The following is a 72089-nucleotide window of genomic DNA, read 5'->3' as shown; positions in this document are numbered from 1 at the left end:
GAAATTGTTATTACATCCTGGAAAAGAATAAACGTTTATCACAAAAAGAATATACTTTTCTTCCAAATACACTTCGTTTCAACGAAAAGCAAATGAGAAACGAACTTTGTTTGTCTAAAATTTCGTTTGGGAGGAAAGAATTATTTTTTTGCGTGTATGTAGGGCTTTCTCAAAATCTGGGAAATTTCCGCATTTATTCATAGATCTGAAATAACTCTAAATTCGAAATTTCTGACAAATCTTATGAAAATTTTAGACTGGGAAAAATTTCTTAAAACAAATCGGAAGTTGAGTTTATATGTAGGTGTTATATCACAAAATTGTCCGGTATGACCCATCTACGAACTCGACATGCCTGCCAAAAATTCAGAACTTTAGGCTCTACTGCTATATTGCCTTAAAGTTATACCTTTATAAAGAGTACAGGGTCAAAAATCTATATTTTAATATGTTAAAAATTGATCAAGTAAAACCTACTTTTTATATCACCGTGAAATTTCACACATATAAATACACTTTGAATGGCCTGAAATCCAGTACGAGTACTTCGTTTTTCGTTGTTTGATTAAAAAATTTGTTGTCGAAATATTTCTTTACTTACAAAGATATGAAGTGTTTTTCAAATTTTGTTTCGCCGGAGTCGGAGCCGAGCAAAATTTCTACGAGTCCGACTCCAGCAAAATCTTCAGACTCCGACTCCACAGCCCTGGTTATGGCAACGGTTTGTTTTTGGGGATATCAAAGGTATTTTATTGATTGACTATCTGCAAAAGAGTAAAACAATAAATTCAGAGTACTATTGCAACCTTTTGGATCAATTAAATGTACAAATTCGAGAAAAACGTCCTGGTGTTGTAGTATTTTTCATCAAGACAACGCACCAGCGCACAAGAGTGTTTTAACAATGGCTAATATCAACGAATTAAAGTACGAGTTGCTTGACCACCCACCTTATTCTCCTTATTTAGCTCCTAGTGACTTTTACTTGTTCCCAAATCTAAAAAAAATCCTTGCTGGCAAACGTTTTACTTCAAATGAAGATGCAATTACAGTTGTAAACCACTATTTTGAAGACCTTGAGGAAAAGTATTTTAATTAAGGCATAGAATCGCTAGAAAAGCATTGGACTAAGTGTATTGAAGTTTCCGGAGATTATATTGAAAAATAAAAATATTTTTGAAAAACTAACTATTCTCTTTCATTGATAGTCATCATGTGGACAAAATTTGTGTAATTTTTTTTAATGTTTGTACTTACACCGATTCTATATACACCCAGAAAAAAGTGACCCCATTAAGTTAAAATGAACTCACTGTGAAGAAAGTTGAACTTCGTATAGCGCTAAAGACATTTTTATTTGTTTGAACGATGTGATTTTCGTAGAAATTAGGTAGAATGCATTCCATGTATTAACTTAGTTAACATTTTCCTATATTCATGTACCACTATACTACAGAATGAAAAAAATTAACTCAAATAAATTCATATATGGAATGATTTTATTGAACTTTTTTCATTCATTTTGACAAATCTTTCATATTTGTTGCAAACCTTTTAATTCAAAATTAGAACCGAGGCCTTAGCTTCGTTTTTTAATACAATTTTATTTATTTGTATAGACAATTTTTTCTTCAATAAAATACATGTTTTATTAATATATAAAATATATTTATTAAGATTCAACAGCATGAGCTGGCCTTGAAATATGGGTTTATTACTCCAATATTTCCAATTTCCATGTAATGTTATCAACTGTACAACGTATTTTTTTCTTCTTCTTCTTCTTGTACCTTCCACTTTTAATGAGTTGCTGCCCAACGATTTTGTCCTCCTTTTAAAATTTCAATACCCACAAATATAAAAAATCCGAATATTACCTGATAATTGAAGATTCCAAAATGAAGACGAATGTTGTTATTCTGCTGGTGGTTTCTTTCTTTGTACACCATTACGAACATTGATAGACTTATTGTTTGTTATTTATGTTTAATATATATTTTTTGATTTAAATAACAAATATTTTATACATTTTATTTTTTAATTATTATACAATTTTACCATATTGTTTTTTAACAATCTCTCCATAGCAACGCGATTCCAACTAAAACAACTGCCCACGCGCAAACACATCGATGACAGGTATCGATTACAGGTAGATAAAAGAAATATAGGAAAATTTCCTATATTCTAATGAGTGTGTTTCCTTAAATTTTGAAAGGATTGGATACTTCTTAGTACGAATGAACTAAAATATTTTTCTATTTATTCGTATGTATTATAAGCTTTCTATAATAACCCACCCAGCAAAAAAAAATTGGAAGTTCTTCCAAAGGCACAACTTTAAAAGCACTTCCAGAAGACACACTCTCAATGATGTTCTTTATTTTAACTACCCAGGAAGTTATTTTATTTCAATTTTTTATAACTTGGTTTTTTCATACTTTTAATGGTAATTTTAACATATTTTGTTTCAAATAGGTTAAAAACAGAGTAGGAATTCATAAAATGGTACAAATCATTTAAATTTTGTCGAAAAAAATGCTAAATCCAATCTGAAACAAGTATATACGGCCGTAAGTTCGGCCAGGCCGAAGCTTATGTACCCTCCACCATGGATTGCGTAGAAACTTCTACTGAAGCCGATGGCAAGGTATCTTAAAACTTCCTAACACCGTAATATATACCACATAGTCCATACGTGGTATATATTAAAGTAAAAAAGGCCGATTAAATACGTATATAATTAAGTTTAAAGTTTCTATATAAGTAAAATTTTGACAAAATTTTCTATAGAAATAAAATTTGGAAAAAATTTCTATAGAAATAAAATTTTGACAAAATTTTCTATAGAAATAAAATTTTGTCAATGTTTTCTATAGAAATAAAATTTTATCAAAATTTTCTATAGAAATAACATTTTGACAATGTTTTCTATTAAAATAAAATTTTGGTAGATTTTTTTTGGCTCGAGTGGCAACCATGATTATGAACCGATATGGACCAATTTTTGTGTGATTGGGGATCGGCTATATATAACTATAGGCCGATATGGACCAATTTTGGCATGGTTATTAGCGGCCTTATACTAACATCACGTTGCAAATTTCAACCGGATCGGATGAGTTTTGCTCCTCCAAGAGGCTCCGGAGATCAAATCTGGGGAACGGTTTATATGGGGGCTATATATAATTATGGACCGATATGGACCAATTCTTGCGTGTTTGTTAGAGACCACATTCTAACACCATGTTACAAATTTCAACCACATCGGATGAATTTTGCTCCTCCAAGAGGCTTCGGAGGACAAATCTGGGGATCGATTTATATAGGGGCTATATATAATTATGGACCGATATGGACCAATTCTTGCATGGTTGTTAGAGACCATATACTAACACCACGTACCAAATTTCAACCGGATCGGATGAATTTTGCTCCTCTAAGAGGCTCCGGAGGTCAAATCTGGGGATCGGCTTATATGGGGGCTATATATAATTATGGGTCGATGTGGACCAATTTTTGCATGGTCATTAGAGAACATATACCAACACCATGTACCAAATTTCAGCCGGATCGCATGAAATTGGCTTCTCTTATAGCAATCGCAAGCCAAATTTGGGGGTCCGTTTATATGGGGACTATACTTAAAAGTGGACCGATATGGACCAATTTTTGCATGGTTGTGTGAGACCATATACTAACACCATGTACCAAATTTCAGCCTGATCGGATGAAATTTTCTTCTTTTAGAGCAATCGCAAGCCAAATTTGGGGGTCCGTTTATATGGGGGCTATACGTAAAAGTGGACCGATATGGACCAATTTTTGTATGGTTGTGTGGGACCATATACTAACACCATGTACCAAATTTCAGCCTGATCGGATGAAATTTGCTTCTCTTAGAGCAATTGCAAGCCAAATTTGGGGGTCCGTTTATATGGGGGCTATACGTAAAAGTAGACCGATATGGACCAATTTTTGCATGGTTGTTAGAGACCATATACTAACACCATGTACCAAATTTCAGCCTGATCGGATGAAATTTGCTTCTTTTAGAGCAATAGCAAGCCAAATATGGGGATCCGTTTATATGGGGGCTACACGTAAAAGTGGACCGATATGACCCATTTTCAATACCGTCCGACCTACATCAATAACAACTACTTGTGCCAAGTTTCAAGTCGATAGCTTGTTTCGTTCGGAAGTTAGCGTGATTTCAACAGACGGACGGACGGAGGGACGGACGGACATGCTCAGATCGACTCAGAATTTCACCACGACCCAGAATATATATATTTTATGGGGTCTTAGAGCAATATTTCGATGTGTTACAAACGGAATGACAAAGTTAATATACCCCCATCCTATGGTGGAGGGTATAAAAAACAGTGGAAAATATATAAAAAATACAAAGCGATCTTCAGAAAGTTTAGTTCCTCTTTATAAATAAGTAGTCCAAGATGAGTTGCCGTACACTTTCAAAAATAAAAGCGGGCATTAAATAAATGAAAATAATTGTAGCGGCAAAACTCGATCCAAAGCAACAACTGAAAATTTTTATTTTCTTTAAAATGAATTATTAAAGAAAATACAACGTGAAAACATGGCCATTTTAGAGCGATAATGCCAACTTAAATCCGGCCCTAAAGGTAAAAATGAAGTTAAGTAAAAAATTATTCGTTAATAAATATTCATATTTGTTTGTATTTCAAAATACGATAAATTTTAAATGCATTTAAAATGGTGTTAAATGCTAGTAAAAAATAGTTCACGCCTAAATAAATTTATTTATGTATATTGTAAAATTATGTATGTTTATACTCGACTTCACGTTCTTCTTTTGTTAGAGTTTTGGAATTTCTTCGAAAATTTCAAGCTTTTATACCAAAAACATTTTTTTGTTTGTTACAAAATTGTTATTTTTTAATTAAAAAGATAATATTTTATCCAAAAGCTCAGTCCATTTCGTTTATATCAAGCGCTTTTCTGACTGTAAATCTTTAATAACACACATTTCGAAGTTTCACTGTAAAAATTTAATTTAATATAAATACAAAAAAAATTTTTTTTGGTGTTCGTTCGGAGCAGGGATTGAGCCCAGGACCCTTTGCATGCAAGGCGGACATACTAACCACTACTCCATGTGGCCAATAAATACATGTGTCTGTGGAATAATGTTTTGTTTGCGTCGGCTCGTGGGCGCTGCAAACTATGCTATATAAATCTAACTTATAACGCTAATTGTCTATTGGTTACTATAACAGCTACGTAGCCCAGTGGTAGTGTGCTGGCTTACAAATTGCAAGGTTCCCGGTTCGATTCTCCGTCCAGGCGAAAGGTAAAATTAAAAAAAAAATTATAAAATTGAATAATTTCTTCTGCAATGTTTGTATTACAGAAAAGGTGCCAAGAACTAAAAAAATTCATGGAAGTGAAAATTATGTGAGGGAATGAGCACAATCTTCTTTGGGAGAAAATTCTTCCAAGCATATTGTATTTTTGGGCTCAAAATTCTTCCAAACATAAAATATGTTCACATAAAACAAACATAATAATGTTTCGGCAATATTCAATAATACGAGGGCGGTTCGGAAACTTCTTAGCCTATCAATGAAAGAGAATAGTTAGTTTTTCAAAAATAGTTTTATTTTTCAATATTATTTTTTTCCTGAAACTTCAATACACTTAGTCCAACGCTTTTCTAGCAAGTCTGTCTCTTGATTAAAATAGTTTTCCTCAAGGTCTTCAAAATAGTGGTTTACAACTGTAATTGCATCTTCATTTAAGGTAAAACGCTTGCCAGCAAGGATTTTTTTTAGATTTGGGAACAAGTAAAAGTCACTGGGAGATAATAAGGAGAATAAGGTGGGTTGTCAAGCAACTCGTACTTTAATTCGTTGATTTTAGCCATTGTTAAAAGACTCTTGTGCCCTGGTGCGTTGTCTTGATGAAAAATTATTTTTTTGTGTTGTAAGCCAGGACGTTTTTCTCGAATTTGTACATTTAATTGATCCAAAAGGTTGCAATACACGCACAAAAAAACATGTTTGGACATGGTTGCCGCATCCATTTAATGCTTATCTAGAGTATGTAATTTTCGCGAAAACCATGTATTGTCTTTATAAAAATAATTTTCGAGCGAAGAAAAATATATGTTGGCAATAAGCATTTAAATGGTTCTCAAATACCGCAAACATGTTCTATTATATAAATGATAGAATTTGAGACCATTACATGTCTAGAACATGTCTAGAACCATTACATGGCCATAAAGACCATGTTTATTTTTTTTGTGGCCATTTAATTTTTTTTAACTTTTCTGCAGTGAAAATGATTTTATAAAAGCATTGAGCAGGTACACACGATTTTCATTTTGCGCGTCAGTCGTGTGTTGATTGTTTCTTGGAATGGATGGAGAATACGGACTTACTGTGTTTTGTGTTAATTTATTTATTCAGAAGTAGCACGTTGTTTTATATGAACACAAAAAAAGGGAAGTGTAATTGAAAAAATGTACCTGTTGTTTGTTCTGCTTTTTGATATATGGTATAATTTGTTTTTATTTGCAGTTACATGATGTCTGCGTTGGTACATTTGATAGGCACGAAGTAAATATGGAATGATTTACTTATTGTTGAAATTGAACCAAAACAGAGTGTTTAAAAATATTTGATGTTTGCTTGCACGATATTATAAATACAAATAAACAATGAATTAGTTTAAATATAAATAAATAAAGTTCATTTTGTGTTTTCGTTTCTCATGTGGCGTCCTTTTCTCGACGAAAAAGGGTTTTTTCATAAAGATCAAAACATTTTAGGTTGTGACCATGTTCTTTTAACTGGAAGAAAAATTTTTTTGACGAATACCATAACATTTTAGATCCTGACCATTGTCTTTTAATGGAAACAAAATTTTTTTATCAATATAAAAAAATTTAGAGGAGGACAACATGGTTGTAGGTGAAAATGTTACATGGTTGCCGCAAAAATAGCTCCTATCTTATTATTTTGCTCTTCGAATATGATTGTGACAATCATGTTTCTTCTCTGCGTGTAGTACTCTGAATTTATTGTTTTACCCTTTTGCAGATATTCAATCCATAAAATACCTTTGAAGTCCCAAAGAACCGTTGCCATAACCTTACCAGCCGATTGAATTGTTTTTGCCTTCTTTGGGGCACTGCTTCCAGCTTCAGTCCATTGTTTGGATTGTTCTTTTGTCTCTGGAGTATAGTGGTGGATCCATGTCTCATCAACAGTTATGAAACGACGCTTAAAATCCATTTTATTTCGCTTAAAACGATCCAAACAAGCTTGAGAAATGTTTTTTCATCTGTAGTTCTTCATGCAAAATTAAATGGACTCGATCATTTGAGATGCCCATGATATTAGCAATTTCACGCACTTTTATTTGTCGATCATTTAATACCATATCATGCACTTTGGCTACAATTTCTGTTGTTGTTGCTGTTTTTGGACGTCCACTACGTGGTTCATCTTCAATGCTTGTAAATTCAGCAACCCAAGTTTTTACTTTTGCATATGAAGGAGTACTTTCACCTAACACATTCACCATATCATTATGCATTTCTTATACCGATAAACCTTTTTTATGTAAATATTTAATGACAGCATGCATTTCTAATTTTTCCATTGTAACAAAATTTCGGATGCGTCTTTTTTGAACAGCTGTTTGTATATGAGGTTAGGTTAGGTTAGGTGGTAGCCCGATGTATCAGGCTCACTTAGACTATTCAGTCCATTGTGATACCACATTGGTGAAGGAGTTGCCAGATCGAAACAAAATTTAGCATGTGTTCATAACAGAGATGGAAGTTTCCAAAACACTTAACTGTTTTCTGTTTATACCGCGCTTTTTGTGCTAGGCTAAGAAGTTTCCGAACTGCCCTCGAATATGTGCTTCCTGCAAAATATGTTTGGAACATATGTTAGATAAGCTATTTGTTTTTGAGGGTGTAGCTTAATAGCCACTGCCGTATGCAAGAAAAGTAAAATTTTCGGTTTTAGTCACTACTTTTCTATTGTTGTAAAGGGTGATACGGTCAAAATTTGGTCAATATAAACTTGAAGTATTTCTTTCAATTTTGCATTTAAAAAACCTGAACACGCCTCATTTTGAAGGTGTGTGTGTGTAGAATGTTGCTCCTATTTTGATTTTGGAATTCACTCTTCAGTTGTCAAAATGCCGTCCAAGCAAGAAGAGCAGCGTATCAAAATTTGCTCGCTCATCGCGAAAATCCGAGCTGCTCGCACGCAAAGCTGACAAAATCGCTAAAAGTTGCCAAATCAACCGTTACAAATGTAATTAAAGTGTTTGGGGAACGTTTGTCAACAGCCAGGAAGTCTGGATCGGGGTGAAATCGAAAACCGGAAGACGACAAAGAGAGTTGCGGTAGTTTCAAGCGAAACCCTTACCTCTCTCTCCGAGATGCCGCAAATGAGATAGGTGTATCGTCTACAACCGTGCATCGAGCCAAAAAACGAGCCGGACTATCGACTTACAAGAAGGTAGTGACTCCAAATCGCGATGATAAACAAAATACGACGGCCAAAGCGCGATCCCGGAGGCTGTACACGACGATGCTGACGAAGTTTGACTGCGTGGTAATGGACGACGAAACCTACGTCAAAGCCGACTACAAGCAGCTTCCGGGACAGGAGTTTTATATGGCAAAAGGAAGGGGAAAGGTAGCAGATATTTTCAAGCACATAAAACTGTCAAAGTTCGCAAAGAAATATCTGGTTTGGCAAGCCATCTGTACCTGTGGCTTGAAAAGCAGCATTTTCATAGCTTCCGGGACTGTCAACCAAGAAATTTACGTGAAAAAGTGTTTGAATAAACGTCTGCTGCCTTTGCCGAAGAAACACGGTTGTTCCGTACTGTTTTGGCCGGATTTGGCATCTTGCCATTACGGTAAAAAGGCCATGGAGTGGTACGAAGCCAACAACGTGCAGGTGGTTCCCAAGGACAAGAACCCTCCCAACACGCCAGAGCTCCGCCCAATTGAGAAATACTGGGCTATTGTCAAGCGGAACCTAAATAAGACCAAAAAACTGCTAAGGACGAGCAGCAGTTCAAGGCAAAATGGCTTTCTGCGGCGAAGAAGGTGGACAAGGTGGCTGTACAAAATCTGATGGCAGGTGTCAAGCGTGAGGCCCGGCAATTCGGATTTGGAAAAGCGAAGGTTAGGTTAGGTTAGGTTATGTGGCAGCCCGATGTATCAGGCTCACTTAGACTATTCAGTCCATTGTGATACCACAGTGGTGAACTTCTCTCTTATCACTGAGTGCTGCCCGATTCCATGTTAAGCTCAATGACAAGGGACCTCCTTTTTATAGCCGAGTCCGAACGGCGTTCCACATTCCAGTGAAACCACTTAGAGAAGCTTTGAAACCCTCAGAAATGTCACCAGTATTACTGAGGTGGGATAATCCACCGCTGAAAAACTTTTTGGTGTTCGGTCGTAGCAGGAATCGAACCCACGACCTTGTGTATGCAAGGCGGGCATGCTAACCATTGCACCACGGTGGCTCCCGAAAAGCGAAAGCCTAACTGAATATTTTTCCTGAATTTTATACTAATTGAACTTGAAAAAGAAATTTAATTTGATTTTTTAAATAAACGATTTCACCGATTTACACGCGTTTTCCCTTGACCAAATTTTGACCGTATCACCCTTTATACTTAAAGGTTAAATTGTTTGATGGGCTTTGTGTGCAAAGGCTTCAACTTGGCTGTGCTATTTGGCAAATACATTTTAGTGATAAAACCAATGGCAACTGACTACTGCTCTTAGCTATAAACTCGCATGAATATATAATTGGCTGAGCATAAAGATTTTATGCTTCAGCTACTTCCTTATGCGTATCCTTTATAACTTGCCAACATTGCTTTAAGGATAACATAATCACACATTTGTTGGTGGGAGATTTCTGATTTCAGTTAAGATTTCGGATTCACCTTAAATTTTTATTAAATCAACTATAAGCGACATTCGGGAGATTATGACAATATTTGTTTATTTGGTGTTAGCAGATAATACATTAACGACAGTCAGAAATATTCCGGTTACTCCAAAAAATTGAACCCTATATTTCACTAAAGCCGATTTAACTCTCTTTTAGTTCATTTAATTATTACGTTTTAAGAACGTTTCCATATTTTCTTGCGTACCTTAGATAAATTGACTAACATAGAGGGAAAAATTATACACAAATCAAGTTAATCTTTATAACTAAATTCATGTATCCCACAAAATAGTTCAGAATTTCTTAATTTGTAAATTTTACCAATAATGCGCCCATCTTGAACTTCGTATGGCACTAAAGACATTCTTCCAATTTTGAACTCCAATTTTTTCCTTAAAACTATAAAATTTTCTTTAACAAGTGAAATAAATTAATTATGTCTAATAAATTTTCTTGAATTTGTAGAAAAATATTTACTTATGTTTGTGATATCGGCGTGATGTCAGCGTTTGTAATACTGTAACTTTTCATAAGTTTTACAATGAACTTTTTACGAATATACGAAATGTCTACGAAATATTCTACATTAACTTGTCTTCGTAAAAAGTTCGTACCTTTAATGAAACTTTATTCACATCTCATGAATTTTTGAAGAAGTTTTTTTTGAATTTATGAATATTATACGAAATATTCTTATATTATTATACTATTTTTAAATTCGCTTTGTTTGTTATTGTTGGCTTACTCTTCAGTCATTATTGTTGTTTTTGATCTCAGCTTAAAACCATTGCATTGACTAAACTACAAGAGTAGCTTAACCAACAGAGGAAAAGAATGTTTGTCAAATTTATTTGGGCAAAGCCCTATAGACTGCAAGTAGGTTGGATGTACAGCTGTTTCGGAATTACCACATTCCTCATCAGCATCCTCTACTTGCAGCAAAACTATTAACCAATTATCGGAATAAATTCGGGTAATTTACTCAACTACAGGGTATAATAAGTTTGATCGGCCAAAAAATGTTCCTACCAAAAATATTGATTTTAGATCCCATAAAATATATGCCGATCGACTCAGAATCACCTCCTGAGTCGATCTAGCGCATGGTGTCCGTCCGTCCGCCTGTCCATGTATTTGTTGTTCACAGGATACCGGTCGCAGAATTTCATCGAAATCGGTTCAGATTTAGATATAGCTCCCATATATATGTATTGCCCGATTTTGCCAAATTAGGTCAAAACCCCTTATTTATCAATCGATCCTATTTAAAGTTTGCTAAATATAATCTCCTATAGCACTAACTATATGTGCAAATTGTGTGCGATTTTGAAAAATTTGCCCCTAATAACTTTATGTTTGACCATAGAGGCCTCATTTCTTAACTGATCTTACTCAAATTTTGCACAAGGTAAACTTTTGTGGTATTAATCAAACCCGCAAAATATTATGCAAATTGGTTCAGATTTACATATAGCTTCCATATATATGCATCGCTCGATTTTCCCAAAATTGGCCATAATACTCTTATTTATTAACCAATGTTACTCAAATTTCAAATTTTGATGTACTAGCCGATCGTATATATACGTACTTGTAGCTCTTACATAAGAATATTGCTCGATTTTTACAAATTTGGATTTATTACCCAGACTAATTGAGCGATTTTCTCTTTTTATACCCTAAACCACATAGTGGTCAGGGTATAATAAGTTTGATCGGCCAAAAAATGTTCCTACCAAAAATATTGATTTTAGACCCCATAAAATATATGCCGATCGACTCAGAATCACCTCCTGAGTCGATCTAGCGCATGGTGTCCGTCCGTCCGTCTGTCCATGTATTTGTTGTTCACAGGATTCCGGTCGCAATTATTAACCGATTTTGATGAAATCTGGTACAGGGAGTTTTAAGGCACAAGGACGAACGCTATTGAATTTGGAAGAAATCGGATCAAATTTAGATATAGATCCCATATATATGTATCGCCCGATTTCGACAAATGGGGTCACGTTGCACCTTTTTACTAACCGATCGTCGTCAAATTTAGCACAAAATATTCTGCTGCATCACCCTTTAAGTCTGCAAAATTTCATCGAAATCGGTTCAGATTTAGATATAGCTCCCATATATATGTATTGCCCGATTTTGCCAAATTTGGCCACAAAACCTTTATTTATCAACCGATCTTACTCAAAGTTGGCTAAATATAATCTTCTATAGCACTAACTATATATGCAAAAAATCATCGAAATCGGTTCAGATTTAGCTATAGCACCCATATATATGTACCGCCCGATTTTTCTAAATTTGGCCATAAAAGTCTTATTTATCAACCGATCGTACCCAAATTTGGCTAAATGTAGTCTTCTATAGCACTTACTATATGTGCAAAAAATCATCGAAATCGGTTCAGATTTAGATATATCTCGAATTTTTTTTGGTGATAAAAGTTTAAAATTTTCGAAGCAATTCAAAAAACTGTAACAAGAGAAAAACGTTTTCGGTACACGTTTTCCAAACGTTTTTTTTCTTTGCGTGCACAATTTGTAATAATTTTTACATTTTGGACGAAATTAGGAGCCGGCAAGGCTTAATTTTTAACAATGTGTGGTAACAAAAGTTACCACTCGTGCCACAAAAAATCTAACAAAACTTGAAGATTACCACAAATCTACCAAACAAATATTTCTATAGAAATTTTTGTCAAAACTTTATTCCTGTAGAAAATTTTGTCAAAATTGTATTGCTATAGAAATTGTTTTCAAAATATTATTTCTATAAAAAATTTTCTCAAAATGTTATTTCTATGGAATTTGTTCTCAAAAATTTATTTCTATAGAATTTATTATCAAAATTGTATTTCTATAGAAAATTTCTCAAAAAAAATTGTTTGTAGAAACTTTTTCCAAAATTTTATTTCTATAGAGATTAAAAAAATACTATTTTTGGTAGAAATCTACCAACTGTGGCAACCGTGGTGGTAATACAAATTTATTTTCTAGGTTATATACGTTGTATTTTCATGTTTTAAGATAATAAAGTACTTAGAACCATTTTTGTTTTGTAAAATTTGTTTACATTTAACGAAAAATATTGTAGGGAAAATTGGTTGGGAATGTATGGGAAAGTAGGGAACTTTTTTTTGTCCTTGTAAGGTAAACCGAACATTTTCCCTGGCAACGCTGACTATGAGCTATAGTCAGATTGAGACAAAGCACCCATAAACATGTACCCCTTAATTTTCTTATATATGTTATGCAACTGCGGTTTATCTCCCAGCCCTATATCAATGTTACCCCACAAATGCTTATGATTATTAATTCAGTAAGGGTGGTTTAGGGTATGATATAGTCGGCCCCGCCCGACTTTCTACTTTACTTACTTGTTTCAATATTGTTACTATTACCAATGCACTTTAGACAAATTTTTTGTTCTTTCTACCAAACATTACAAATATATTTCATAACAAGTATATACGGCCGCAAGTTCGGCCAGGCCGAATCTTATGTACCCACCACCATGGATTGCGTAGAAACTTCTACGAAAGACTATCATCCACAATCGAATTACTTGGGTTGTGGTATCTTAAAACTTCTTAACATCGTTTTCTAAATTGTGATTTAGTCCATACATGGTATATATTAGACAAAAAAGTTATGTATAGTTAAGTCTACAAATAATTACGAATCGATATGGACTTTTTGCACGATACGTGGAGAGCCCGAATTGAAATATGGGGGTCGCTTATATGGGGGCTATATACAATTATGAACTTGATATGGACCAATTTTTGTGTGATTGGGGATCGATTTATCTGAGGGCCATATATAACTATAGACCGATATGGACCTAGTTAGGCATGGTTGTTAACGACCATATACTAGCACAATGTACCAAATTTCAACTCACTCGGATGAAATTTGCTCCTCCAAGAGGTTCCAAAACCAAATCTCGGGATCGGTTTATATGGGGCTATGTACGATTATGGACTGATACGGACCACTTTTGGCATGGTTGTTAAATATCATATACTACCACCACGTACCAAATTTCAAGCAGATCGGATGAATTTTGCTTCTCCAAAAGGCTCCGGAGGTCAAATCTGGGGATCGGTTTATATGGGAGCTATATATAATTATGGACTGATAGGAACTACTTCCTGCATGGTTGGTGGATACCATATACTAACATCACGTACCAAATTCCAACCGAATGGGAAGAATTTTGCTCTCGCAAGGGGCTCTGGAGGTCAAATCTGGGGATCGGTTTATATGGGGCCTATATATCATTATGGACCGATATCGACCAATTTTTGCATGGGAGTTTGAGGCCATATATTAACACCACGTACCAAATTTCAACTGAATCAGATGAATTTTGGTCTTCCAAGAGGTCCCGGAGGTCAAATCTGGTGATAGGTTTATATGGGGGCTATATATAATTATGAACCGATGTGGACCAATTTTTGCATAGTTGTTAGAGACCATATACTAACATCACGTACCAAATTTCAGCCGGATCGGATGAAATTTGCTTCTCTTCGAGGCCTCGCAAGCCAAATCGGGGGATCGGTTTATGTGGGGGCTATATATAACTATTGACCGATGTGGTCCAATTTTTGCATGGTTGTTAGAGACCATATACTGACACCATGTACCAAATTTCAGCCGGATCGGATGAAATTTGCTTCTCTTAGGGGCCTCGTAAGCCAAATCGGGGGATCGGTTTATATGGGGGCTATATATAATTATGGACCGATGTGGACCAATTTTTGCATGGTTGTTAGAGACCATATACTAACACCATGTACCAAATTTCAGCCGGATCGAATGAATTTTGCTTCTCTTAGATTGATCGCAAGCCAAATTTTGGGGTCCGTTTATATGGGGGCTATACGTAAAAGTGGACCGATATGGCCCATTTGCAATACCATCCGACCTACATCAATAACAACTACTTGTGCCAAGTCTCAAGTCGATAGCTTGTTTCGTTCGGAAGTTAGCGTGATTTCAACAGACGGACGGACGGACATGCTCAGATCGACTCAGAATTTCACCACGACCCGGAATATATATACTTTATGGAGTCTTGGAGCAATATTTCGATGTGTTACAAACGGAATGACAAAGTTAATATACCCCCCATCCTATGGTGGTGGGTATAAAAATTACGAAAAAAAGTACGAAACTGTTTTATAAAAAGCACGAAACTTTTTCATAGATAGGATGAAAAATGTTCATAAAAAGTACGAAAGCTTTCCATGAAAAGTACTAAAGATTTACATAAAACTATGAGAACAAATTTCGTTACAAGAACCTAATATTTCGTTCTTCTATTGAAATATACTAAATATAATATACTAAATCTTAAACTAGGTGTAATCTAAATATTTTTTAAAAGAAAAGATAAGCAAATACTTTTACAACACTATCTTGTATTTATTACTATGAATTATTATAAGATTATATCACCACGCATGTGCAGCACATTAGTGCGTTATTAGCCGCGGCTGCACATGTAATGCGTTTTAAATTCCTAGTAATAAACCTTATCTATCATAAACACTAAATATGGCAGATAGCATATGTTTAGAAATCTAAATAAATTTCGTACTTGTACAATTAATTGTCAATGACTGAATTTAGATCGCCTCATAGATCCCATGTTCAAATCAGATTTGTTTTGAACAGTACTTTTAACGACATTTTACGAAGAGAATTTTTTCCGTGTAGAACCCTTTTCCAGGAATATATATTTTAAGCGAAATGGTCATAGGTTATGTTACGTATTCTGCCAGCCCGATATTTTACGGGTATTACTAGTAGGGGATAAATCAACACTGAAAAACATTTTGGTGTTCGATCGAAAATGGGGCACGACCCTTGCTAGTACCACGATGGCGGCCATGGATGTGAAACAACTATCGTACCTCTCTTCAGGGATTGACATTGCTTTAGTTCTTGTAAAATAATTGATTAGATCTTGACTGAAAGGGATTGATCACGGCAAATACTTCCTTCCTAAATCCATACGTTGAAAAAAATATTGAAATATTATTGAAAGATTATGTAACCTCAAATTTAGAATATGCAATTTACGCAATATTAGCAAAAAATTTATTTAAAATATTGAAATTTTAATTAAAAGATTTCTTAAAAAAAAATATTAAATTTAGGATACGAATCTTGTACATTTTCGTCCCTCCGTAAAAGGTCGTATGTATTTCAAGTGAAGAAAATGGTCTTGAAAATATGAAAAGACATTTTTGATTCAAGAAAATCGTTTTCAAATTTAATGATACATTAATGCCCATATTCATAATAATTTACTGACAATTTATAGAAAGAATTTGTACGGTAATAGCAGGTTTAAAGTTTACTTTAACTTTTATGAATATGGGATTAAATCTTTAAATTTAAGATAAATATTGCTTATTTTGCGGATTTGGAATTAAGAGCACATTTTGTACTTTGACGTATGCGAAATAATGTGAATTTTTAAACAGGCATTTGTTTGTACGTGGATAGCCATATTAATATATCGCAAACAGAGAATGAAAATTCGATAGATGAGATCTGTATCCTAATTTCACAAGAAGTTCTTTTGAGGTGATTGATAAAAATCCTCTGTTTTACGTCTTTACGTAGATATAAATTTCGAATAAGTTAAGAAAAGAATAGCTTTATTTTATATTTTTAAATGAAATCCAAAATAGCATCACTTCCCAGTAAAACAATTTGGAAGGTGTTTTAAGGGCACAACTTTAAAAGCTCTTCCAAAAATGACCTCCAAAAGATGTTCTTAATTTTAACTACACATGAAGTTCTTTTCATTCAATTTTGTATATCTCGCTTTTTCCATATTGTTACGATAATGGGCAATTTTAGATTTTTGTTTAATGTAGGATAAAAACAGAGTAACTAAACAACAGAGTGACTAAAATTTTGTCGAAAAGAATATAAAACCTTTTCTAGACAAATTTCGAATTTTTGAAAGCATTTGAGATCAAACGTTTCTGACAAGCATTAGAATGCATTAAAAATTATACAAAATATAAAAATTATTTATTTGGCAAAATATCACAAAATGTTTAAAATCACACCCAAAACACTGAATTCGGTTCGCACCTTAAGATGTTATGCAAGTTCAGTGCATCGGCTATTGAAATGCTGGACATCCATCCTACATAAGTCCATGTTAAATTCATCGCTTTTTCGCCAATTTTACACCACTTCTGGATCCAGAAAGAATATTTTCACTACTTTTTTGGCAACGCTTTTTTGCTGAGTTTTGAATAACTCATGGAGAGAGTCCGGAGATGGCCATATTATATTAGTCTTTCCTGTTTACTTTACAAAAAATTGAGGATGTTATTCAGTGAAAAATATTTTGAAGCGTATCGCAAAATATTAACACACAATTTTTTTGTGTTTAATTGAAATGCCGTATTAATGGAAGATCTCCTTAATTTTGCGATTAGTGATTGAGACTTTTACGATACTTGAATTTAATTTTGACTTTTTGTAAGCAAAATTATGTGGCAACACAGATGAAGAGGCCAATGCGGATTTGAATATGAGCTACATAATATGCACTGATGGAGGTACATATATTAACTTTGTCATTTCGTGTGTAATACATCGAGATATTGTTCTCAGACCCCATAAAATTGTGAGTCGATCTGGCGTTGTCCATCCATCCGTCTGCTGAAATCAAACTAACTTCCGGACGAAGCAAGCTGTCGTCTTTAATCTTGGCAATAGTAGTTGTAATTTATGTAGGTTAGATAGTACCACTTCTAGGTATAGCCCCCATATAAATCGACCCCCATACAAATCGATTGCCAGATCTTACTTTCGGAACTTATTGGAAGAGCATATTTCACCCGATCTGGTTAAAAATTGTTGCGTAATGTCAACACATGCTTTCTAAGAAAAATCATTAAAAATTGGTTTTTATCGATTTATGATTATATAGCCCCCATAAAACCGACGTTGACTTCTGAGCCATCATGGAGGAAAAAGATGATCCCAACCGCTTGCTATATGGCGCACTTTGGATATTGGTTCATAATTCTTTATAAAACCCTTTATATAAACCGATCAAGAACTAAAGTGATTTATACAGGTATTTAGTTTTATACAACACTTATTTATATAACCCCAGCAAAAAATATTTCAGCAGTAAAATTTAGTTGCGCTTTTTGGTATACAATAAAGTAGGCAGTGCATCCACACTGCATGTATCGGTGGCAATAACGTAAACGAGTAATCAAACTAGTTTATGATCATTCGTTTACGTTATTGCAACCAATTCATGCAGTATAGATGCACGAAAGGTAGTGCTGTTTTCCTTCATACCAAAAACAATATTGCTCACTTCTGAGCAATATTTTTATTGAAATGAGCAATTATATCAGCGCTTTGTTGAAGCTGCTATAAATCGGGACATCGCCCACAAAAATCAGCGCTGATTCGGTTGTTTTGTAAGCAGTTGATACTGCCTCTCTCCCTTACAATCCTGCTGAAATTGTGCTCATGGTGTAGGGTATTCGGCATATTCTTGCTCCTTGCCAAACATTACATTCTTGGCGAAACTAGATACATAATTTCCGAGAAAATAATATGATTACGTCAAACATGTTACATGGTCACCATCCAAAAATAACATCTTGCTGTGAAACATGTTTGAGGCGATCATATTCCTTCTCGCGGTGTACCAACCAAGTTAACGATATATTGAACAACCATATTTTTCTTTAAAATATGATAACAAAAGATACTTTCCTTTGCCACACTGAAAAAACAGTGAACCCACCAGGAAGAAAATTTTAACAAAACAGTATAACAAACGCTGGCATCACGCCGATGTCATAAAAATAAGTAAATATTTTTCGACAAATTCAAGAAAATTTATTAGACATAATTAAGTTTTTTCACTTGTTAAAGAAAATTTTGTAGTTTGAAGGAAAAAATTGGAGTTCAAAATTGCAAGAATGTCTTTAGTGACATACGAAGTTCATGATGAACGTATTTGTAGTAAAATTTACAAATTTAAAGAAATATTGAACTGTTTAGTGGAAGACACGAATTTAGTTGATCTTTATCCTTCATTTGTGTATATTTTTTTCCTGGGTTTTAGTTAATTTAACTAACGTACACAAAAAATTATTAGAGTAGAGGAAACTTTCTCCAAACATAATAATTCCATGAACTAAAATAAAGTTAAATTGGCTTTAGTGAAATAGAGAGTTCCCTTTTTTTGAGTGCATTACATTGGTTTGGGTTGATTAGCATTTCCTATTTCGAAAATCGTTCACCAGTGGCTCTCTGTAAGAGTGGTTGGTATGTTTACCACACACTTTCATTCACATCCCAAAAATGTGAAAATGTGAAGCGAAAATCGCTTTGGCCTAAATATGTTTTCAGTAGGAGCAAATAATCTAGAGCTTAGAGACCGTTGCAATGTTTGTCGCTAATCTGTTTTATATTTTCGAAAAGAAAAGCTTTTGGAGACGGAAGAAATCGTCTACCAACTGATTTTCGCCTCGTTTTGAAATTGGTTTGTAATCTCATTTCTGATGAAAAAAATCAAAAATTTAGCATTTCAAGACAGTAGTTCTTAACTTCATTTCAGTCTTTTTTGGCAAAAGATATAAACTAAATAGACTCCTGATACACCTTATGCCACAGCAGATTCAATGCTCACCCCTGTCGTGGCACAACTTCAGTGTCCAAGAATTGAAGCAAGTATCTTGGGTATGATTGACATCCAGCAACAACATCACGTCGAAAGTTTATCAAAGTTGTTATCCAACAAGAGAATGGGATGGAGAAAACGACAACGGGGGCTTTTTTGTTTGTAAATTAAATTATCTAATGGAATTGTTTGTTTTTTATTCTTTTCTCTTTGCAGCCAGGGTATGCTTTTTTACATTCCGTTTGTGCCGGATATTCTTTGCTGAAGAAGATTTGACAAAGAGAAAAGGAATCAACAAACAGAACTTGGGCAATCCGATCAAGTTGGGGTAGCTCGTGGGACTTTATTCCTTGGACGTTTTGCTAACGTTCTCGAGTTTGTTTTCTTGCTGCTGGAGCTACGTCATGTTTTGACTACACTGTGGTGTACATTCCAATCAGATGTCCGTAGAGATTTCGAGAGGACGTTTTCATGATGACAATCTGCGGGAGAAAATCTAGTAAATGAGTGACGGTAGAGCTATGGTTTTTTACACGGACGAAGAAGACTGTTTTCATATGTTGCGGTGCAAAAATTATATATTTGGAACTCAAATTTTTAGCACATTAGTTTTAAGTGCAAGCATATAATGTTCATAAACTAGCATAACATGTTTGCGACACATATGCTAATATGTTAGAACATATTATGTTTGGGACATAACATTTTTTTTTTAAATATAATAAGTGTGAACGCAAACATATATTAATTTAGAAATTGCCTATAAACCATATATGTGTTTTGTAAGGGAGACCGAGAGAGTATGCTGCAAGTGAAAAACTGGAAGTAACAAATTGTAACATATACGCACAAAGAAAATTTCATTAAAAATTTTTTTCTACCAGTGTATGGCTAAGGAGAAACATAATATAATCCTAAAAATATATATGCTAGAGGTGTGCACGTGACACGAAATTGTCGTGAGTCACGCTGATGGTAACGGCGTGGCTGTGATTAACCAAACAACTGTCGTGCGTGAGCGTGAGTCACGAAAATAGTATCTTCGTGAGTGTGCGTGAGTAACGAATTTCGGAATAACACGCTCACGAAAATAATCCCGCTTACGAACATAAAATGCTTACGAGTTCAATTCATATATAATTTTAGTGACATCCTAAGTGTTAAAAGTTTTATAACGCTCTCGATTTTAATCATACTCATAATTTCAGTCAGGTTCTATAAGTAAATTACTCATAAAATTATTCGTGAGTAACGACATTTTTCGTGAGTCACGACATTTAAAAGATTTTCGTGTGTGAGTGTGCGTGAGTACAAATTTTCTTTTCGTGAGCGTGCGTGAGTCCTACCAAAAAATATCGTAAGTGAGTGTACGTGAATAAGATTTCTCCGTCGTGAGTGTGCGTGAGCGTGAGTAAAATATTACTCACGTTCACACCTCTAATATATGCTTGAAACAGAATGTGTTTGGGAGTATATGTTTCAGAAGCGATTTTTTTTGAGGGTGTACCCCATTCCACTATGGTGCATGGGAAGGGCTTATTACCTTTTGAATTATCAAATCTGATTTGATTTTCTTTAATTCTGATGCTAATTTTATCTTACTTTTATTGCAAACAAGTATAGTTCAATTTGTAGTTGTAGTTTTTTTGTATTTTTTTTTATTTTGCACAGTTAATTTGAATGTATATCTGTATGGTCCGCAGTTCGACAAAACAGTATAATTTTGAAAAATGTATAAAAAAGACTTTAAATTTCTTTCAAGAGAAATTCCGGACGCGAAAAGCAAAAGGTAAACGTGTGGGTGTGATTTGGTAAAATTGTCGCTTGGGAGGAAACCCCAAGCCGCCTTGCATACAAAGGGTCGTGGAATCAATCTTTGATTCGACCGAACACCAAAAACTTTTTCAGCGGTGGATTATCCCCTCTCAGTAATACTGGTGACTGAATGTTTCAAAGCTTTTCTAAGTGGAACCCCGCAATGTGAAACCCCGTTCGGACTCGGCTATTATAATAACTTAACCTTGGCAGGGAAGAATTAGTTTTTTTTTCGCTTGTAGACTTCGGTTAGACTGAAGGCTCGTCTAACCGAAGTCTACAAGCGAAATTTCGTTCATCAAATATTCATTGGATATGCAGTACTGCTCAAATTAATTGCGCCAATTGATCTCCTAGGTTTACATCCTGACCATCCAGAAATAACAATTTCCAATCAATTTTTTTTTTGTTTTTTTTTTTGGAGATTTGGAATTTAACGAACTTGTTATCTGGTTTTGCGGGAATTTAGAATCTGATGTGTCTACACGGATGAAAAAGACTGTTTTTCATATGTTTGGCTATAAACATTATATGTTTGGAATACAAATTTTTAAACACAATATTTTTGAGTGCAAGCATATAAAGTTCATAAACTACATAACATGTTTGGGACATATATGTTAATATGTTAGAACATATTATGTTTGGGACATAAAATGTTTGTAAATATAATATGCTTGGATGCAAACATATATTAATTTAGAAATAGCCTATAAACATATATGTGTTTAGTAGCTTGGAGCGCTATTTAACAGGGAGCGATATTGAATCAAGTTGGTGGTTGTTGCTTGTTATTACAAAATTAACATTTTATTTTCCCTTGGGCAATTGATCAGCTACTTCTTTGATCCTTACAAACTGTGTGGTACGCTGTTCGAATCCCCGTCCGGCAAAAGGTAAAATTAAAATAAAAAAAAAATCATACAATTGAATAATTTCTTCTACAATGTTTGTATTACAGAAAAAGGTGCTAAGAACTAAAAAAATCTCGTGGAAGTGAGAAAGATGTGGGGGAATATACAATTGGGCAGAAACAAAATTTTGAGCATTCAGGTCGAAAATCTGTGTTGTTAGCACCTATATTACCTGTTTATTTTCATAATTCATTATGATTGTAAATATATAAATAAATAAATAAAATTTTGAGCACAATATTGTTTGGGAGAATTTTTTAAGCATATAATATTTTTGGGTGCAAAATGCTTCCAAACATATTATATGTTCACATAATAACATATTGTTTTTTGGAAGACAACATTATTGAATTTGGATGCAAAAATACAAAATGTTTGGAACTTAGACTACCCAAACATATATTGTTTATACCAATATGCTTTCAAACATATTATATATTGGAAGAGATCAAACATATAAATGTTTGGGCAATACCTAAAAATGTATATGCTTGAAGCAAAATGTGTTTGGGAGTATGTTACAGAAGCGATTTTTTGTGAGCGTGTATGGTATGAAGTTTTTTTACACATACCATAAAAAAAAATCGCTTCTCTAACATATGTCCCAAACATATTTTGCGGGAAGCATATATATTTTTGGGAAAATCGGGCAATACATATATTGCAGCTATATATAAATCCGATCCGATTTCGCTAAAATTTTGCGCACTTCAAGGGAGATGAATTAAATGACCTTGTGCCAAATTTGACGATTATCGGTCGGTACACACAAACAATTTAATTTTGGACTTAATCACGAAATTTATTGACCTAATTACTTTTTTAATTGAAATGCCCTCAATCACAGAAACGATAGTATCAATCATTAAAGTCAATTAAAAAATTAATTGATACTATTAATTTTTGAGATTGAGAGATTGATTTTTGAGCATATTTTTAAAAATTTAATTAACATTTTTATTCGATTTTTTTTTATTATATTTATGGTTTAGGATATAATGAAAATACATACTAAATTTTGATTTATTGTTTCGTTTACGTTGCAATTTATAACGTCTTGAAATATGTCGTAGTCAAAATGAATAAGGACAGTAGTACGAAAACAATTAGAATGACTTTTCAAGGTTAATTTTTTACAATTCTGGTGAGCCAACCAATGTCACTGTGCAATGAGGTAGAATGGAGCAAATGCTGACGCCTTACCATTGTTTTGAGGCTGTACACTGGGGATCTTTTGTGTATATTTGGCAACGTATACTCGCCGTCGTACTGATTGAATTGTTTCCACTTCACTAAATGATATCAAGGATATTTGCAATGGAAATCTTTTCCATTTTTACTTTTCTGCTGAATAACAAATTTTCCTGCGCTTTCTGTTTTTTTTTCGTTTGCTCAACGATTCTTTGCTTGTCGAAAGTACATCACGGATTCTGTGAGTGAGCAAAAAAAGGGAAGGCGAGTTATGGAATAGCTTAAATTCTTCATAATGCTACCGTGTTAAAGGATTTTGGTTAAAATTCTGAGAGAAATTAAAAGTACATCAAATGGAATATTGTGTGACTATAATGATGGTTTTATTATTGTTTGCATTTAAATATTTTTTCAAAATGCAGTGATTATGTTTATTTCGTTTTATATTCTCCTTCTAAAATCTCAAAATTTATAAGTAGTTGCATTTCGTGGTCATCTACACCCAGAGAAATGATTGGTTGGAATTCGAGTACGACAACAAATTGATACTGGAGAAGCACAATTTTAATTGGGTGGATTAATTCGATACAATAATAGTACCGTTTTTCTTTTCTTGAACCGCTATGCCTGAGAGGAAGAGAAACACAAATTCTAACAGTATTTCTTAACCCTTTCACTACCGAAATAAACCTAATGTTAAAAACTTAAATTTTTCTTCTGTTTTTAATTGTACTAACAGCATGTAGAACAAACATTGTCATTTTGAGAACCTACACCCTCACAAAAAATCGATTCTGTAACATATACTCCCAAAGATATTTTGCTTCAAGCATATACATTTTTGGGTATTGCCCAAACATTTATATGTTTGATCTCTACCAATATATAATATGTTTGAAAGCATATTGGTCTAAACAATATATGTTTGGGTAGTCTAAGTTCCAAACATTTTGTATTTTTGCATCCAAATTCAATAATGTTGTCTTCCAAAAAACAATATGTTATTATGTGACCATATAATATGTTTGGAAGCATTTTGCACCCAAAAATATTATATGCTTAAAAAAATTCTCCCAAACAATATTGTGCTCAAAATTTTATTTATTTATTTATTTATATATTTACAATCATAATGAATTATGAAAATAAACAGGTAATATAGGTGCTAACAACATAGGTTTTCGACCTGAATGCCCAAAATTTTGTTTCTGCCCAATTGTATATTCCCCGACATCTTTCTCACTTCCACGAGATTTCTTAGTTCTTAGCACCTTTTTCTGTAATACAAACATTGTAGAAGAAATTATTCAATTTTATGATTTTTTATACCCTCCATCATAGGATGGGGGTATATTAACTTTGTCATTCCGTTTGTAACACATCGAAATATTGCTCGAAGACCCCATAAATATATATTCTGGGTCGTGGTGAAATTCTGAATCGATCTAAGCATGTCCGTCCGTCCGTCTGTTGAAATCACGCTAACTTCCGAACGAAACAAGCTATCGACTTGAAACTTGGCACAAGTAGTTGTTATCGATGTAGGTCGGATGGTATTTAAAATGGGCCATATCGGTCCACTTTTACGTATATAAAGGGACCCTCAGATTTGGCTTGTGGAGCCTCTAACAGAAGCATATTTCATCTGATCCGGCTGAAATTTGGTATCTGGTGTTGGTATATGATCTCTAACAACCATGCAAAAATTGGTCCACATCGGTCCATAATTATATATAGCCCCCATATAAACCGATCCCCAGATTTGGCTTGCGGAGCCTAAAAGAGAAGCAAATTTCATCCGATCCGGCTGAAATTTGGTACATGGTGTTGGTATATGGTTTCTAACAACCATGCAAAAATTGGTTCACATCGGTCGATAATTATATATAGCCCCCATATAAACCGATCCCCAGATTTGGCTTGCGGAGCCTCAAAGAGAAGAACATTTCATCCGATCCGGCTGAAATTTGGTACATGATGTTTGTATATGGTCTCTAACAACCATGCAAAAATTGGTCCACATCGGTCCATAAATATATATAGATATAAACCGATCTCCAGATTTGGCTTGCGAGGCCTCAAAGAGGAGCAAATTGCACCCGATCCGGCTGAAATATGGTACATGGTATTGGTATATGGTCTCTAACAACCGTGCAAAAATTGATCCACATCGGTCCATAATTATATATAGCGCCCATATAAACCGATCCCCAGATTTTGGTTGCGGAGCCTCAAAGAGAAGCAAATTTCATCCGATCCGCCTGAAATTTGGTACATGATATTGGTATATGGTCTCTAACAGCCATGCAAAAATTTGTCCACATCGGTTCATAATTATATATAGCCCCCATATAAAACATTCTCCAGATTTGACCTCCGGAGCCTCTTGGAGGAGCAAAATTCATCCGATCCGGTTCAAATTAGGAACGTGGTGTTAGTATATGGTCGCTAACAACCATACCAAAATTGGTCCAATCACACAAAAATTGGTCCATATCGGTTCATAATCATGGTTGCCACTAGATCCAAAAATAATCTACCAAAATTTTATTTCTATAGAAAATTTTGTCAAAATTTTATTTCTAGAGAAAATTTTGTTAAAATTTTATTCGGTTCATAATAAAATTTTCATCATTGTCAAAATTTTATTTCTATAGAAAATTTTGTCAAAATTTTATTTCTATAGAAAATTTTGTTCAAATTTATTCGGTTCATAATCATGGGTGGCACTCGAGCCAAAAATAATCTACCAAGATTTTATTTCTATAGAAAATTTTGTCAAAAGTTTACTTTGTGAAAATTTTATTTCTATAGAAAATTTTGTTAAAATTTTATTTCTGTAGAAAATTTTGTCAAAATTTTATGTCTACTTTGTCAAACTGAATTATATACGTATTGGATCGATCTTTTTTGATTTAATATATACCACGTATGGACTTACATACAATTTAGAAGATGGTGTTAGGAGGTTTTAAGATACCTTGCCATCGGCAAGCGTTACCGCAACTTAAGTAATTCGATTGTGGATGGCAGTGTTTAGATGAAGTTTCTACGCAATCCATGACGGACGGTACATAAGCTTCGGCCTGGCCGAACTTACGGCCGTATATACTTGTTTTTATTTTAATTTTACCTTTTGCCGGACGGGGATTCGAACAGCGGACCACACAGTTTGTAAGGATCAAAGAAGTAGCTGATAAATTGCCCAAGGAAAAATAAAATGTTAATTTTGTAATAACAAACAACAACCACCAACTTAATTCAATATCGCTCCCTGTTAAATAGCGCTCGAAGCTACTAAACACATATATGTTTATAGGTTATTTCTAAATTAATATATGTTTGCATCCAAGCATATTATATTTACAAACATTTTATGTCCCAAACATAATATGTTATAACATATTAACATATATGTCCCAAACATGTTATGCTAGTTTATGAACATTATATGCTTGCACTCAAAAATATTGTGTTTAAAAATTTGTGCTCCAAACATATAATGTTTATAGCCAAACATATGAAAAACAGTCTTTTTCATCCGTGTACCTCAATTACTTCAAGAGCTATATGAGTTTGTTCTGAAAATTTGATTCTTGAATTGTGACCAAATGGCCTTACGAAAATAAGCCCTATTTGGCCTATAATATCTTTCAAAGTGTGAGAAAAAATACAGAAAAGAACCCGAAGAAGTATCAGCTATAGTTTTTGTATAAATGTCCATTTACTAGAAACATACAATAGGAAAATTGTCTCAAATTTTCATATGTTTCGTTTATTGTTAAAGAAGTTTATAAAAATGTATTTCGTGCTAACCAATATGGAAAATATTTATAGCTTATTTAGATTAAGGTCTCTACTTTAAAATAACATCGAGAAAAACATCGAAACAAAGTGGGAAAATAGAATTTGGTGTACTTCTAAGTGGACATCGGTAGTGAAAGGTTTAATATCGTCTACATACATTGCACACCATATTACTTTTACCGTGTACATTTTTGTGAAATTTTGAAAAGTTTTATCATTTATCGTGGAGTAAAACTAAAAATATTTTGAAGTGTCATTGGAATTTTTACTTGTGATTGTTTGTAGAAATCTCCAGTTTTATGCCATGGCAATATTTGACTGCTAATGAATTATATTTTTTAATTTCATTTCATTTTATTGAGTACCTACACAACAAGATTAAAATCTTATAATTACAGTGCAGGATTATAAATGTTAAAACATCTCCGTATTATAATAAGTATATACAATAATTAAATTTTAAAGATAAAAGAAACAAGTACATACGGCCGTAAGTTCGGCCAGGCCGAATCTTATGTACCCTCCACCATGGATTGCGTAGAAACTTCTACGAAAGACTGTCATCCACGATCGAAATACTTGGGTTGTGGTATCTTAAAACTTCTTAACATCGTTTTCTAAATTGTGAGTTAGTCCATACATGGTATATATTAGACAAAAAAGTTATGTATAGGTAAGTCTACAAATAATTACGAATCGATATGGACTTTTTGCACGGTACGTAGAGAGCCAGAATTGAAATATGGGGGTCGCTTATATGGGGGCTATATACAATTATGAACTTGATATGGACCAATTTTTGAGTGATTGGAAATCGATTTATCTGAGGGATATATATATATATATATATATATATATATATATATATATATATATATATATATATATATATATATATATATATATATATATATATATATATATATATATATATATATATATATATATATATATATATATATATATATATATATATATATATATATATATATATATATATATATATATAACTATAGACCGATATGGACCTAGTTAGGCATTTTTGTTAACGACCATATACTAGCACAATGTACCAAATTTCAACTCACTCGGATGAAATTTGCTCCTCCAAATATCGGGATCGGTTCATATGGGGCTATATATGATTATGGACTGATATGAACCACTTTTGGCATGTTTGTTAAATATCATATACGATCACCACGTACCAAATTTCAAGTAGATCGGATGAATTTTGCTTCTCCAAAAGGCACCGGAGGTCAAATCTGGGGATCGGTTTATATGGGATCTATATATAATTATGGGCTGATAGGAACCAATTCCTGCATGGTTGTTGGATACCCTATACTAACATCACGTACCAAATTTCAACCGAATGGGAAGAATTTTGCTCTTCCAAGGGGCTCTGGAGGTCAAATCTGGGGATCGGTTTATATGGGGCCTATATATAATTATGGACCGATTTCGACCAATTTTTGCATGGGAGTTTGAGGCCATATATTAACACCACGTACCAAATTTCAACTGAATCAGATGAATTTTGGTCTTCCATGAGGCTCCGGAGGTCAAATCTGGTGATCGGTTTATATGGGGGCTATATATAATTATGGACCGATGTGGACCAATTTTTGCATGGTTGTTAGAGACCATTTACTACCACCATGTACCAAATTTCAGCCGGATCGGATGAAATTTGCTACTCTTAGAGGCCTCGCAAACCAAATCGGGGGATCGGTCTATATGGGGGCTATATATAATTATGGGCCGATGTGGATCAATTTTGGCATGGTTGTTAGAGACCATATACTAACACCATGTACCAAATTTCAGCCGGATCGGATGAAATTTGCTTCTCTTAGAGTCCTCGCAAGCCAAATCGGGGGATCGGTTTATATGGGGGCTATATATAATTATGGACTGATGTGGACCAATTTTTTCGTGGTTGTTAAAGACCATTTACTAACATCATGTACCAAATTTGAGCCGGATCGGATGAAATTTGCTTCTCTTAGAGGCCTCGCAAGCCAAATCGGGGGATCGGTTTATATGAGGGCTATATATAATTATGGACCGATGTGGACCAATTTTTGCATGGTTGTTAGAGACCATATACTAACACCATGTATCAAATTTCAGCCGGATCGGATGAAATTTGCTTCTCTTAGAGGCCACGCAAGCCAAATCGGGGGATCGGTTTATATGGGGGCTATATATAATTATGGACCGATGTGGACCAATTTTTGCATGGTTGTTAGATACCATATACTTACACCATGTACCGAATTTCAGCCGGATCGGATGAAATTTGCTTCTCTTAGAGGCCTCGCAAGCCAAATTTGGGGGTCGGTTTATATGGGGGCTATACGTAAAAGTGGACCGATATGGCCCATTTGCAATACATTTCCTAGAGGAAAGCCAAGGGGAACAAATCGGCCGCCATGGTGGACTATGGAGTTAAGTAATATGAGGAAATCCTGCAGGAAGCTCTTTAATAAAGCAAAGTCCACAAGAGCTCCGGAGGATTGGGACACAAGATGAATCTGAGAGAATATAAACGAGAACTAAGAAGGTCTCAACAAAACTCTTGGGATGATTACTGTAGCAGTATTGAGAATACGTCAGAGGCTTCCAGACTATGGAAGGTACTAGCATCCACTAACACCGCTCCAGGTTTCATTAAAACATCGGAGGGAAATTGGACAACGTCCAGTGAGGAGACGCTGGAGGTACTTTTGGACACACACTTCCCTGGAAATCAGACGGTTGAACCATGTTCCGGCGGTGTAACAGAGGCTCAGCGATCATTTCCTATCGAGGAAATTGTGTCGGAATCTAGAATAAAATGGCCTTTAAATAGCTTTGGACCATTCAAATCCCCCGGACCTGATGGAATTACTCCGGCGGAGTTACGGGCAGTGGCTGAAAGAATTATCCCCTGGTTGACGGTGATATATAAACGATGTGTAAACTTAGCATATATTCCAGAAAAGTGGAGGGAAACAAAAGTCGTCTTCATACCTAAAGCAGGAAAAGTCTCTCACTCGAGTGCGAAGGATTTCCGACCAATCAGCTTATCCTCATTCCTACTTAAGACCCTGGAGAGGATGATAGACATGTATCTTAGAACTAGCGTGGATTCAAGTATGCTCTCGAAACGACAGCATGCATACTCGAAGGGCAGGTCTACTGAGACCACATTGTATGAACTAGTCAGCTTTATTAAAAGCTCACTATCTATCAAGGAATACACAATCGTGGCGTTTCTAGACATCGAAGGGGCATTCAATAATGTCCATCCGAGCTCGATATTAAATGGACTGACAACTCTGAATGTTGATCCAGGTATACTTAGGCTGTTAGACGAACTTCTAATAAAGAGACGTATTTCAGCCACACTAGGGCAAGCAAACATACAAAGGTATGTGAACAGAGGCACTCCCCAAGGAGGAGTTCTATCACCTCTTCTTTGGAATGTTGCTATAAACAACCTTCTGGTTTCCCTAGAAAAAGAAAGGATAAAAGTGGTGGCATACGCAGATGATGTGGCGCTAGGAGTCAGGGGAAAATTCCCATCCACAATCAGAGATGTTATACAGAGAGCTATCCGGATGACTGAGAAATGGGCGAAAGATAATGGTCTTGGTGTAAATCCAGCAAAGACAGAACTAGTCATGTACTGCAAAGATCGCAAAACTCCCACGGTTAGGCCCATTTCCTTAGGGGGTACTGAAATTCCCTTTGGTGAGTGTGCAAAATACCTTGGCGTTATTTTGGACAGGAAGCTGAATTTTAGGCTTAATATTGAAGAGAGGGCGAGAAAAGCCACGGTAGCTTTGTACTCGTGCAAAAAGGCAATAGGGAAAAAGTGGGGACTAAGACCAAAAATTGTGCATTGGCTATACACGGCAGTAGTTAGACCTATAATGCTATATGGTGTTGTAGTCTGGTGGCAGGCAGAAACCGACTTGTTTAGATAAAGTTCAGCGTATGGCGAGCTTATGTATCTCAGACGCATTTAGTAAGACAGGAACAGACTCCCTTAATGTCATGCTACATCTGTTGCCTTTAGACATTTTGGCCAAGCAGTCAGCTGCAACAACGGCTGGGCGGTTGCGCCAGCTATCGCTGTGGTCGGAAAAAATGTACGGTCATAGTTCGGTCCTCAAAGTACTGCCAGATGTGCCTAACGTAGTCGATTACACCCTTGCAAAACCACTTTTCGACAATAAGTTTGAAACTCTAATTCCCAACAGTGAGGCGTGGTGTACACAGACCCCGGGGAATAAAAGATATATAGATTTCTATACTGATGGCTCCAAATTGAATGGACAAGTGGGGTTCGGAGTATATTCTAAAGATCTGGAAATTCGAATAGCGAAAAGATTACCTAATCACTGTAGTGTTTTTCAGGCTGAAATATTGGCAATAAGAGAGGTGGTGAATTGGCTGAGAAGTAATGTTCCAACAAATATTGGCATTAATATATACTCAGACAGTCAACCTGCAATAAAATCCTTGGACTCTGTGTTCCTTAACTCGAAAACGGCCATAGACTGCCGCAAATCTCTCAACGAGATGGCTGAGCAGTACAATATTCACCTAATATGGGTGCCTGGCCATAGGAACATACCGGGGAACTGTTAAGCAGATGTGTTAGCAAGGCTAGGAACTACCTTACATATTCCAGGGGAACTAGAATCTGTTGGTATGCCTCTGGCCACCTGCAAGCTCTTACTGCGTGAGAAGGCTGTTATGATGGCCAATATTCGATGGGAAAATTGCAAGGGTTGTAACGACACCAAGCAAATATGGCCCCATTTAAACTTAAACCGCACACTAGATATGCTAGTGTTCTCAAGGTGTCAGATAGCACTCCTGATATCTGCTATAACGGATCGCTGCCTGATAGGCGAATTTGCAAAAACTATAGGTGTGAAGTATAATGACTATTGTATAAGCTGTCATGATGTGGAGGAAAAGGAATCAATTAAACACCTCTTGTGTGAGTGTCCTGCTTTTTGTGTAAGGCGTAGGCGAATTTTAGGAGCATATAGCTTAAGATTACTGGCTGACCTGGAAAACGTTAACTTAAGCAGTTTGTTAATGTTTTTGGAGCAATCTGGTTGGTTCCACAATAGTAAATAATAGAGAAGGTTCAGTGGTTAAGACTAGAAGTGCCCATATGTAATAGGTACTTTGAGTTAAATGTGGTATCACAATGGACTGAATAGTCTAAGTGAGCCTGAAAATTAATCGGGCTGCCACTTTAACCTAACCTAACCTACATCAATAATAACTACTTGTGCCAAGTTTCAAGTCGATAGCTTGTTTCGTTCGGAAGTTAGCGTGATTTCAACAGACGGACGGACGGACATGCTCAGATCGACTCAGAATTTCACCACGACCCAGAATATATATACTTTATGGGATCTTAGAGCAATATTTCGATGTTTTACAAACGGAATGACAAAGTTAATATACCCCCCATCCTATGGTGGAGGGTATAAAAATAAAAATTTAAATAAATAAAATAAAAATTAATATTAATATTAAAGAAAAAATGAAGAAAATTACTTTTAATATTCAAATCCATTGCTTTCTTGATGATTGAAATTGTGAGTCAATATTATATCTACAAGCAAAATTTTAATATTAAATATTCTAATTGTGAAATAAATTTTGAATACTCTTCTTAAAAGATGATGAGTTGCTGATGCATTGTATATCGGGTAGTAGAGTGTTCCAGAGACGTATCGTGCCAATAAAGAACTGCCAGTCGGATACAAGACTTGTCCTTCTAAAGGGTATTATATTCCTATTCCTATCAGATCTGGAAAATCGTATCCTATCATAGAGATAGCTTGGTTTTCGTCTGTTAATCAATTTATGTAGAAATACTAACGATTTGACATTAAGCAGGGTATTAAAACTAAAGCCAAAGAGGGAATCTGTAACATGCGAAACATGATCGGTCCTACGTAACCCATACACATAACGAACTATACTATTGAATGCCACGTTAAGTCTATTTTTGCTCACGGAGTCACAATTCGCGAAGAGTTCAGATCCGTAAATTAAATCCGGTATCACACCCAAAGAAAAGTAGAGTTCTAAAATCAAATTTAAAACTCTTATTTTTAGCCCGAATCCGCGCTTAAAATTTTAAGTTCGAAAATACTAAGTTATACTCATATTAAGTAGAGAGTGTGCTTATTTGTGCAATTCAAGTACCTAAAGTTTGATTTCAGCTTGTTTTGAGTTAAAACAAGAAAATTGTTACTTAATTCGGTTGTGAGAGTTAGCTTATGAGAGCGCTAACAAAAGTTTGCTCTCCTCGATTCTCTCATAGATTTTCAACCCCCGAAAACTGTTTTTTTTCTTACATGTACAGAGAATTTTCAATTTAATGTTTGGCTTTTTTGGCTTGCATTTCGTTGGCTATCTTAAGCCGACTATGGCTTAAAATAAGAAAACTTTAGCTTGATATTCCTTTATGAGTGATAGCAAATCAGTATAAAGGTTTTTGGTTTAAGTGTGTTCGCATGTATGAAGCGTTGTGAGTGTGTATGTGTGTAATGTTGGACTTCGAGATTGTGTTTCTTGGCTTCGCTGGCATTTTGTTTGCGAAATTCTTTTAGTATTATTGTGTGCTTTTACAATAATTGACAGCTATTGTCTCCTCACAAGGAAGATAAATTAATAAATATTTAAAAAAGAGAAGGGGAGGTAGCATACAATATTTAAAAGGTAAGTAATATTAAAATTTATTATTTTAAAACTTTTACTTTTTCTATTGCATGGAATTTTCATAGATTGTGCATATGTACATCTTTACATCTAAGAGACGACGTCGCAGCTCCTCCAAAAGTTCAACAACCGAATTATCAGAGGTCCTAGAAAGTGAAAATTCGTCCCCTCAGTTTTAAAGGAGCGTGAATGGATTGGGCTGACGTATGTGTAAGTAGAGGCAAACTTACTATTTTAGGCGACAAGACCTCCGCTGATTTTCTTGCTTCCTGGTCCAAATTTTCTCATACTGCTGCTGACTTGGTAAATAAAAATACATATATCTTTATATTTGGTATTATATTATTTAATTTATATTTTTTATATACTTTTTTAATAACTGAAACTTCGATCAGTGCACTCACTCAACTGTGATCTCTGCGGAAGCCGGACTGCCTTTCAGATAACAAGGTACAACGAAGATGATAATCATATAGCTGCTTATGTAAAATCTTTTCGAGCACTTTAGAAACATAACACAAAATAGCAATGGGTCGTGACTCTGAATTAGATATCGGTATCGGAATAATCTTTGCATGCTTCCATATGGTGGGATAAGTGCTGGAAGTCAGAATTGTTTTAAAAAAGTAGGTGAAAAGAGGTATAAGTTGAGGGAGCAATATTCGCATAAATCTGGGGTCCATCCCATCCAGGCCAATAGCATTTGACTTAACCATGAACAAACTCTCTATGACCTCATCTTCGGTAACGTACCTGAACTCGAAATCGTTCCTCTCAGATAAGTTTCCTCCTATACCGTCATCCGTGTCATAGAAGGATATGTCTGTCGGGGGGCAGGGATATTAGAAAACATCTCGTTCAAGTCAAGACTTCCCAACACCGATATTATGTATAATCTTCCACTTGTCTCTGGAATCTACAGCAGAATTGAAACGCATAGCGTAATATTCAGTTTTCGCCGCATTGATATATCTGTTCCCATTCCTCCTCGCCGATCGATACTCCTCTAGAAGTTGTGGTAATCTAAAGCATTTCCATCGAGAGTATACAATATCCCTTTCCCTAGTAGCAGTCTTAATTGTGTCGTTAAACCATGGTATATTACTTGATTTCACTTTGATCCTCTTAATAGGCACAGTCGAGTTATAAAGTTCACATATAGCATTCCGCAAAAAATTAAATTGCTGGTCAACAGAGATGAGTTCGTACATGTCATGCCAATTTATTTGTCCAAACATATCCTGCAGTTCAATATAATTCAAATTACGAAAATCACGGTACGTGTATTCGATCTGATCCTTTTGAAGTTCAAGTTTATAAGACAGGAATATAAGGTCGTGTTTGGAGAAACAAGGAGCCGAAATCTGGTCGTATAAAAGGACGTCAGACAAATCATTGACAAAGAACAAATCCAAAAGAGTGTTAGAAAAGATGAAAAATGTGTTGGATTCGTATTATTAATTGTATATAAACCAATAGCTAACATATTATCTGTTAATGTGGAATTGACGAGAATATTCGAATTAATAATTACGGTAATAATTACGTCTTCATATCCCAATGTAATGGATCCTAATTTAAACTGAAACTGATCCAAACTTATTGTATTATTGGGTCGATAACAACATCCAACTAAAATTTTCCTAGAAGTAGACACAAGTTCAATAAACACATACTCTATTCTCTCATCGCGGGTAGATTTCGTACGAAACTTTGCCTTCAAGGTATTCCTCACAAATATTGCGACCCCCCCTCCACGGCTTTCACTATTTTTTCAGAAACACTCAGTTTTAAACATTTTGAAATCTTTGCGTTTTTGTTGGGAATTAAGAGAAATGATTCGAATTATATTATAGGAATTACATATTGAAGTCTGACGGTTTGAGGTATGAATAACATAAGTCCTTTGCATGCCTGGTCTTAGCAGCAAATAAAAACACAAAGTTAAAAAATGTTTTTGCTTCATATTGGTCTTCATGCCGGAAACACTGGAAACGGCGATGAAAGCATTTCTCGCACGAGAGAGTGAGCATTTTCTCGCATTGCACTAAAAATAGTGAGATATTTTGTCACAAAATATGAATAGTCCCCGATGTCTGCCACAATATACAAAATATTAGTACATTTATCTCAATTAAACGAGGTTTCAATAGTAACTGTAGATTGCCTTGCAGAAAATTCATCTGAGGCCCGAAGTGTTATAAAAACGATCGAGTGGGTAACACTCGTAAGGATTCAAGAGTGCACAACATTCTTCACATGCATCTCAGAGCTATGGATAGCTCTGGCTCATATATTTCTTGTGCCAATAATCTACACATTATTAAAAAAATCAATTTACTCGGAAAATTGAAAAAGTTTTGCTAAGGAGTAGTCGTATGAACTTTGTGTGAACTAAAAAGTTGGTTATAATTTCACAGGCTACTTTTCTTACTTTGATGGTTTGGTAAAATTTTCAATAGTTCATGAGCTGTAGTCGGAAAACCAAATAAATCGGTCAAAATGGCAATTTTTGGGGTTTTGAGCATAAAGATGAAGTTTTTCCGATTGAATATATTCAGAATTTGTGTTTGCCTAGTAAAAAGCTACAACTTTTCTGAAGGCTGCAAATTTTTAAGTACTAAAGTACCTAAAAATTTTCCTATAGGTCTGCAAACAGACCCGATTTTCTCCGAATTGGGCATCAGTTTTTATCCGCAGCTAAAGTCGGCCTGGTTGAGCTTTTGGTTGTATTCATACTAATATTTATTAGAAAATCCCACACATAAGTGCTACTACGTTCATTTGCCATAAATTTGGAATATTCTGAATATGAATTACATAGTCGTTTTCTTTTAATTTTACAATCATACAGTGCTATCTCCTAAACTTTGGACCCGTGCAGGATTGGATGTAGTTTGTTCTGTAAATCAAATGTTCCATCAGAGACTATTGTGCAATTCTCCAGACAATTATATGTGAAAAAAATCTAGAGCACTTGCTTTCTTCCACCACTTGTCAGTTGACTTCGGTGGAAGGATACAGTTCAGACATATGCTCTTTTAAAAGCGACACGTGTTCACAATACCTAATAACAGGGTTTTGCTGTTGTCATTGCCAAGACGGTCCTTTGTTTTGTTCGCTTTTGTTTATCCTTGCTGTCACTGTGCTATACAAAGGGGCAGATAATCTAGTTTCGGGAACAATTCCCAGCTAATTTTATAGATTAGCACGCGTGAGTAAATGTGGTTTGATCAGATTTAAAATTGGGAAGCCTTTCATTACAAAAGGCCCTGTTGTTCCTTCTTTTGCCCATTGACGGTAATCTTTGACAAAGCTGCCAAATTTTAACATATGACTTAATTAATTTAAGGGGGTTAAATTTTCATACTACATGTATCGTAACTATGCATTTGCACTTCAACAAATAAGAAGGCAAATTGGAAGGAAAGAAACTCAAATTTCTTCAGGGCCGCTAATTCTATCGCGTTCTCCGTGTAGAGTGCTTTGCAGTTTCACACATCGTTAATATCACAATGTTTTGAAACGTTCTTGCAAATATGCACAATTACATTATTTCTATTTTGTTTTAACCTAAGAAAGGATCAGACGTTTGTAACTTAAGTTATTTTCATTTTCTGTGTGTACCTGCCTAATTTGAAGTTTTAAACACAATATTTTTAAATGCACTGAAAAAACAGTGAACCTTTTTCATTGCAAAATGAACTAAACTGTAGTAAAAATGACCATGATTTAGCCCTTAAGATTTTTTCTGCTTGTCCAGTTTAAAATTCTCTTAAATTTTAGTTCATCTATGGCATTGTATTTTAGTTCAATTTTACACCACCATAAGATATATGTACCCCTACCAAGTTAAAATACGCGTAGTTAACTTGACTATTTTTTCGGAAACCCGATAATAAAATTTGGTTAAAACTCTTTAAAATGTCGACGTATAAACTTTTTCTACCCTTCACTACTACTGTGGTACAGGGTATAATAAGTTTGTGCATTTGTATGTAACGCCAAGAAGGAGTAATCATAGATCAACCTTTTAGTATACGGATCGGCTTAGAATTACATTCTGAGTCGATTTAGCGATGTCTGTCTGTTGGTGTATTTTTGAGTGCAAAGTACAGTTCGCAGTTTTAGTCCGATTGTCCTAAAATTTGGTATGGGGTCCGGTTTCGGTTCAAAAACGATCCCTATTGATTTTGGAAAAAATCGGTTCAGATTTAGATATAGCTGCCATATATATTTTTCACCGATCTGGTCATAATTGGCGTGCCAAATTTGAAAAATCGGTTCAGATTTGGATATATCTCCCATATATAGCTTTCGCCCGATTTACACTCATATGATCACAGAGGCCAATTTTTAACTCCGATTTAGTTGAAATTTTGCACAGGGAGTAGAATTAGCATTGTAGCTATGCGTGCCAGATTTGGTTGACATCGGTTCAGATTTAGATATAGCTCTCATATATATGTTTTTCTGATTTCGACAAAAATGGTCAAAATACCAACATTTTCCTTGTTAAATTGCCACTGTTTAGTCGAAAAGTTGTAAAAATTACTCTAATTTTCCTAAACTTCTAATACATATATATCGAGCGATAAATCATAAATAAATTTTTGCGAAGTTTCCTTCAAATTGCTTCAGATTTAAATGTTTCCCATATTTTTTTACTAACATTGTGTTCCACCCTAGTGCATTAGCCAATTTAAATTTTGAGTCTATAGATTTTGTAAAAGTCTATCAAATTCTGTCCAGATCGAGTGATATTTAAATGTATGTATTTGGGACAAACTTTTATATAGCCCCCAACACATTTGACGGATGTGATATGGTATCGAAAATTTAGATCTACAAAGTGGTGCAGGGTATAATATAGTCGGCCCCGCCCCTCTTTAGACTTTCCTTAATTGTTATAAATAAATATTTCAAAAATACAGAGAAATTAAATAATTAAAGGAAAAACAATCCGCAATACTATTATGAAAACCTTCATACATACACGCAGAGAAGAAACATGATTGTCGCAATCATATTCGAAGAGCAAAATAATATGATAGGAGCTATTTTTGCGGAGACCATGTAACATTTTAACCTGCAACCATGTTGGCTCAGTGAACATGGTTGTAAGAAAAATATAATTGTCCTCATCTAAACTGTTATTATATTGATAAAAAGAATTTTGTTTGAATGAAAAGACAATGGTCACCATTTAAAATGTTATGGTATTCATTACAAAATGTTTTTCTCCTAGTTAAAAGAACATGGTCACAACCCAAATTATTATTATTATTATTAGTTTATTTAAAATCATAATAAATTATGAAAATAAATACAAAAAAAAAATGAAGGTGCTAACAACTAAGGTTTTCGACCTAAGGTCACAACCTAAAATGTTTTGATCTTTATGAAAAAACTTTTTCATCGTCGAAAAAAGGTTTTTATTTATTTAAAAACTAATTCATTGTTTATTTGTATTTATAATGCCGTTCAAGCAAACATCATATATTTTTACACACTCTATTTTATTTCAATTTCAACAATAAGTAATTATTCCATATTTACATCGAGCTCATCAAATGTACAAACGCAGACATCATGTAACTGCAAATAGAAATAAATTAAAGGGTGATACGGTCAAAATTTGGTCAATATAAACTTGACGTATTTCTTTCAATTTTGCATTTAAAAAACCTGAACACCCCTCATTTTGAAGGTGTGTGTATGTAGAATGTTGCTCCTATTTTGATTTTGGAATTCACTCTTCAGTTGTCAAAATGCCGTCCAAGCAAGAAGAGCAGCGTATCAAAATTTTGCTCGCGCATCGCGAAAATCCGAGCTACTCGCACGCAAAGCTGGCAAAATCGCTAAAAGTTTCCAAATCAACTGTTACAAATGTTATTAAAGTGTTTGGGGAACGTTTGTCGACAGCCAGGAAGTCTGGATCGGGGGGAAATCGAAAACCGGAAGCCGCTGAGACGACAAAGAGAGTTGCCGGTAGTTTCAAGCGAAACCCTAACCTCTCTCTCCGAGATGCCGCAAATAAGCTGGGTGTATCGTCTACAACCGTGCATCGAGCCAAAAAACAAGCCGGACTATCGACTTACAAGAAGGTAGTGACTCCAAATCGCGATGATAAACAAAATACGACGGCCAAAGCGCGATCCCGGAGGCTGTATACGACGATGCTGACGAAGTTTGACTGCGTGGTAATGGTTTCGTCTACATCAAAGCCGACTACAAGCAGCTTCCGGGACAGGAGTTTTATACGGCAAAAGTAAGGGGAAAGGTAGCAGATATTTTCAAGCACATAAAACTGTCAAAGTTCGCAAAGAAATATGTGGTTTGGCAAGCCATCTGTACCTGTGGCTTGAAAAGCAGCATTTTCATAGCTTCCGGGACTGTCAACCAAGAAATTTACGTGAAAGAGTGTTTGAATAAACGTCTGCTGCCTTTCCTGAAGAAACACGGTTGTTCCGTACTGTTTTGGCCGGATTTGGCCATTACGGTAAAAAGGCCATGGAGTGGTACGCCGCCAACAACGTGCAGCTGGTTCCCAAGGACAAGAACCCTCCCAACACGCCAGAGCTCCGCCCAATTGAGAAATACTGGGCTATTGTCAAGCGGAACCTAAAGAAGACCAAAAAACTCCTAAGGACGAGCAGCAGTTCAAGGCAAACTGGCTTTCTGCGGCGAAGAAGGTGGACAAGGTGGCTGTACAAAATCTGATGGCAGGTGTCCAGCGTGAGGCCCGGATTTGGAAAAGCGAAAGCCTAACTGAATATTTTTCCTGAATTTTATACTAATTGAACTTGAAAAAGAAATTTAATTTGATTTTTTAAATAAACGATTTCACCGATTTACACGCGTTTTCCCTTGACCAAATTTTGACCGTATCACCTCTTATACCATATAGCAAAATGCAGAACAAAAACCAGGTAAATTTTTTTCAATTACACTTTCCTTTTTTGTGTTCACATAAAACCACGTGCCTCTTCTGAATAAATAAATTAACACAAAACACAGTAATTCCGTATTCTCCGTCCATTCCAAGCAACAATCAACACGTGACTGACGCGCAAAATGAAAATCGTGTGTACCTGCTCAATGTTTTTATAAAATTATTTTCGCTGCAAAAAAGTTAAAAAATTAAATGGTCACCTAACCTAAACCTAACCTATGGCCATGTAATGGTTTTAGACATGTCTATACTTAACCTATAAAAATACTTTTTCCCCCGTAAAAAAGTTAAAAAAATTGAATGGTCAGGTACATGATTTTCTCGACCATTTAATGTTCTCAAATTCTATCATTTAAATAATAGAACATGTTTTGCGACATTTGAGAACCATTCAAATGCTTATTGCCACCATACATTTTTCTCCGCTAGAAAACTATTTTTACAACGACAAAATACATGGATTTCGCGGCAATTACATGCTCTAGATGAGCATAAAATGGATGCGGCAATCATGTCCAAACATGGTTTTTCTGTGCGTGTAAAAAGAAACTTTCTTTAAGCAAAAGTACGTTATTATAAACATTTATGAAGAAATTTCTTAATACAATGGTTTTTGTGAATAAAAATTTTGGCCACGTGGAACAAGACAGTAGTTTATTTTAACTCGCCGTTTGAACATTTCGACTTATCTTTAGTTCTTTATTGTAAGTATATTTTTCACACATCTTGCTGAAAAAAATGGAAGGAGTAATGAAAATTTTTAAAAATGAACACCATGTAATAAAAAAAATAATATTTTTGGGAGTATATTACAAAATGGTATAAGGAATTCAACTTTTCTTTGGTAAACATATCTCATAAAATTCGAACCTGAAACAATTAGAATTTCTCTAATGAAGTAAGCCATTTTAACTCAAAAAACTGTGTTGTTGTTGATGTCAAGGACATAAAAAAGCTAAATATTCTAGTTAAAGGAAAGCCAAAATTTTAAAAGAAAACTTCCCAATTCTCTATTAAATTATACGCTGAGGAAAATATAAAAATTAGTTCAAATTCATTTAGGGTTATTCTGAAATTAAATATATATATATATATATTTTTAACATTAAATAAAAATATTAAATTGGTTTCCAAAATAAATCTAAATAAATATATAATAAAAGTAAAAAACTAAATATTCTGGTTAATAGAAAGTTAAAGGAACCTTACTAATTCACTATTAAATTATAAGCAGAGGAGTTATAACAATTATTCCAATTGTTCTGGGGTTATTCTGAAATTAAAGATTTATGTATTACATTACAAATATTAAATTGGTTTGCAAAAAATTTGCTTAAAGAAATAATAAAATAGGGTATTAAAAACTGTGTTTTTGGGATATAAAGGTCATAAAAACGTAAATATTTTAGTTAAAAGAAAGGCAACTTTTTAAAAGAAAACTTACCAATTCTCTATTAAATTATGCTCCGAAATTTGTCCCAATCCATCTGGGGTTGCTCTGAAATTAAATAATTTTTACAAGACAAACATTAAACTGGTAAAAAAATATCTCTTTAAAAGAAAGCCACACTTTTAAAAAGAATACTTACCAATATACGATTAAACTATCAGCTGGGGTGTAACAAAAATTTTCCAAATTCATCTCGGATCACTCCGAAATTGAATATTTATTTTTTACATGAAATAATACTAAATTAGATTTCTATAAAACAATTTCAATACACTTTCCATTTCAGTATTTTTTCTTATATATTGAACATTCTTAATGACTTTTTTCTAAGCTTCCGATCACCATCGTATATCTCATCGCTAAAGTATTAATAACTCACTTAAAAGGTTTAATAAGCAAACGCTAATATAACTCAAAACCCAAAATATTCCATACCTTTATATTCCCTTGTTGCATACCTGCTAAAAAGATACAACAGCCCACGCCCAAAGACAATAAACTCTAGGAAGATAGGAAATTAGCTACCATTCACCGTCGAACAAAAAGCGTAAACGACCAAAGATTATAGATTACAGAAGATGGGAGATTGGCTACTGAGCACATCAAACCATTTACCACATTAGTTTAATACTCGAACTAAACGCGTATACGACAAGTTTTGACATAGTATTAAAATGCAAATAAAAAGAAATTAAGAGCACGAAATAAATTTCCATAAAGGCGAAAATGTATTTTTTTTTGTTGTTGCCTAAAATTTAACATTGTTTTATTAAGAAAATTAAGTTTTTCATTTAAAAAACAAAAACGAAAAACAACTAAAAGATTACAAACATGTATTAAACTAATCTGGTAATTGCAACATTTGGTATGACGCAAGCCAACTTCCTATCTTCCTCACATCCATAATCTTTGTAAACGACAAGCATTGACATAGCATTAAAATGCAAATAAAAATAAATTAAGTGCACGAACTAAATTTCCTTAAACGGGAAAACGTATTTTTTTGTTGTTGCTTAAAATTTAACATTGTTTCATTAAGAAAATTAAGGTTTTCATTTAAAAAAGTAAAAACGAACAAGTATATACGGCCGTAAGGCCGAATCTTATGTACCCTCCACCATGAATTGCGTAGAAACTTCTACGAAAGACTGTCATCCACAATCGATTTACTTGGGTTGTGGTATCTTAAAACTTCTAAATTGTGTCTTAGTCCATACGTGGTAGAGAGCCAGAATTGAAATATGGGGGTCGCTTATATGGGTGCTATATACAATTATGAACTTGATATGGACCAATTTTTATGTGATTGTGGATCGATTTATCTGAGAGCTCTATATATAACTATAGACCGTTATGGACCTAGTTGGGCATGGTTTTTAACGGCCATATATAGCACAATGTACCAAATTTCAACTGACTCGGATGAAATTTGCTCCTCCAAGAGGCTCCAAAACCAAATCTCTGGATCGGTTTATATGGGGGCTATATATGATTATGGACTGATGTGGTCCACTTTTGACATGGCTGCTAAATATCATGCACTACCACCACGTACCAAATTTCAACCAGATCGGATGAATTTTGCTTCTCCAAAAGGCACCGGAGGTCAAATCTGGGGGATCGGTTTATATGGGGGCTATATATAATTATAGACCGATATGAACCAATTTTTGCATGGTTGTTAGAGATCTTATGCTGACACCATGTACCAAATTTCAGCCGGATCGGATGAAATTTGCTTCTCTTACAGTCCCCGCAAACCAAATTTGGGGGTCCGTTTATATGGGGGCTATACGTAAAAGTGGACCGATATGGCCCATTTGCAATACCGTCCGACCTACATCAATAACAACTACTTGTGTCAAGTTTCAAGTCGATAGCTTGTTTCGTTCGGAAGTTAGCGTGATTTCAACAGACGGACGGACCGTCAGAATATATATACTTTATGGGGCCTTATAGCAATATTTCGATGTGTTACAAACGGAATGACAAAGTTAATATACCCCCCATCCTATGGTGGAGGGTATAACAAGTAAGGAAAGTCTAAAGTCGGGTGGGGCCGACAATATTATACCCTGCACCACTTTGTAGATCTAAATTTTCGATACCGTATCACATCCGCCAACTGTGTTGGGTGTTATATATAAAGGTTTGTCCTAAATACATACATTTCATATCACTCGATCTGGACAGAATTTGATAGACTTCTACAAAATCTATAGACTCAAAAATTAAGTCGGCTAATGTACTAAGGTGGAACACAATGTTAGTAAAAAACAAGTAAGGAAAGTCTAAAGTCGGGCGGCGCCGACTATATTATACCCTGCACCACTTTGTAGATCTAAATTTTCGATACCGTATCACATCCGCCACCTGTGTTGGGTGCTATATATAAAGGTTTGTCCTAAATACATACATTTAAATATCACTCGATTTGGACAGAATTTGATAGACTTTTACAAAATCTATAGACTCAAAATTTAAGTTGGCTAATGCACTAGGGTTGAATACAATTTTAGTAAAAAAATATGGGAAACATTTAAATCTGAAGCAATTTTAAAGAAACTTCGCAAAAGTTTATTTATGATTTATCGCTCGATATATATGTATTAGAAGTTTAGGAAAATTAGAGTAATTTTTATAACTTTTCGACTAAGCAGTGGCGATTTAACAAGGAAAATGTTGGTATTTTGACCATTTTTGTCGAAATCAGAAAAACATATATATGGGAGCTATATCTAAATCTGAACCGATTTCAATCAAATTTGGCACACATGACTATAGTACCAATTGTACTCCTTGTGCAAAATTTCAAGCTAATAGGGATAAAACTCTGGCTTCTGGGTCCATATAAGTGCACATCGGGCGAAACATATATATGAGAGCTATATCTAAATCTGAATCGATTTCAACCAAATTTGGCACGCATAGCTACAATGCTAAATCTACTCCCTGTGCAAAAATTCAACCAAATTGGGCCAAAACTCTGGCTTTTAGGACCATATTAGTCCATATCGAAAAATATATATGGGAGCTATATCTAAATCTGAACCGATTTCAATCAAATTTTGCACACTTGACTATACTACTAATTGTACTCCTAGTGCAAACTTTCAACCAAATTCGGCCAAAAATCTGGCTTCTGGGGCCATATAAGTCCATATCGGGCAAAAGATATATATGGGAGCTATATCTAAATCTGAACCGATTTCAATAAAATTTTGCACACTTGGCTATACGACTAAGTGTTATGTTTGTACAAAATTTCAAGCAAAATCGGTATAAAACTCTGGCTGCTGGGTCCATGTTAATGCATATCGGGCGAAAGATATATATGACAGCTATATCTAAATCTGAACCGATTTCTTCCAAAATCAATATGGTTCTATTCTGACCCAAATTAGGAACTTGTGCCAAATTTGAAGGCGATTGGACTTAAATTGTGGCGATTTTACAAGGAAAATGTTGGTATTTTTACCATTTTTGTCGAAATCAGAAAAACATATATATGAGAGATATATCTATATCTGAACCGATTTCAGCCAAATTTGGCACGCATAGCTACAATGCTACTTCTACTCCCTATGCAAAATTTCAACTAAATCGGAGTGAAAAACTGGCCTCTGTGGTCATATGAGTGTAAATCGGGCGAAAGCTATATTTGGGAGCTATATCTAAATCTGAACCGATTTGGCTGATATTTTGGCAAGTTTTTCGAGACTCATAAAATATTCGGATGTACGGAATTTGAGGAAGATCGGTTGATATACACGCCAATTATGGCCAGATCGGTGAAAAATATATATGGCAGCTATATCTAAATCTGAACCGATTTTTTCCAAAATCAATAGGGATCGTCTTTGAGCCGAAACAGGACCCTATACCTAATTTTAGGACAATCGGACTAAAACTGCGAGCTGTACTTTGCACACAAAAGTACACCAACAGACAGACAGACAGACGGACAGACAGACGGACATCGCTAAATCGACTCAGAATTTAATTCTAAGCCGATCCGTATACTAAAAGGTTGGTCTATGATTACTCCTTGTTGGCGTTACATACAAATGCACAAACTTATTATACCCTGTACCACAGTAGTGGTGAAGAGTATAAAAACTAGATTTTTTATACCCTCCACCTACACTGAAAAAAATATTGTCGTGAGGTCAAAGATTTCATGTCTTTAAAATACGAATACAAATTTTGCTTAGCATAGAAGACGCATTTCTCTAAAATAAAGTTATTTTCCTTGTCCAAAAGTCGATAAACTTTTCAATGAAGTCATACTGTCCTTATAATTAAGTGATTTGACTTAAAAATGGGTATCTTAACATGAAAGAAAAAAAATGTATAGGCTAAGGTCAACTTGACTTTAATAATTCAGAAAAATTCTTTAAATTTAATGAAATTGTCTTTAAATTTGTTGTCTTTTTGCATCTTGACTACAAAGCAAAAAACCGTTCAAATATAGGACATGTTTTTCAAAACTTTATTTTAAAGAAGTTGTTTACTTCAAACATAGCATAATTTCTACTGGAAGTCGAGTCCTAATTTGGAAAATAAAGTTGCCGTTAACTCGTTTTTAAAGGACTTTGATAGCATATGAAGAAAAAAGTTGAGAAAGCGAAAAATTAAAATTTGCTTCCTAGAAGCAAGTACACAAAACCTAAATTTAAAAGAGAATTGTGTCTTAAAAGTATCCTTACTTGTATTCTCCGCTTCTTTGGCTCGGAATCAATACCAAATTTTTTAAAGTAAAGACAAAATCTTTGGAACCGAGTATGCTTTTTTTTCAGTGTAGGATGGGGGGTATATTAACTTTGTCATTCCGTTTGTAACACATCGAAATATTGATCTAAGACCCCATAAAGTATATATATTCTGGTTCGTGGTGAAATTCTGAGTCGATCTAAGCATTTCCGTCCGCCTGTTGAAATCACGATCCCCAGATATAAACCGATCCCCAGATTTGACCTCCGGAGGCTCTTGGTGATGCAAAATTCATCCTATCCGGTAGAAATTTGGTACATTTCGCTAGTGTATGGTCGATAACAACCATGCCAAAATTGGTCCGTATCGATCTATTCAAGGTTCAAGTGTGGTTTATTGTTGGGTTTAATGGACTGCCTGAATTTATTCTGATAATTGGTTGATAGTTTTTGCTGCAAGTAGAGGATGCTGAGGAATGTGGTAATTCCGAAACGTGCGTCCATCCAACCATCTTGCAGTCTATAGGGCTTTGTAGTTTAGTCAATTTATGGTTTTAAGCTCATATCAAAAAAACAACAAAATTTGTTTTCTATAGAAAATTTTGTCAGAATTTTATTTCTGTAGAAAATTTTGTCAAAGTGTTATTTCTGTAGAAAATTTATGAAGCATTTATTTGGTGGAGAGGAATATTTTGCAAAATCTTCCAAAATATCAAGAATTCTACCAATCTACCAATTAGTAAAAAATCTGCCATTTTTGGTAGACTCGTGCTCATAATTGTATATAGCCCCCATAAAAGCGACCCCCATATTTCAATTCTGGCTCTATAATTACAGCACAAAAGTTCATATCGGTTCGTAATTATTTCTTCCCTATATACACCGGTCAAGAACTGAATATATACGTATTTAATCGACCTTTCTTTTGTCTACTATATATCCCGCATGGTCTAACTTACAATTTAGAAGAAGATGTTAAGAAGTTTTAAGATGTCTTGCCATCGGCCGCAACACAAGTAATTTGATTGTGGATGACCGTCTTTAGTAGAAGTTTCTACGCAATCCATGGTGGAAGCGACATAAGATTCGGCCTGGCCGAACTTACGGCCGTATATACTTGTTTATTTTAAAAACATTCTTTATATTCAAACGGTCATAAAACTGACTGGAACTGACTACAATGATTAATGAAGGCTTTAGAGATCGTTTACAGACTGATGTCGTTTATACTGATTTTAGTAAAGCGTTTGACAAAGTAAATCACTCACTTCTACTGAACAAATTACATCGCATGAGTTTTAGTGACTTAATGGTATCCTGGTTTGAAAGTTATTTGACAAATCGCACTCAATGTTTAGTATTTGATAACATTATTTCGGAATAGATACATGTGCCTTCTGGTGTTCCTCAAGGCGGTCAAATTGGACCTTTATTGTTCTGTTTATTTATAAATGACCTTCCATCAGGAATTCGATTTGGTAATACACTTATGTATGCTGACGATGTTAAAATTATGAAAATTATCCGGAATAGTGATGACCAAGCGTTTCTTCACTCTGATCTAAATAGCATGTACAACTGGTGTTCTCTAAATATGATGGAACTGAACATAAGAAAATGCAAGCACATCTCTTTTGATAGATTGAACCACGTTGATACAAATTACTATATTAATAACGACATGCTTGAAACTGTTGAATCCTTTAAGGATCTCGGAATACTGTTGGATCGGAGACTAGATTTTAGATCTCACATAACTATGACCGTCCATAAATCATATGGATCACTTGGATTTGTCAAACGCTGGAGTAAGGAGTTTGCTGACCCATTTGTGACAACGAATTTGTACACTTCACTTGTGCGTCCAATCCTTGAATATGGATCTGTAATATGGGACCCACAGTATCAAATTCATTGCAACCGTGTTGAATCTGTACAAAAGCAATTTCTACTGTTTTGTTTATGTCGGAACAACTGGACTCCTCAAACCATGCCATCTTACAAAGAAAGACTTTCACTTGTCAAATTGCCTACACTGTCATTCAACCGTCGAACGGAACGGACGTGTTTTGTTAATAGCGGACTAACTCATCGTAATAAGTACCTACTACGAATTTCAAGTGTGGTGGGATATTAAGCCACCATGCAGCGAAACTCAAATTCATCCACTGGGTTGCTAACTTCAGGGCCCAGTGGACGGGTATCGACTGGAGTTATAAATTTGGGAAATGACCAAGAGTTAGGCCCAATTAGTCGACCTGTAGACTGGTCGACAGGTGGCTACACTTTGACAAGTCGAACATTGTCTAAGGTAACAACATCAAAAGGAGGTAATCCCTCACGAAAGAGGTTCAAGGAACGCAGATATGTTTTGTTTATCTAAAGAAATTAGGATCAGTCGACCCAAGCACGTTGTCGGCTAAACAAAGCGATTCCTTAAAATGGGCTCACGGAATTCTTGAAGCTGGGAAAAGGGAACGATCACCGGATGAGCTTCCATCCTCCAAAAGGGATCAAAGATCGTTTGCCTCATTTGCTAAAGACAGCCTTGTGATGGCTATCATTAATAAAGGAGCATTGGACGGTATGGTTCCAAAGCAAAAATGGGGGGAAATTGAGAATGCTTTGTCTGGCGTCTACTCACAGGTGCTGGAAAAGTTTCCCGGCCCAGATGCTCGACACCAAGAGGCTGGTTGGTATCAATGACGATTTAAGCTAGTCGCATTTGAGGACCTATAGAATGTTTTAAAGTTGCTTTGATACTAATTCGTGAAATTTGGGAAGGAGTTGCTCTACAGTTAGTCGAGAAGAAAGACATACCGGCTAGACCAAGAGCGTGGATACCTGCAAACCCTCCTGACCCTGAATCTATTTCAAATAGACTGAAACAATGCAATCCAGATCTTCCAACAGCTGATTGGAAGGTTGGCCGTTTGAATGAAGTGGATGGACCAAGACGGCATGCAGTGTTTATATTGAACACTCAGTCATTGCCACATCTAGCAAAGTCCCAGGACCGTGTATGTTATGGCTTTCATTATATCCAAAAGAAGGTATAAAAAACGATCAGCTAAAGGATTCGGAAATGGACAAGCCTCTTTCTGAATCAGAAATATGCGGATCCTCTTGCGAAGTCGAGGGAGATACCAAAGATGTAGACATGGATAGACACTGTATGCGAGAGGAGGTTTCTACAGCCTCAAAACTCACCAAAGTTGAACCTATGGTTATTGCGAGAGTCACCGAGATCTCTTGATATTTATCCTCCAGACAAATGTTCACCATTGTAAGGCTGCATGTGCTGCCTTAAAACTTCTGATGAAAGGGGACATAGATATAGTTCTTATTCAAGAACCATATGTTTATAGAAACAAAATATGTCAATTAAGTACTCCGGGGTTCAAACTATTGCAGTATACTGGTAATGATGTAAATCGAGCCTGTATAATTGCTAAAAACGAGCTCAACTTGTTTCTGCTTCAATGTGCAACACTGACACTGTCGTTGCCAGTTTAGAATTAGCCAAATGCAAATGGAGATATCTCCATGTGCCGTTAACACCTTAGTTGGGGAGTCATTGAAAACAAAGACAAAATTCATTATGGGATGCGAAGCAAATGCACATCATAGTATATGGGGAAGTGGTGACATTAATACAAGAGGAGAGTCACTCCTAGAGTTTATTTTGGCAGGCAAGAGGTTTTGGACGTCACCTTGGCCTCGCAAGAACTGAATGAAATGATATCTGATTGGCAGGTTTTAAGTGAACACCTCAGATCATCGCTACATCAGTTTTAAATTAGATGTTCATACCACCAAGACCATATTTCCGCCAATTGTCAGGAAAGCTGATTGATATGATGATACAGGAAATACCATACTGTACAAGATATCGAACACGCAGTGGAGATTACTAAGGTCTTCAACATCTCACTGAAAGCTGCATGCCCTAGAGGGAAGCCAAGCGGAAAAGTCGACCACCATGGTGGTCTACGGAGTTATGTAATATGAGGAAATCCTGCAGGAAGCTCTTTAACAAAGTCCACAACGTACTGAATAGTCTAAGTGAGCCTGAAATTTAGTCGGGCTGCCACTTTAACCTAATCCAACCTAAAGTCCACCATAGCGAGAACTGAGAAAGGCTCAGCATAACTCTTGGAATGATTACAGCAGCAGTATTGAAAATACGTCCGAGGCTTCCAGACTACGGAAGGTGCTAGCATCCACGAACTCCGCTCCATGTTTCATTAAAACATCGGAGGGCAATTGGACAACGTCCAGTGAGGAGACGCTGGAGGTACTATTGGACACACACTTCCCTGGAAATCAGACGGTTGAACCATGTTCTGGTGGTGTAACAGAGGCTCAGCGGTCATTTCCTATCGAGGAAATTGTGTCGGAATCTAGAATAAAATGGGCTTTAAATAGCTTTGGACCATTCAAATCCCCCGGACCTGATGGAATTACTCCGGCGGTATTACAAGCAGTGGCTGAAAGAATTATCCCCTATTTGACGGTGATATATAAACGATGTGTAAACTTAGCATATATTCCAGAAAAGTGGAGGGAAACAAAAGTCGTCTTCATACCTAAAGCAGGAAAAGCCTCTCACTCGAGTGCGAAGGATTTCCGACCAATCAGCTTATCCTCATTCCTACTTAAGACCCTGGAGAGGATGATAGACATGTATCTTAGAACTAGCGTGGATTTAAGTTTGCTCTCGAAACGACAGCATGCATACTCGAAGGGCAGGTCTACTGAGACCGCATTGCATGAACTAGTCAGCTTTATTGAAAGCTCACTCTCTGTCAAAGAATACACAATCGTGGCGTTTCTAGACATAGAAGGGGCGTTCAACAACATCCATCCGAGCTCTTAAATGAACTGACAACTCTGAATGTTGATCCAGGTATACTTAGACTGTTAGACGAACTTCTAACAAAGAGACGTATTTCAGCCACATTAGGACAAGCAAACAAACAAAGGTATGTGAACAGAGGCACCCCCCAAGGAGGAGTTCTGTAACCTCATATAAACAACCTTCTGGTTTCCCTAGAAAAGGAAGGGATAAAAGTGGTGGCATACGCATATGATGTGGCGCTAGGAGTCAGGGGAAAATTCCCATCCACAATCAGAGATATTATACAGAGAGCCCTCCGGATGACTGAGAAATGGGCGAAATGGTCTTGGGGTAAATCCTGCAAAGACAGAACTAGTCATGTACTGCAAAGATCGCAAAACTCCCACGGTTATGCCAAAATTCCCTTTGCTGAGTGTGCAAAATACCTTGGCGTTAGTTTGGACAGGAAGCTGAACTTTAAGTTTAATATTGAAGAAAGAGCGAGGAAAGCAAAGGTAGCTTTGTACTCGTGCAAAAAGGCAATAGGGAAAAAGTAGGGCCTAAAACCAAAAATTATGCATTGGCTATACACGGCAGTGGTTAGACCTATAATGCTATATGGTGTTGTAGTCTGGTGGCCGGCACTTCACCAGCCGAAAAATTTAGACAAAGTTCAGCGTATGGCGAGCTTGTGTATCTCAGGCGCATTCAGCAAGACAGGAACAAATTCCCTTAATATCATGCTGCATCTATTACCTTTAGATATTTTGGCCAAACAGTTAGCTGCAACGACGGCTGTGCGGTTGCGCGAGCTATCGCTGTGGTCGGAAAAAAGTTACGGTCACAGTTCTGTCCTCAAAATAATGCCAGATGTGCCTAACGTAGTGGATTACACTTTGGCGAGACCACTTTTCGACAAAAAGTTTTAAACTCTAATTCCCAATAGTGCGGCGTGGTGCACACAGGCCCCGGGGAATAAACGATATATAGATTTCTACACTGATGACTCCAAATTGGATGGACAAGTGGAACTTCGAATAGCGAAAAGATTACCTAATCACTGTAGTGTTTTTCAGGCTGAAATATTAGCAATAAGAGAGGTGGCGAATTGGCGGAGAAGTAGTGTTCCAAAAAATGTTGGGATTAATATATACTCAGATAGTCAACCTGCAATAAAATCCTTGGACTCTGTGTTCCTCGAAAACGGCCATCGACTGCCGCAAATCTCTCAATGAGATGGCTGAGGAGCACAATATTCACCTAATATGGGTGCCTGGCCATAGGAACATACCGGGGAACATCGAAGCAGATGAGCTAGCAATGCTAGGAACTACCTTACATATTCCAGGGGAATTTGAATCTGTTGGTATGCCTCTGGCTATCTGCAAGCTCTTACTGCGTGAGAAGGCTGTCATGATGGCAAATGTTCGATGGGAGAATTGCAAGGGTTGTAACGACACCAAGCAAATATGGCCCCATTTAAACTTAAACCGCACACTAGATATGCTAGTGTTCTCAAGACGTCAGATATCACTTCGGATATCTGCTACAACGGGTCGCTGCCTGATAGGCGATTTTGCAAAAACTATTGGTGCTAAGTATAATGACTATTGTATGAGCTGTCATGATGCGGAGGAAAAGGAATCAATTAAACACCTTTTGTGTGAGTGTCCTGCATTTTTTGTAAGGCGAAAGCAAATTTTAGGGGCATATAGTTTTAGATTACTGGCGGACCTCGAAAACGCTAACTTAATCAGTCTGCTAATGTTTTTGGAACAATCTGGTTGGTTCAACCGAAGAAAATAATCGAGAAGGTTCAGCGGTTAAAACTAGAAGTGCCCATATGTACTTTTAGTTAATGTGGTATCACAATGGACTGAATAGTCTAAGTGAGCCTGAAAATTAATCGGGCTGCCACTTTAACCTAACCTAATCCTACACTGAAAAGTAGACATACTATGCTGAATATCTGTTTATAGTTGATGTTATTAATCCTGGAAAGTCATCCTTATGTTTTGTACACAAACGTCATCCTTCGTCATTTTGAGTACGGCTTATTTCAAGACGCTATAATTTGTATCGTGAGCAAAAATGAGAACCAAAATTGAGTTTATTTCCTTATTCAATTTTTTTAATTAGTATAACACAAACATTCATAATAACTTAAATTTAAGATTTCCCAATCGACCAAAAAGCACTTTAAATCGAAAATGAAATTAAACGTCGTCATTTTGAAGAAGGATGACTGTCCAGGGTTAATGGTAGATTTAAATCTGAGTTCCTTCTTAACAGAATCTCATTCAATATACCGTCAAAGACCTACTCGTAATTTCAAACTGCTTCGCATTCAGTACTTTCGCACAAACTTTGAAAATCACGATCCTGTTCGCCGATTATGTGAAGAGTTTAATAAATACTATAAATATTTTGATCTTTCAGAAGATAAATGTAATATATCAAGAAATATAACACTATTATAAATATTGTAGTATAGCTTTGTTAGTCGGTAAGGATTACTCCATTGATGAATAATAATAAAAAAAACACCCACATTTTTTATGGCGCTTATGACCGTGATGGGGGGGAGGATATAAAGCCCAAACACATCGGCATTAGTAAGCCTGTATACCCGACCGATTTATGCTACCTTGGTTTGATACAACTTCATTTTTGTATAAGAAGTTATCTACCTCTTATTTCTGTACATATGTATGTGTTTACTTGGCTATGTAGAATTCATGGTGAGCACTCTGGGCTGGTAATTAAACCATGGATAGTTGAATTTAAGTAACCCTTTTATAGTTTCCTTTCATCAGGCAGTAGTGAGGTTACGGGAATGGTAGTAGTGAGGTTACGGGAATAGTATGTAATTATGTTCATTCATATCATCTTTGGACTAACATATGCATGTAGCTTGAAGAGTGGTGGTGTTATTGACCACCTAATGGTCTGTAATTCCGACCACAGCCGCTCTCCCTCTTGCTGTGACTTCTGTCAATGATTCGGTGTCTTGGTAATGACAAATATTCTATGAAGTTAATTAATCGCAGCCCTTATGGTGTCAATTAATTGCTAGTGTCTTAATTAAATTTTAATTCGTCAACGATCATTGCGATCCTCACTAATGACAAACTTCACTTGGTGAATTGTAGTGTGACTTCTGGGCAAATGAGAGTAAATGAACTAATTACCCTTGGTAATCCAACAACAACCACTCCAAGTTGATTCAAATACATTCGTGCTTCAATGAAGTCATTTAAAACAAGAGTCAATTTTAAAGAAAATGGGTAAATTGTACATGAATTTCTTCCATCACTGGATTGAACAAGAAATTCACTCGCATTGATCCTTAAGGGTTAAATGGTGTAAATACCAATACGCAATAAAAAACAAGTAAAGGCAGAGCCGACTATATTATACCCTGCACCACTTTGTAGATCCACATTTTCGGTACCATATCAAATCCGTGAAATGTGCTATATATAAAGACTTTTGTTCCCATATACATACATTTAAATCTGACTCGATCTGAGGTGGAACACAATGTAAGTAAAAAACAAGTAAGGAAAGTCTAAAGTCGGGCGGGGCCGACTATATTATACCCTGCACCACTTTGTAGATATAAATTTTCGATACCATATCACATCCGTCAAATGTGTTTGGGGGCTATATATAAAGGTTTGTCCCAAATACATACATTTAAATACCACTCGATCTGGACAGAATTTGATACACTTCTACGAAATCTATAGACTCAAAATTTGAGTCGGCTAATGCACTAGGGTGGAACAAAATGTTAGTAAAAAAATATGGGAAACATTTAAATCTGAAGCAATTTTAAGGAAACTTCGCAAAAGTATATTTATATTTTATCGGTCGATATATATGTATTAGAAGTTTAGGAAAATTAGAGTAATTTTTACAACATTTCGACTAAGCAGGGGCGTTTTTACAAGGAAAATGTTGGTATTTCGACCATTTTTGTTGAAATCAGAAAAAGATATATATGGGAGCTATATCTAAATCTGAACCTGAACAAATTTGGCACGCATAGCTACAATGCTAGTTATACTCCCTGTGCAAAATTTCAACTAGGTTAGGTTGTTAGGTTTCAATAAAATTTGGCATACTTAAACTACTAATTGTACTCCTAGTGCAAAATTTCAACCAATTTGGGGTAAAACTCCGGCTTCTGAGACCGTATTAGTCTATATCGGGCGAAAGATATATATGGGAGCTATATCTAAATCTGAAACGATTTCAATAAAATTTGGCACACTTGACTATAGTATTAATTGTTCTTCTTTGGCAAAATTTTAAGCAAATTAGGGTAAAACTCTGGCTTCTAGGGCCATTTAAGTCCATATCGGGCGAAATATAATAGGGTTCTATTCTGAGCCAAAACACATACTTGTGCTAAATTTGAAGTCGATTGGACTAAAACTGCGACCTAGACTTTGATTTCAAAAATGTGTTCACAGACAGACGGACATGGCTAGATCGACTCAGGGGCCGGCCCTGAGCAATATTGCCAAAGACACCATATGTCTATTTTGTGTCCTTCTGGGCGTTATCCTGTGCCACAGTGTGACATAGGGTATAAATAGCTGATGTTTGCTCTCACGACATAATAAATACAAATAAACAAGGAGTTAGATAAACCAGGGCTGAGGAGTCTGAAGATTTTGCTGGAGTCGGAGCCGGAGTCGTATAAATTTTTCTCGACTCCGGCGAAACAAAATTTGAAAAACACTTCATATCTTTGTAACTAAACAAATATTTCGACAAATTAGATTCGACTGGGGTTTTTAATCGAACAACAAAAAATTAAGTACTGGAGTTCAGGCCATTCAAAGTGTATTTATATGATTGAAATTTCACGGTGATATAAAGAGTAGGTTGTACCAGAATATGGGCTGAATTGATAAATTGAATAACATCTATAAACTATCGATTTTTATACCCTTCACCACTACTGTGGTACAGGGTATAATAAGTTTGTGCATTTGTATGTAACGCCAAGAAATAGTGGTCATAGACCCATCTTTTAGTATACCGATCGGCTTAGAATTAAATTCTGAGTCGATTTAGCAATGTCCGTCTGTCTGTCTGTCTGTCTGTCTGTCTGTCCGTCCGTCTGTATATGTAATTTTGTGCACAAAGTACAGCTCGCAATTTAAGTCCGATCGTCCTCAAATTTGGCATAGGGCCGTTTCTTAGGACAGAGACAATCGCTATTGGTTTTGGAAAAAATCGGTTCAGATTTAGATATAGCTGTCATATATATTTATCGCCGATTTGGTCATAGTTAGCGTGTTTATCTACCGATTTTCTTGAAATACCGTACATCCAAATATTTTATGAATCTCGAAAATCCTGGAAAATATCAGCCAAATCGGTTCAGATTTAGATATAGCTCCCATATATATCCTTCGTCCGATTTAGACTCATATGACCACAGAGTTTACTACCGATCTTCGTGAAATTTTGCACAGAGGGTAGAATTGACATTCTACCAATGCAAATTTGATTGAAATCGGTTCAAATTTAGATATAGCTCCCATATATATCTTTAGTCCGATTTGAACTTATATGACCACAAAAGCCCGAGTTTTGCCGTGATTTGCTTCAAATTTTGCACAAGGGGTACATTTAATAGTATCGTTAAGTGTGTAAAATTTTGTTAAAATCGGTTCAGATTTAGATATAGCTCACATATATATCTTTCGCCCGATTTGGACTTATATGGTCTCAAAAGCCCGAGTTTTGCCCTGTCTTACTTCAAATTTTGCGGTACTTTTAACGATACTATTGTATGTGCCAAATATGGTCAAAATCGATTCACATTTAGATATAGCTCCCATATATATCTTTCGTCCGATTTGAACTGAAATATGGCCTCAAAATCCAGCGTTTTGCCGTGATGTGCTTCAAATTTCGCACAAGGAGTACGTTTAGTAGTATCGGTGATTGTGCCAAATTTTGTTGAAAGCGGTTCAGATTGAGATATGGCTCCCATATATATCTTCCGTCCGATTTGCACTCATACGACCAGGGGGGCCAAAGTTATATTCCCATTTACGTGAAATTTCGCATAGATAGCAGAAATATTATTCTAACTATCATGATGGCATGATGGCAAATGTTCGATGGGAGAATTGTAAGGGTTGTAACGACACCAAGCAAATATGGCCCCATTTAAACTTAAACCGCACACTAGATATGCTAGTGTTCTCGAGACGCCAGATATCACTCCTGATATCTGCTATAACGGGTCTCTGCCTGATAGGCGATTTTGCAAAAACTATTGGTGCGAAGTATAATGACTATTGTATGAGCTGTCATGATGCGGAGGAAAAGGAATCAATTAAACACCTCTTGTGTGAGTGTCCTGCATTTTGTGTAAGGCGTAAGCAAATTTTTAGAGCATATACACGGATGAAAAAGACTGTTTTTCATATGTTTGGCTATAAACATTATATGTTTGGAACACAAATTTTTAAACACAATATTTTTGAGTGCAAGCATATAATGTTCATAAACTAGCATAACATGTTTGGACATATATGTTAATATGTTAGAACATATTATGTTTGGGACATAAAATGTTTGTAAATATAATATGCTTGGATGCAAACATATATTAATTTAGAAATAGCCTTTAAACATATATGTGTTTAGTAGCTTGGAGCGCTATTAAACAGGGAGCGATATTGAATTAAGTTGGTGGTTGTTGCTTGTTATTACAAAATTAACATTTTATTTTTCCTTGGGCAATTGATCAGCTACTTCTTTGATCCTTACAAACTGTGTGGTCCGCTGTTCGAATCCCCGTCCGGCAAAAGGTAAAATTAAAATAAAAAAAATCATACAATTGAATAATTTCTTCTACAATGTTTGTATTACAGAAAAAGGTGCTAAGAACTAAAAAATCTCGTCGAAGTGAGAAAGATGTTGGGGAATATACAATTGGGCAGAAACAAAATTTTGAGCATTCAGGTCGAAAACCTATGTTGTTAGCACCTATATTACCTGTTTATTTTCATAATTCATTATGATTGTAAATATATAAATAAATAAATAAAATTTTGAGCACAATATTGTTTGGGAGAATTTTTTTAAGCATATAATATTTTTGGGTGCAAAATGCTTCCAAACATATTATATGGTCACATAATAACATATTGTTTTTTGGAAGACAACATTATTGAATTTGGATGCAAAAATACAAAATGTTTGGAACTTAGACTACCCAAACATATATTGTTTAGACCAATATGCTTCCAAACATATTATATATTGGAAGAGATCAAACATATAAATGTTTGGGCAATACCCAAAAATATATATGCTTGAAGCAAAATATGTTTGGGAGTATATGTTACAGAAGCGATTTTTTGTGAGCGTGTAGCTTCAGATTACTGGCGGACCTGGAAAACGTTAACTTAAGCAGTCTGCTAATGTTTTTGGAACAACCTAGTTGGTTCAACAGAAGAAAATAATCGAGAAGGTTCAACGGTTAAAACTAGAATGGATGAATAGTCTAAGTGAGCCTGAATCTTAATCGGGCTGCCACTTTAACCTAACTATACAAGTCAAATTTAGTCAAAATCGGTTCAGATTATATATAGCTCCCATATATACATACAGCAGAGTTGGGGAAATATGGTAGACTGTTACACATTGTAGACCCATTTTCAATGGAAGTTTTCTCCAATTAACTTGATAGCGTTAGTCGATTTAAATTTAAATTCTAGAGATTTTGTAGAAGTAAAAAATTGTCTCTTTATATAGCTTCCAGCAAATGTGAAGTAGATGAGATGGTAACACAAATTTTGGTCTACATAGGGGTGAAGGGTATAATATAGTCGGCCCCGCCCGACTTTAGACTTTACTTACTGTTAACCATATATATGCTCTTGATTAAGGTACAATTTTAAGGCAATATAGAAGTAGAACTAATATTCTGAATTTTTGGCTGGCATGTCGAGTTCGAAGATGGGTCATACAGGACAATTTTGTTATATAGCACCTACATATAAACCCATCTCCGATTTGTTTTAAGAATTTTTTCCCAGTCTAAAATTTTCATAAGATTTGTCATAAATTTTGAGTTATTTGAGATCCATAAATAAATGCGGAAATTTCCCGTCATCCCAGATTTTGTATATGGAAATAATTACTTGAGAAATCTCCATATAGATCCGATGTCCTTGGAAGCTATAATTTTAAATTAAACCTTTGCCAACGTACCATCTGAGGCGGTCTTTTGGGAGAACGTTTGTTTCATCAAAGCCACTCGAAATTCTTTACATTCTGTCTTCGCAGATATGGGTGGAATTCTAGTAACCTTCCCAGTTATGAATACAGGCTGAATATAATCAAACTCCCAACTTTAAAGAGTCGCCGTACAATGCTAAATATTAGCTTCTTGTCTAATGTTATTCACGGACGAACGGATTGTGTCTATATTTTGAATCGGATCCTTGTAAATGTTCCTCTGAGGCCGTAACGAAACTATCAGCTGCTCAAAATCCCTTGTTCTAGGTCAAATTATGAGAATAATAACCCAATACTTCGTCTGTTCTCCTAATTCAATAAGTATTTCTTCTTACTGGACCTATATGAAGATCATACCACACTTAAGCGTAAAATAATACTATTTTTAAATGCGCAATGTTATTTGTAAATATGTATTTATAGAATTAGTCTGTAAGGATTATTTAATCTATAGACTTAATAATAAAACAAGTATATACGGCCGTAAGTTCGGCCAGGCCGAAGCTTATGTACCCTCCACCTTGGATTGCGTAGAAACTTCTACTGAAGACTGTCATCCACAATCGATTTACTTGGGTTGCGGTAACTTTTGCCGATGACAAGGTATCTTAAAACTTCCTAATACCGTAATATATACCACGTAGTCCATACGTGGTATATATTAAACTTAAAATGGCCGATTAAATACGTATATAATTAAGTTTGACAAAATTTTGTATAGAAATAAAATTTTAACCAAATTAAATTTTGACAACATTTTCGATAGAAGTAATATTTGCACAAAATTTTCTATAGAAATACGATTTTAACAAAATTTTCTATAGAAATAACATTTTAACAAAATTTTCTATAGAAATAAATTTTTTACTAAATTTTCAAAAGATTTAAATTTTTTACAACATTCTCTATAGAATTAAAATTTTGAAAACATTTTCTACAGAAATAAAATTTTGCCAAAATTTTCTATAGAAATAAAATTTGACAAAATTTTCTGTAGGAATAAAATTTCGACAAATTTTGCTAGATTATTTTTGCTCGAGTGGCAAGCATGATTATGAACCGATATGGACCAATTTTTGTGTGATTGGGGATCGGCTATATATAACTATAGACCGATATGGACCAATTTTGGCATGGTTATTAGCGGCCATATATTAACACCACGTTGCAAATTTCAACCGGATCGGATGAATTTTGCTCGTCCAAGTGGCTCCGGAGTTCAAATCTGGGGATCGGTTTATATAGGGGCTATGTATTATTATGGACTGATTTGGACCAATTTTTGAATGGTTCTTAGAGACTATATACTAATATCATGTACCAAATTTCAGCCGGATCGGATGAAATTTGCTTCTCCGCAAACCAAATCTGGGAATCGGTTTATATGGGGGCTATATATAATTATGGACCGATATGGACCAATTTTTGCATGATTGTTAGAGACCATATACTAACACCACGTACCAAATTTCAACCGGATCGGATGAATTTTGCTCCTCTAAGAGGTTCCGGAGTTCAAATCTGGGGATCGGTTTATATGGGGGCTATATATAATTATGGACCGATATGGACCAATTTTTGCATGGTTGTTAAAGACCATACACTAACACCATGTACCAAATTTCAGCCTGATCGGATGAAATTTGCTTTTCTTAGAGCAATCGCAAGCCAAATTTGGGGGTCCGTTTATATGGGGGCTATACGTCAAAGTGAACCGATATGGACCAATTTTTGCACAGTTGTTAGAGACTATATACTAACACCATGTACCAAATTTCAGCCGGATCGGATGAAATTTGCTTCTCTTATAGGCTCTGCAAGCCAAATTTGGGGGTCCGTTTATATGGGGGCTATACTTAAAAGTGGACCGATATGGCCCATTTGCAATACCATCCGACCTACATCAATAATAACTACTTGTGCCAAGTTTCAAGTCCATAGCTTGTTTCGTTCGGAAGTTAGCGTGATTTCAACAGACGGACGGACGGACATGCTCAGATCGACTCAGAATTTCATCACGGCCCAGAATATATATACTTTATGAGGTCTTAAGGTAAGTACTATGTTCGCTTTTCGCGTTGAAATTTTCGTGGTTACTTTATTAAAACAGTTCAATATAAAGCAGACAAATCAACACAATTGATGCGTGGTTTCTTGTTCCTCTAGATTTCGGCAAGACTTTACAGGAATAAGTTTGTTTTCATTTATAATTTTGATTATTTAAGGAAAAGTAATCGCGAAAATAAAGTGGTTTTCAACTCGAAAACCGAACATAGTACCTACCCTTAGAGCAATATTTCGATGTGTTACAAACGGAATGACAAAGTTAATATACCCCCATCCTATGGTGGAGGGTATAAAAAAAATAATGGCCTGTAATGTCCATAACTGATAGACCATTTATAAATCGATGTTTCACCATTTTACTTCTATAGAAACAATATTAGTAACTGTCCAGCCACCGTGGTGCAATGGTTAGGTTAGGTTAGGTTAGGTGGCAGCCCGATGTATCAGGCTCACTTAGACTATTCAGTCCATTGTGATACCACATTGGTGAACTTCTCTCTTATCACTGAGTGCTGCCCGATTCCATGTTAAGCTCAATGACAAGGGACCTCCTTTTTATAGCCGAGCATGCCCGCCTTGCATACACAAGGTCGTGGGTTCGATTCCTGCTTCGACCGAACACCAAAAAATTTTTCAGCGGTGGATTATCCCACCTCAGTAATGCTGGCGACATTTCTGAAGGTTTCAAAGCTTCTCTTAGTGGTTTCACAGCAATGTGGAACGCCGTTCGGACTCGGCTATAAAAAGGAGGTCCCTTGTCATTGAGCTTAACATGGAATCGGGCAGCACTCAGTGATAAAGGGTGATAAGGTCAAAATTTGGTCAATATAAACTTGACGTATTTCTTTCAATTTTGCATTTAAAAAACCTGAACACCCCTCATTTTGAAGGTGTGTGTGTAGAATGTTGCTCCTATTTTGATTTTGGAATTCACTCTTCAGTTGTCAAAATGCCGTCCAAGCAAGAAGAGCAGCGTATCAAAATTTTGCTCGCGCATCGCGAAAATCCGAGCTACTCGCACGCAAAGCTGGCAAAATCGCTAAAAGTTTCCAAATCAACCGTTACAAATGTAATTAAAGTGTTTGGGGAAAGTTTTGTCGACAGCCAGGAAGTCTGGATCGGGGGGAAATCGAAAACCGGAAGCCGCTGAGACGACAAAGAGAGTTGCCGGTAGTTTCAAGCGAAACCCTAAACTCTCTCTTCGAGATGCCGCAAATAAGCTGGGTGTATCGTCTACAACCGTGCATCGAGCCAAAAAACGAGCCGGACTATCGACTTACAAGAAGGTAGTGACTCCAAATCGCAATGATAAACAAAATACGACGGCCAAAGCGCGATCCCGGTGGCTGTACACGACGATTCTGACGAAGTTTGACTGCGTGGTAATGGACGACGAAACCTACGTCAAAGCCGACTACAAGCAGCTTCCGGGACAGGAGTTTTATACGGCAAAAGGAAGGGGAAAGGTAGCAGATATTTTCAAGCACATAAAACTTCCAGAGTTCGCAAAGAAATATCTGGTTTGGCAAGCCATCTGTACCTGTGGGTGAAAAGCAGCATTTTCATAGCTTCCGGGACTGTCAACCTAGAAATTTACGTGAAAGAGTGTTTGAATAAACGTCTGCTGCCTTTCCTGAAGAAACACGTTTATTCCGTACTGTTTTGGCCGGATTTGGCATCTTGCCATTACGGTAAAAAGGCCATGGAGTGGTACGCCTCCAACAATGTGCAGTTGGTTCCCAAGGACAAGAACCCTCCCAACACGCCAGAGCTCCTCCCAATTGAGAAATACTGGGCTATTGTCAAGCGGAACCTAAAGAAGACCAAAAAAACTGCTAAGGACGAGCAGCAGTTCAAGGCAAACTGGCTTTCTGCGGCGAAGGAGGTGGACAAGGTGGCTGTACAAAATCTGATGGCAGGTGTCAAGCGTGAGGCCCGGCAATTCGGATTTGGAAAAGCGAAAGCCTAACTGAATATTTTTCCTGAATTTTATACTAATTGAACTTGAAAAAGAAATTTAATTTGATTTTTTAAATAAACGATTTCACCGATTTACACGCGTTTTCCCTTGACCAAATTTTGACCGTATCACCCTTTAAGAGAGAAGTTCATCAATGTGGTATCACAATGGACTGAATAGTCTAAGTTAGCCTGATACATCGGGCTGCCACCTAACCTAACCTAACTGTCTAGCTATTCCAGTCATCTGTTGTATGGTAGTGGTTATTTAAAATTCCGCCAGTCCTAATTTATGGCAGTTTATGTTTGTTTTATATATCCGACACATTATATTTTTTAACATCCAAACTTTCTATCTGATTAGCCCGACATTTTGATTTTTTTATATAGATTTTTTTTATAAAATACCTATATAGACCAATTTTTACTTCTTAAACTTCTTTAAGCCTAATTATTTTTTGAAAATTTTTGTTTCTATAAATTCATATTCTGGAGATTATTGTTATCTACCCATATTTTTATGTTTTCTCTATATAGTCTTCTGTCGTATTTTAATTTATTGGCCTGAAATTAAAATGTAGAGTTCATTACATCCATAAAATGCTGAGATTTGTCGTCGAGTCGTATCAAACATTAAAATTAGAGCATTTTTGGACATACAAACGCGTATGGCAAAATAGAATACTTATATCGGTCTATGTTTGGAACACTACACCTTAAAATTACAGTTGGAATACTGTTAAAATGAGATTTAGGTACACCACCTCGAGTCGACTTCGGAGTCGGAGTCGAGGCTAATAAGAAATGCTGGAGTCGGAGTTGGAGTCGAGCAAAATTGACTCGACTCCACAGTCCTGAGATAAACAATAAGTTGTCCCAATTCATTTATGAACAAGTATCGAATTACTTGGGTTTTTGTAAGTCTTACCAATGGCAATTAATATAGTCTTTTAAATTGGAAGTTAGACCATATGGGGTATATGTTAGACAAAAAAGCACATTAATGCATAATACCAAATTTAGAAGGAGATGAAATTTGGTTATCCAGGAGGCTATCGGTTTATCTGGTCCATTATGGACCCAGGAATGAATTCCATACGTACAGGGCAACCTCTGATATAGCATGCGTAGTTCATTTTGGACACGGTTTTGGTTTTGGATCCATATATTTTTTTTTTCTTCTTTTGTATAAAGCATTTTGCTTCCAAATTTTTTTCTTGCACAAATTCAAAATTCTCTGGCACGTTAAACAATTTTTATAAAACATTTTCAGGAGCAACGAACTTCACTACTCAAAGTTTCAATGATAATGAAATTGAGCAAATAATATTGCTCATTTCAATGATGTTCGAAACTAGCACATGTTGCAGTACCGTTACTATTTTTATTTCGGTACGCAGAGAAGGAATATGATTACCCCAAACATGTTTCAAGAGCAAAATGTTGTTTTGGACGATTGTTGTCGCAAAAATGTTATTTTCTCGGCAATCATATTCATGGATGTCGAAATCAGATACATAATTTTCGAGAAAATGACATGGTTGCGACAAACGTGTTCCACCGTCCAAAACTAACACTTTGATCTTGAAACATGTTTGGGATGATCATATTCCTTCTCTTAGTGTGTATTAAAATTTTGTTTAAAATAAGAAAATTTGAAATTTAAAAGATTTTTTACTCGAAACATAGCATCTATCTATGTACATGAAGTCGAGTCTGAATTTGGAATTTAAGTCACCGTTAACACGTTTTTAAAGGACTTTGATAGGACTTGAAGAAAAAGGCTGAAAACGTCTTTAAACTAATGTTTTGAAAGTCATGTCCTAGTTCTAAACGGGTTTTTGCTTTGTTGTTAAGGTGTAAAAAACAACAAATTTAAACTCATTCGTATTACACTGAAAAACAGTGAACGGACCAGGAAGAAAACTTTGGGTTAATTTTAGAAAATTTTGATTATTTTTTAGAAAATTTTAGCTAAACAGTATTACAAACGCTGGCATCACGCCGATATCACAAAAATAAGTAAATATTGTTTTCCTTTCTTTCACTTGTTAAAGAAAATTTTGTAGTTTGAAGGAATAAATTGGAGTTCAAAATTGCAAGAATGTCTTTAGTGACATACGAAGTTCATGATGGACGCATTGGTAAAATTTAAAAATTTAAACAAATAATGCACTATTTTGTGAGAAATACGAATTTAGTAAATCTTATGCTTAATATGTGTATAATATTTTCCCGTTGTTTAGTTAATTTAACTAACGTACGCAAAAAAAATTTAGAGTAGAGAAAACTTTCTCCGAACATAATAATTCCATAACTTAATTCCATAACATAATAACTAAAATAAAGTTAAATTGGCTTTAGTGATATAGAGAGTTCACTTTTTTATGAGTGTGAAAGGCAAATTACAAAACTACATAAGCCTCTTCAGTTATTTGTCGGTTTATATAGAAGATTCTATAAATATCGGGCTGACACTATACCTATGCATTATGGCACTAAACCCAAGATAATTATCTTTTAGTTCATGGAATTATTATGTTTTGAGAAAGGTTCCTTGACTTTAATATTTTTGCATACGATTGGTATATGAACTAACAAAGGGAAAATTATTCACAAATGAAGCAAAAATATATACTAAATTCGTATCTCCCACAAAATAGTACACAGTTTCCTCAAATTGGTATATTGTACCACAAGAGCCCTTCTTGAATTTCGTATGGCACTAAAGACATTTTTGCAATTTTGAACTCCAATTGTGCACGATTAGCGGATGAAATGTATTCTTCCAAGAAGCTTTGGATTCAAATCCGGTGGTCGGTTTATAATAGGGCTATAGGGCCAAAGTTAGTATACCGCCATTCTATGGTAAAAATTTAACTGGAAATACACGCTTTATTGCATCTAAATTGTTTTATTTCTTCTTAAAAACATTTTATTAAAGGCAAAAGAAAATTTTGCTTTTTGTAAAAAAAATTACTTCTCTGACAAAATAAAAATTTCTTGCAGTGTAAGCACCGGTAATTACAATTTCTACAATGGTGGGGCTTCCATATATACAGATATAAATACAATACATGTAACTTTCTATAGTAATCTTTTATTATACCCAGTGCCACACTGTGGAACAGGGTATTATAAGTTCCCAGCAAAAAAATTTGGAAGTTCTTCCAAAGGCACAACTTTAAAAGCACTTCCAGACGATGCACTCCCAATGATGTTATTTATTTTAACTACCCAAGAAGTTCTTTTAATTAAATTTTTTATAACTTGGTTTTTTCATACTTTTAATGGATAATTTTAACTTTTCTTGTTTCAAATAGGTTAAAAACAGAGTAAGAAATCATAAAATGGTACAAATTATTTAAATTTTGTCGAAAAAATGTCAAATCCAATCTGAAAAAATTTTCAATTTTTGAAAATATTTGAGGTCAAACGTTTCCGACAAGCGGAATGATTACTTATTGTTGAAATTGAAATAAAATAGAGTGTGTAAAAATATATGATGTTTGCTTGAACGGCATTATAAATACAAATAAACAATCAATTAGTTTATAAATAAATAAAAACAAACAAATAAAGTTAATTTTGTGTTTTCTTTTCTCAAGTGGTGTCCTTTTTTCGACGATGAAAAAAGTTTTTTCATAAAGATCAAAACATTTTAGGTTGTGACCATGTTTTTTTAACTAGAAGAAAAACATTTGAATGAATACCATAACATTTTAAATCGTGACCATTGTCTTTTCATTCAAACAAAATTCTTTTTATCAATATAATATTTTAGATGAGGACAATTATATTTTTCTTACACAACATGGTTCCAACATGGTTGCAGGTGAAAATGTTACATGGTCGCCGCAAAAATAGCTCCTATCATATTATTTTGCTCTTCAATTATGATTGTGGCAATCATATTTCTTCTCTGCGTGCATAGAGTCCAAACTATTACATTGAAATTTTTCATAGGGAGTAGAATTAGCGTTTTCGATATGCATGCCAATTTTGGCTGAAATCGGTTTAGATTTAAATAGCTCTCATATATATCTTTCATCCGATGTACACTCATATGACAACAGAGGTCAAATTTGTAATCCGATTTACGTTAAATTCTGCACAGGGAGTAGAATTAATATTGTATCTATCCATGCCAAATTTTGTTGAAATGATTTCGCCAAAATGCCAAAAATTTCCTTGAATAATAGAAAACTTGTAAAAATTACTCCAATTTTTATATACTTCTAATACATATCTATCAACCGATACATCATAAATACACTTTTGCGAAGTTTCCTAAAAATTGCTTCAGATTTTTCTACACCACTACTGTGGTACAGGGTATAATAAGTTTGTGCATTTGTATGTAACGCCAATAAATAGTGGTCATAGACCCATCTTTTAGTATACCGATCGGCTTAGAATTCTGAGTTGATTTAGCGATGTTCGTCTGTCTGTCCGTCCGTCTGTCTGTATATGTAATTTTGTGCACAAAGTCCAGCTCGCAATTTAAGTCCGATCGTCCTCAAATTTGGCATAGGGCCGTTCCTTGGGACAGAGACAATCGCTATTGGTTTTGGAAAAAATCGGTTCAGATTTAGATATAGCTGCCATATATATTTATCCCCGATTTGGTCATAGTTAGCGTGTTTATCAACCGATTTTCTTGAAATACCGTACATCCAAATATTTTATGAATCTCGAAAGTCTTGCAAAATATCAGCCAAATCGGTTCAGATTTAGATATAGCTCCCATATATATCTTTCGTCCGATTTAGACTCATATGACCACAGAGGCCAAAGTTTACTACCGATCTTCGTGAAATTTTGCACAGAGGATAGAATTGACATGTTACCAATGCTTGGTAAATTTGATTGAAATCGGTTCAAATTTAGATATAGCTCCCATATATATCTTTCGTCCGATTTGAACTTATATGGCCACAAAAGCCAGAGTTTTGCCGTGATTTGCTTCAAATTTCGCACAGTGAGTATATTTAGTAGTATCGGTAATTGTGCCAAATTTGGTTGAGATCGGTTCAGATTAAGATATGGCTCCAATATACATATCTTCTGTCCGATTGGCACTCCCATTTACGTGAAATTTCGCATAGATAGCAGAAGTATTATTCTAACTATACACGCAGAGAAGGAATATGATCACCTCAACCATGTTTCAAGAGCAAAATGTTATTTTTGGATGGTGACCATGTAACATGTTTATGGCAAAAATGTTCTTTTCTCGCCAAAAATAATATGGTTGCCGAAATCAGACACATAATCTCCGAGAAAATAACATGGTTGCGACAAACATGTTACATGGTCACCATTCAAAAATAACATTTTGCTCTTGAAACATGGTTGAGGTGATCATATTCCTTCTCTGGGTGTACATGTCAAATTTAGTCAAAATCGGTTCAGATTATATATAGCTCCCATATATACGTACACCAGAGTTGGATAAATATGGTAGACTGTTACACATTTTAGACCCATTTTCAATGGAAGTTTCCTCCAATTAACTGGATAGCGTTAGCCGATTTAAATTTTAATTATAGAGATTTTGTAGAAGTAAAAAAATTGTCTCCTTTATATAGCTTCCAGCAAATGTGAAGTAGTTGAGATGGTAACACAAATTTTGGCCTACATAGGGGTGAAGGGTATAATATAGTCGGTGGAAATCGGTTCAGATTTAGATATAGCTCCCATATATAGCTTTCGCCCGATTTACACTCATATGACCACAGAGGCTAATTCTTTGCTCCGATTTAGTTGAAATTTTGCACAGGGAGTAGAATTAGCATTGTTGCTATGCGTGCCAAATTTGGTTGAAATCGGTTCAGATTTAGATATAGCTCCCATATATATGTTTTTCTGATTTCGACAAAAATGGTCAAAATACCAACATTTTCCTTGTTAAATCGCCACTGCTTAGTCGAAAAGTTATAAAAATTACTCTAATTTTCCTAAACTTCTAATACATATATATCGAGCGATAAATCATAAATAAACTTTTTCGAAGTTTCCTTAAAATTGCTTCAGATTTAAACGTTTCCCATATTTTTTTACTAACATTGTGTTCCACCCTAGTGCATTAGTCGAGTGATATTTAAATGTATGTATTTGGGACAAACCTTTATATATAGCCCTCAACACATTTGATGGATGTGATATGGTATCGAAAATTTAGATCTACAAAGTGGTGCAGGGTATAATATAGTCGGCCCCGCCCGACTTTAGACTTTCCTTGCTGGTTTTGTACTAACATTGTGTTCCGCCCTAGTGCATTAGCCGACTTAAATTTTGAGTCTATAGATTTTGTAGAAGTATATCAAATTCTGCACGCAGAGAAGGAATATGATCACCTCAACCATGTTTCAAGAGAAAAATGTTATTTTTGTATGGTGACCATGTAACATGTTAGTCACTAAAATATTATTTTCTCGTCAAATATAACCTGCTTGCCGAAATCAGATGCATGATTTCTGCGAAAATAACATGGTTGCGAAAACCATGTCACATGGTCACCACCCAAAAACAACATTTTGCTCTTAAAATATGTTTGAGGTGATCATATTCCTTCTCTGGGTGTGTCCAGATCGAGTGATATTTAAATGTATGTATTTGGGGCAAACCTTTATATATAGCCCCCAACACATTTAACGGATGTGATATGGTATCGAAAATTTAGATCTACAAAGTGGTGCAGGGTATAATATAGTCGGCCCCGCCCGACTTTAGACTTTCCTTACTTGTTTTATAATATATATGGACGGTTTCATAAAATCAATGAAACTTTACTTAATATATCAAACAATACTGGTTTTTCTTAGCGTGAGAGAACCACAACATAGAGTTACTCTCATATGTAACAATACAAGCATATAATACGAGACAAAAAAAAACGAAACATGACGTTTTGAAGGCAACACGTGTGTTTGAGTTTTTCAGTACAGTTTGAGTTGCCGTCGCGATTCGAAGAATTTTTATTGCTGTAAAAATTGACAAAAAAAAAAAACAATATTAAATAGAAGCGTTGGTGCTCATAAGTAATATAAAATATTATAAAATTATGTTCTTTACTGGTTGGACTATAATGCGTTTTTTAGTAAATGGGTTCATACATTTTGACCAATTATGCAGGCATTAAGAATCAGGGGAAAATCTAAAGGAAAAGTTACATGTATTGCATGACGTTTTTAATATATATTATGGAAAAGTACATATTTTTCAATGACGAAAAATATGTATATTTCATTTATAATATTAAAAACTCCATTCATATTATGTATACATTCGTAGCCAATGAAAACCTGTATTTTTTATTTTATGAATTATTTTCATATAATTTATGAATTCCGTGTTTGGAAAATTTTTGTGAACACTATTCATAAAATAAATGTATTATTTTTTTTTTGTGTGCAGTCAACTCCTGATATTGGATTTAAAACTTTTTAGTTCGTCAAAATCCATCAAAACGTTTTTCCGGTTACCTGTGCAAAGATCCATCTATTTTGAAGACCACTAGACTAAAAAAATATTGTTGTGAGGCTAAAGAATTCTTGTCCTTATACGAAAGTGAATTTTGATCAGCTAGAAGTCGCATTTTTCGGACATAAAGTTGTTTTCTTCTTCGAAAATCCATAAACTTTTCAATTAAGTCATTT

The sequence above is a fragment of the Haematobia irritans genome, chromosome 4 (assembly GCF_050003625.1).
Source record: "Haematobia irritans isolate KBUSLIRL chromosome 4, ASM5000362v1, whole genome shotgun sequence".
NCBI classification, from domain to species: Eukaryota; Metazoa; Arthropoda; class Insecta; order Diptera; family Muscidae; genus Haematobia; species Haematobia irritans.
Note: the sequence above shows the minus strand (reverse complement) of the source record.